The 72,089-nt window shown below is 41.3% G+C and overlaps 2 protein-coding genes across 3 annotated transcripts in view; both read right to left on the bottom strand.

Annotated features, from left to right (window-relative positions):
* Window positions 1-22,976: 22,976 nt before the first annotated feature.
* LOC136852550 (acetylcholine receptor subunit alpha-like) lies at window positions 22,977-53,843 on the bottom strand. Its single transcript, XM_067127300.1, has 9 exons — window positions 53,581-53,843; window positions 28,401-28,582; window positions 28,073-28,117; window positions 26,333-26,442; window positions 25,552-25,774; window positions 25,096-25,270; window positions 24,595-24,750; window positions 24,030-24,193; window positions 22,977-23,492 (listed from the first exon to the last, which is right to left on the bottom strand). The coding sequence occupies exons 1-9, from the start codon at window positions 53,636-53,638 to the stop codon at window positions 23,298-23,300; spliced, it is 1,308 nt and encodes a 435-aa protein (XP_066983401.1). The 5' UTR covers window positions 53,639-53,843; the 3' UTR covers window positions 22,977-23,297.
* A 14,471-nt stretch (window positions 53,844-68,314) lies between these two features.
* LOC136852546 (uncharacterized) overlaps window positions 68,315-72,089 on the bottom strand; it is a 13,105-nt gene continuing 9,330 nt past the window's right edge. Inside the window, exons 9-10 of one of the 2 annotated variants that reach the window (XM_067127289.1) lie at window positions 69,377-69,505; window positions 68,315-68,646 (exon numbers count right to left, since the gene is read on the bottom strand). In XM_067127289.1, the coding sequence (XP_066983390.1) occupies window positions 69,380-69,505 (126 nt within the window). In that variant the 3' untranslated portion in view covers window positions 68,315-68,646; window positions 69,377-69,379. Of the gene's footprint in view, window positions 68,647-69,371; window positions 69,506-72,089 lie in introns of both variants that reach the window. The other variant, XM_067127290.1, reaches the window with a different exon arrangement.

Below are 72,089 nucleotides of genomic sequence, written 5' to 3' on the forward strand. Positions count from 1 at the left end.
AATATCGTCAGTAGAGAATCTCATAAGTTTATAAAGACGACTCCTTAAAGCAAAGAAGCTGTTTATGTACTTGAAAAGAACTCCAGTAATGGTTATCGCGATGTTGAAATGATCTATATCATGAGATTTTCCTTGAAGACAATTTGGAATTCTTCTTCAGTCTCCGGCTCCTGGAAGGACAGGAAGAAATGCCATTCGCGCATGCGCGAGCTTCAAAGTGTCAAGAACAATCTCGAGATCTTCAAATCGTCTGGAAGCCTTCGGAGACAAGAAAGTGTCAGATTTGAAAAAGTAGGGTAAGAGAAAGCAAAGAGTATTGGTGAGAAGGGCCCGACCCAGAGAGGCGCTTCCTTCCTCCAGGAAGCAGCCTATGGAGACCTGACCCTTCCCATTGAAAGAAACCCAAGCCCCTTGGGGATTGGCCCCAAAGCCTACAAGGCTTGCCAGTCTTTTGAGGGCAGCCTTGAAGGGAAGGTCCGACCCAGAGGCTGCTTCCTCGGGAGGCAGGTATCCTGCCAGGTTGGGGAAACAGGCCTGGAAGGCCCAAGAACTTCAAGGATGAGGCCCAAGAGTCCTGCAAGACTGGCCCAGTCTCTTGAGGCAGCCTTGAAGGAAGGGTCCGACCAGAGGCTGCTTCCCTCCCGGAGGAGGCAGGTATCCTGTCAGGCTGGGAGCGGGCCTGGAGAGGGCCCAAGAACTTCAAGGATGAGGCCCAAAGTCCTGCAAGACTGGCCAGTCTCTTGAGGGCAACCTTGAAGGGAAGGGTCCGACCCAGAGGCTGCTTCCTCGGAGGAAGGCAGGTATCCTGTCAGGCTGGGGAAGCGGGCATGGAGAGGGCCCAAGAACTTCAAGGATGAGGCCCAAAGTCCTGCAAGACTGGCCAGTCTTTTGAGGGCGGCAACGAGAGGGAAGGGGTCCGACCAGAGGCTGCTTCTCGGAGGAAGGCAGGTATCCTGTCAGGCTGGGAAGCGGGCATGGAAGAGAAGGCCCAACTTCAAGGATGAGGCCCAAAGTCTCTAGGCTGGCCAGTCTCTTGAGGCCAGCCTTGAAGGAAGAGGTCTGACCTAGAGGCTGCTTCCTCGGGGAAGGCAGGTATCCTGCCAGGCTGAAACAGGCCTGGAGAAGGCCCAAGAACTTCAGGATGAGGCCCAAAGTCCTCAGGCTGGCCAGTCTCTTGAGGGCAGCCCAGCAGAGGAAGGGTCGACCAGAGGCTGCTTCCTCGGAGAAGGCAGGTATCCTGTCGGAGGCTGAGAGCGGGCATGGAGAGGGCCCAAGAACTTCAAGGATGAGACCCAAAGTCCTCCAAGGCTGGCCAGTCTCTTGAGGGCAGCCTTGAAGGGAAGGGTCCGACCTAGAGGCTGCTTCCTCGGAGGAAGGCAGGTATCCTGCCAGGCTGGGAAAGCAGGCCTGGAGAGGGCCCAAGAACTTCAAGGATGAGGCCCAAAGTCCTCCAAGGATGGCCAGTCTCTTGAGGGCAGCCTTGAAGGGAAGGAATCCGGCCAGAGGCTGCTTCCTCGGAGAGAGCAGGTATCCTGTCAGGCTGGGAAGCGGGCCTGGAAGAACCCAACTTCAAGGATGAGCCAAAGTCCTCCTAGGCTGGCCAGTCTCTTGAGGCAGCCTTGAAGGAAGGAGTCGACCCAGAGGCTGCTTCCTCGGAGGAAGGCAGGTATCCTGCCAGGCTGGGGAAGCGGGCCTGGAGAGGGCCCAAGAACTTCAAGGATGAGGCCCAAAGTCCTCCAAGGATGGCCAGTCTATTGAGGGCAGCCTTGAAGGGAAGGGTCCGACCCAGAGGCTGCTTCCTCGGAGGAAGGCAGGTATCCTGCCAGGCTGGGGAAGCGGGCCTGGAGAGGGCCCAAGAACTTCAAGGATGAGGCCCAAAACCCCCCAAGGCTCACCAGTCTCTTTAGGGCAGCCTTGAAGGAAAGGGTCCGACCTAGAGGCTGCTTCCTCCGACGAAGGCATGTATGTTGCTAGGCCGGGGAAGTGGGCCTGGAGAGGCGCCAAGAATTTCAAGGATGAGGCCCAAAAGCCCCCAAGATTCGACAGTCTCCTGAGGGCAGCCTTGAAGGGAAGGTCAACCCGAGGCTGCTTCCTCGGAGACAGGATACTTGCCCTCCTCCCCGCAGGGAGGCGGCCTCTGGGTCAGACTTCAAAGGCTGCCCTCGAAAGCGACAACGGCGATGAGCCTCGTCGCTGAAGTTCTTGGGCCTATCAGGCCGGCTACCAACCTGGCAAGACCTGCCTTTCTCGGCAACCTCTGAATCGGTTCCCTTCCTTCAGCGCCTCAGACTGGCCCGGCGGGCTTTGAACCTCGTCGCGGATGTGGGCCCTCTCCGTGCCGCTGCAACTGGACTCTGCCTTCCTCGGTAACGCTGGTCCGGACCCGCTCCGCCCTCCAGACTGGCCGGCCGCTGGAGAACGGGCCTCGTCAGCGAAGTTCTTGGGCCTATCCATCGCCGCTTCCTGACCTGGCCGGGGTATACTACTGCAGCTACGAAACGGCCTCTGGGTCGAACCTACGAGCTGCCCTTGAACTGGCCGGTCTTGGGAGCCTTGGGCCTCGTCGCCAGTTCTTGAAGATCTGCGGGCCGCTTCCCAGCGCAAGCTTGAAGATACCAGGAAGCAGCGGGCCTGGAGAGGGCCCAAGAACTCAAGAGATGGGACAGAAGCCTCCAAGGCTCGCCAGTCTCTTGAGGGCAACCTTGAAGGGAAGGGTCCACCCAGAGACTGCTTCCTCGAAGGAAGGTAGGTATCCTGCCAGGCTGGAGAAGCAGGCCTGGAGAGGGCCCAATAACTTCAAGGAAGGGGCCCAAAGGCCTCCAAGGCTCGCCAGTCTCTTGAGGGCAGCCTTGAAGGGAAGGGTCTGAACCAAAGGCTGCTTCCTCGAAGGAAGGCAGGTATCCTGCCAGGCTGGGGAAGCGGGCCTGGAAGGGGCCAAAGAACTTCAAGGATGAAGCCGAAATGCCCTCAAGGTTTGCCACTCTCTTGAGGGTGGCCTTGAAGGGAAAGGTCCACCCGAGGCTGTTTCCTCCGGAGGAAGATATTTATCTTCTATGCTGGGAAACAGGCCTGGTAGAGGGCCTCAAAGTTTATTATCACCCAAAATCTAACAAGTTTTGTCTATCAAACTGGTTCCAGATGTATATAAATATATATATATATATATATATATATATATATATATATATATATATATATATATATATATATATATATACATGTATATATATATACACATATATACATGTATGTATATATACATACATATATATATATATATATATATATATATATATATATATAATATATATATATATATATATATATATATATATATATATATATATATATATATATATATATATATATATATATATATATGTATATATATTTATATATTATACAGTTTGAGATCTAGCATTCAATAATGGTTATTTCCCAAAAGAAAAACAACCAAACAAGTTTTTGTCTATGATATTGTAGTTTCCTGTCCTATTTCAACTTTCACTTCAAACAATTTCTGAATAATTTTACCTTTATATTTCAGAAATCCTCAAACCACTCTTTAATTGAAAATGTGGATAAAGAATAATAAGAACCACCTTTATTACGGTCGAGATTTGCTCTTAATCAGAAAAGAGTGTTTTCTGATACAAGTCACAACTCACCTATTTCTGGAGAGTCCATTTCTTTATCGATAATGATGAAGGAGCCATGAAGTGGGCCAGCTGCTCTGAGCTTGCGCATTTGTCAGAGGGCCGTTATACAGAATTACTATTATTTTGGAGACTCGTTGTGCTGTGAGTGGCAGGCTGACCAGCGCTCTGCTTGTTATTCTTGTGTGTCGTTGAAATCCTTTCCGCGTTCCTTCAACTGTCGCTAACGACGAGGATATTATCAGTCATCGAGCAACAGTATTGCTTAACGTATTGAGTTGAGATTAACGTAGATTCTATAGAGTGTGGTTTGTGGTGGGAGGCCGTTTTGGATAGTGTGGAAAAAAAAACAAAAGGGGAAAAATATCTGTCTGGGGTCGGTGGCCTCTGCGGCAGCTTTTTTAGGAAGATGTATCGCGGTCAGATGATAGTGACACTGATGACAATGAGCCTCTTCTGATAACCTTGGTGATGATGGTGTTACTGAATGAGGAAGCAGCAATGTCGTGACAGGGGAGGATCGAGAGGGAAGAGTGACGTCAATGTTCTGACGAAGTGGGCCGTGAGGCGACTCGTGTCGTCCTCGAGCGCACTACAATCGCAAATTCGGGCGCAGTCCTTCCAGTATTAGCCCCCCCCCCCCCCTCCCACTGCTTGTTGATGACCCCGGCATCGAGAGTTGACGCATCTCACTTTCTTCTACTCGAATGAAAAGAGACGAGGCAGGAAGGAACTTCTCACATTCAGGTGAGGAAACTACCTTTCTTTTGAGCCATTTTGCTGCCTCAACATTCTTCAATGAATATTCTTTATACATTAATCACCTGCTTCTCCATTCATCATTATTCGCAGTTTTGTCAGGACTCTTATTATCATTCTCTCTCTTTATTCATCTTGATGAACTGTGAGTGACAATATTAATTTTGGGGAATTGTTGTTGTAATTGTTCATTCATATTTATTCACAGGTTTTTAGAATCGTGACTAATATATAGACGCCATTACATCTTTATTCATGTTTATTGATGAATTTTTTTTTATTTTTTATCAAATACAAATGGTTATGGGGGTGGGGGTTTGGGGCAAAGCTTTTTATCAATCCTGAATTCAATTGTCAAGTCATAACAAAGAGTTTTGGGGATTCATGCCATAAAGACAGTAAACGCATCAGAGAGCATAATGGCGGGGCGGAGTGGAAAGCGTGTCCCGGAAAATAATGGCCACTTATGGTGCTATATAAGCTGACGACATATAATAATAATAATAATAATAATAATAATAATAATAATAATAATAATAATAATAATAATAATAATAATAAATTAATGGAAATAAATATTGGCCGTTAATATCGACCTCAGACACAAACTCAGCAGGTGTCACCTGCGTTCGAATCGTTGCGCAACTTTCATATAATTTCGAAAAAATGGTCAGTGATTTCTCGTAATTTCATCCACGAATTCAGAGAAATCAAAAGTAATTTCATAATTTATGGTGGGAATGATTGAATTCTTTTATTTCAATCAAATTTGGATATGAAACAACTTCGTCAAATATATATACAGTATGTATATATATATATATATATATATATATATATATATATATATATATATATATATATAATATATAATATATATTCAATAATTTCATTCTCGTTTGTCAAAGGTTTCGGAGACGCTTTGTAGGCTATGCTACTGACATAGGCCTAGTTCAGAATGAGCACATGCTCTCTCTCTCTCTCTCTCTCTCTCTCTAGTGTTTTCCATTTTCCAACATGCGACTCATGATTTCAGAGAGAGAAAAGGAGAGAGAGAGAGAGAGAGAGAGAGAGAGAGAGAGAGAGAGAGAGAAACCCCTCATGAAATCATTTAAGGCTGATTCACACCTGACACTCACGCTCACGCCCAAGTCACGGTCAAGCTCTCACTCAGCTCATTTTACTGGTGTGTTCACATATGCCGCTCAAGCTCTCCTGAGCTCAGTTTGTTTTGTGTTGGCATTGGTGAACCATGTGTGATTTTTCGGCTCTGGAATTAGCGGGTGTAGCCATAGCGCTGGATGAGGAAGAGGGAGAGAGAAAAAGCAGGAGATTTTGGGTGCATCCTATGCTAGTCAAGAGTGGTAGAATATATATAACGCTTTATATATATCCCCATCTTATAGATGACGAAGAAAAATTCTTTAATTATTTCCGCATGCCAAAAGGGACATTCGAGTATATTTTGTCCAAAATTGGATCAGATATAATGAAGGAAGACACCTATTTCAGAGAATCGATATCTTCAAGAGAAAGTTTGGCTGTATGTATGGGTAAAAAACCCACAAAATTAATTAATGAATTTATTATCCAAATAATTATATTCATGAATGCTATGCAAATATTCTGTCCACCTCTGGACTCAGTATAGGGCTAAATAAAAAACGAACCTTCCTGTTTGAACTGAAGATAGAAGTTTGCTTAAAAAGCAAAAAAGTTCCATATACTGTAGACAAGAAATTACCCTACCAAAAAAACAAAAAACAAGTCCACAAATTCAAAAAAAGTCTACATTTAATATGCATTATAATTTCCTTGCTCCAGTTTGAGCACGTTCAAAATATCTTTTGCTTTGATCGTGAGCTTGACTGTGACCGTGACTGGAGTTGAGCGAAAATGATTGACTGGATGGTTTGAACACTCTGCCTGTTTATCATTAAAGAATATTTGAGCGCGATCAATTGCGTGCACGTGAGTGTGAGTGTGAGTGTCAGGTGTGAATCAGCCCTTAAAGGGACAAGAAGTTAGCGCGTAGAGAGATTAGAAGATTCATAGAGGCGTAACCTAACAGACCCTGAAGATCAGAAGGCGGCCTTATTAAGCGAAGGAATAAGGGCGAGAATAGCATGAAGCCGGTGAGACATATTGGTCTTTATTACGTGGTTGAGAATCCTACCGGGTAAACTCTAGTCAGCTGACTGCGGCTACTTTTGTACTTTTCATACTTAATATTATCTCGTTGATTTCCGGTGGTAGACTTTGTAAATATACTTTACAAGAAAGAGGATTGAATGAGGATTACAGTGATATATATTTTAATAAGTGAAATCGAATCTACACCAATTTGTTAAGGCGTAAACCTCACTAACTTTGTTTTTCCTGCCCCAGAGGCTGAATAACCTCCTTTACTCTTTGAATCATTCATCTGTTAATGAATTATTCATTGAACTATTCACTAATTAATGAATTATTCACATTCTCTCAGCACTCGTTCAAATAGAGAAGATAATGATGGCGATTTCAGGCTTCGACACTGAACCTATACAGTGGGTGAGTCTAGGTCCAGGTTTGCAAAGCGTCTGGTAGCCTTGGCAACTCTCCTTATGCCCTGTAGTTGGGTATAAACACAGTGAGCCTCGTGGGTAATGGTTAGATGATGGCTAAGCAATTAACCATCGTGAATTGCTTTAAATATGCTGTTTTAACGTAAATGATAGAATCACTGTAAGGCTGGGGGTGGTGGTGGGGCACGGTCATGGATTTGGCGTCATCTCTTCCCAGGAAGAGGCAAAACAGAATTAGTTTCAGCTCCTATGGCCACATACTCCTTTTCTCTGTCTGCCATAACAATTTTATATGAAAATATGAAGAACAAAACCACAAATCAACGTCTCAAGCTTTTCAAAAGTCGCCCCCCCGCCCCCGCCGTGTTCCCTGTTTTTGATAAAAATTTTATTTTTCTTTATGAAAAGTCCACAAAGAACAATATACCAATACACACATTGTCAGGGATATTCTGGGTATTCAGTAATGTATTCTGGGGCATTCTGGGTATTCAGGGGACTTCTGGGGCATTCTGGGTATTCAGGGGACTTCCAGGGCATTCTGGGTATTCAGGGGACTTCCGGGGCATTCTGGGTATTCAGGGGACTTCCGGGGCATTCTGGGTATTCAGGGGACTTCTGGGGCATTCTGGGTATTCAGGGGAATTCTGGGTATTGGTGAGTGGGTGGGGCATCAGCACTGCCTGGTGGAAGAGAGAGAGAGAGAGAGAGAGAGAGAGGGAAAAGGAGTGTCTGTGGGCTCTTTCCAACTGCCTTCTCTGGGGTCTCATTCTCTATTATAGTCTCTTTCTCTTATTATCATCCACTCTTTTGATGCGTCATCACCCCTAACTCCCCCACCATCTTCCATTCCATGGAGTCAGCCTCCAGGAGTCCTTCGGAGGAGGAAGAAGAAGAAGAAGAATGAGAAGAAAAAGAAGGAGGAGGGGAGGAGTTTATTCACGCCTAAATAACAGTTCGCTAATTCGAAATGCAAAGTAAAAGTTATCACAGAGGAATTTCTTTCGCACTATTCCTCAAGCAAGAATATGGCAAGGATTTTAACACAGAGGAATTTCTGCACTATTCCTCAAGCAAAGGATGGTTAGCACTGGTTATTTCTTAACTACCTATCCTGAAAGGCATGCATTAAAGAATCTAATATGGCGGTTCTTTTCTCTCAGTGAATACATGCGTCCCTATTTCTAATTCCTAGGAACAGTCACGATTGTAAAAAAGGTTTTTGCTAAGATAAACACATTACTTATGTGGAATTTTCTGGATCTGTGTGCTGGTTTTACACATAAGGTTCGTAATTGTCTCATACCCAGCTTAGCTTTGCTAATAGCTGATCTGGCAAGTTGCAAATGCAATAAAGCAACGCTAGGGGAACTGCAACTGCAAAACGAGATCTATGGCCAGGTCGCCATTTTTACGTTTTTCCGTGGTTTTAGTTTGAAATATGCTCTGTGAGACAGGTAGCAATGATTTAAGGTAATTTAGCCTTGTGATTCTGACTCCGTGGGTACAGGAAAACGTAAAAAAAGAGTAAAACAAAGGAGAATTTCATACGAGCATAGGGCTCTTGTTACTGAGGGAAATATTACGTAAAACACGTGGGCACATTTAAAGGAGTGTATTTACATAAATGACATCAGTACGGGAAAGAGGAACTCAAGTAGATTTCTGATCCTGAAGGGGATTCCTATGGGATTGAATGAAACTGGGGAATTCCAGACACAGTCCGAGAAGCTTCCACGAAATAGGGTCCCTCTGAAATGAGAGATATGCACATTATACGCCAGTAATGAAATAGACAAAGGAATAATGAATTCGAGGCTGCACTGAGGGTGCCAAAGGAGTAATAAAGACTTAATACTGCCGATGCAAGAGGCGCACGGACATTAGACAAGGGTGATTTCTGGCTTTCTCTTTAAGCAAATATTACGAGACAAAAGCGTGACTGAAATGGGGCTCTTCCAGGGCACTTTACCTTAGCAGATTTTCCGAGGGCGTAGAAGGCGGTCCGTGGATGACTTGCGATTTCCGAGGGCGAGTTTCTTCCATGTGGTGAGATGCAAGGGCTTCTGTAAAGGGCAAGGCGATGGGGACTCCTCGAAACTCAAGCAATGGCGTGTGGGCTCGAGGCAGGCCAGCGGTGGAGCGAACACTTGGAATGCGGTCGAGGGGCACGAGGAAACGTATACTTTGGAAAGGGCCACATGGTTAGGCTGCAAGGGCATCGATGGGGCCAGGTGTTGAGGGCGTCTTCACTCCATGTCTTCCAGCCCGCGTGTGTGTGTCGACCTCGTGGGTTTCTGCTTTTATCCCCTCCTATGGGGCAGGGTGCGTCCAACACAGGGTTTTGACTCATTGCACTGCTGCCCGCAGGGGGTTTTGCCTGTAAGAAAAACGCCCAAGACAGATTACTTTTGCCTCGAAGAAAAATTCTGTTTTAAAAAGGAGCAGCCTTAATCTTTTAAGCCCTTGTATTTCTGACCGTGCTAAATCGATAGACAGATGGTCTATCGATCGGCCGCTGGCAGTAAATGAAACACAACAAAGGGGGGGCAAACTTGCTAGCGAATTCTTAATATATATATATTATATAATCATAATGATATATATATGTATATATATGTATATATATATATATATAAAATGAACCTATGTGAACCAAGCACATGTACATCAGGATCATAAGTGATCATAGTGGAAGATGAATTCCTACAGTATCTGGTCACATATGCCTTTCACTCAATTTTATTCATTCATCTCCGCATACATCCTGTTCCCAGCATTATTATCTTTTCTCTTGAGTGAGTGACGCAGAGCAAGAGAGAGGCATGCACCTCATAATCAGAATGTTCGTCTGCATCGTGGGTGCCAGTATCCAAGTTTGACGTGATGTTCTGATTGTGTTACCATCCTTGAGGAAAGCCAGGTCATTAAAATACCATAATTTTGGCACATAGATGCCATCTGTCCCAGTTCCTGACTTGTGTGACTTTTCGACTTGTCACAGTTCACTTCGGTGTTGATTTCGGAGGGTGTCAAGTTTCCGTTTAATATCCCCTGTGAGATTCAAGAAATGTCAGAAGTGAAAGACTGATACTTTATTATGTTGTTGTTGTTTTAGATTTAGCTGGCCTTGTGCCAGCACGGGCTCTTGCTCCTCGAGCAGCCCGTAACTCTATGTTGATGATGAGTCTGTGAGATGGGTAGGTTGGATGAAAACTTTATTATGATGCATGAAAGTGATTATTCTCGACAGGTGTTTATAATGCAGAAAGCGGACGGAAAGGTAGCGGGCGACCTGAGGTCCCCCGCTGCGTCCATACAGAAATTGTGTTCGTTAACAGGTGTAAAGGGGATCTTCTCCTCTTTCTGTTTTGTATAATTTTTAGTCTCTCACTTCTTACCTTGGTTGCTTCTAAATGTGTCCCTCAACATCGCTTCGCTGATGATGAGCTATCTTCTTTATTTGAATTAATTTAAGTATTGATATCTCTCAGAAAGGCGTATAGAGACGAGATCGATAATTTCTTCACTTTAATTAGTACTTAGTATTATAAGGATCAGTACAAAATTAACAGGTTACAATGATAGAAACGAATCACTCTGGAGCTATAAACTTAGACTCAGTCTCTATGGGGAACACTGAAGCGAGGGGAGACATACTCTCCCTTGAAGGACACAGTTCTAATCTGTTCTCTCCTGGCGTTCTTCAGCCTGTTGGACCCCTAGAAGTCTCTTTATCTGCAATCTCCACCTCCTTCTAGCCTTATTGGAAGGATTAATCAGCAAGGCCTCCCCTTCAAGTAGCTGATTGGAAGGACTGTAGTGGGTGTGATTCAAATCTGTCCTTAGAGAACTTGATTGGAGGTGATCTTAGGAGGGTGTGTGAAAGACCCCTCCCATTATGTTTGATTGGAGGTTGTAGAAGTACATCACTTTGTCCAGCCCCCAATTTCCTGGAATTTCCATCAAAACACCTCCCTGAGAAGGCAGGGGTATAGAACCAGCTGCTGTAAGCATTTTGGCTGTGCTGACTCATGAATTGGTTAGCTTAATCGTGAGGCCATTATTTCTCACTTTTACGACTGTTTTTATGGCTTCAACACGATATATTGCTTATGGTTCAGCTGAGTTCATTAGTCCAAATGGCATCTTATTGAACTGGTAACATCCATTTAAAAACTGAATGGTCTTCTATTTTATGCTTTTTCCATCGGGATCTACCAATATCCCTTACTTGAGTCCACCTCATTGAAAAACCTGTTGTTGCCATGTTTTACCACCACTGATGACTTGGATATCCCATGGGTTCATTATCAAGCTGGGTTACGGTGTTTAATCAAGAATAGCCTGCACAGAACCTGTTTGATCCATCCATCCTTCATCATCATCACTACTGCAGAATAGTATTCCCATCTAAAGCCCTATTTAAAGGTTGGGGATCAATGCCGTCTCAATTCACCATTGAATTCTTGTACAACAGCTGTCTAACTAATCAAACTGTCATGTATGTAAGATTCCTTATGTAACGCTGCATGCAAATGCTTATGTATTAATGAGCGTGGGAACGCATCATGTTTAAATGTTTAAGTATAATCCATTATTATTGTGTTAGTATTGAATCTGACACATCGGCTTCGATCCTGTAAGTTCTACCTCATATATGTAGGATATGATTCCTTATTGTATATTGAGCTCCGATGCTTATATGTTTGTTATGATCTACTATGTACGCTTATGTATTTCATATACGCTTCTATGCCCGCTTAACATGTTGCTGAGCAATAAAGAGAAGCAAGATATCGCTATATTATCGCCCTTCATCGTTGGCCCTCTGTGACGAAGAATGGGATGGTTGAACATATATTAAAATACCATCCTGACTCTACCACAGGTAATAGGAAACCATGAGTGTAGTTATGACATGTAATACCCAAAATGGAGATGTCATAACACAGACATATTGGTTTATGTATGGGAATAAGAACTCTTCTCTTGACTAGAAGATCGTGTTCTATCCTGTTTATGTATTGAGAAGTCCTGCAGTGAAGCACCAGATTTTGAGCTACTGTAGGGAAGAACTGTGTATGGACCAATGCAGGTTCTCAAGGCATAATGGGGTGAAATGTGCAACACCTGTGAGTGCCTGTTGGGGTCCAGGAATCACCTGGAAGGGAGGTGTCGACTAGCCAGAGAAAGTCTATATGCAGCAGAAGGAAGTCAGAAGCATCACTACGACAAGATGATTGGAGACCAAGACATATTTACCAGCAATCTAGAAAGGACTTTGTTAGGAGAAACCATATTAAAGTGATGACAGAGCAACCAGTTATGCTACTAGGAAACAATCTAAGAAATGGGAGATGATCGAGAAAGAAATCCTTAAAAGGTCAACTTCTGCATACTAATCACCAGTAGTGATGGTGAAGAAGAAGAATGGATCAAACAGGTTCTGTGTGGGCTATTCTTAATTGAACACCATAACCCAATTTGACAACAGACCCATGGGAGGTCCCAAGGCTGTGATGGTGAAACAGCAACAACAGGTTTTTCACTGAGGTGGACTGAAGTAAGAGCCATTGGCAGATCCTGATGGAAAAAGCATCAAATAGAGAACTGTTCAGTTTTTGAGTAGATGTAACCAGCTCATTAAAATGCCAATTGGACAAATGAATTCAGCAGCGATGTTCAACAGGGATGTTAGCAAGAGCCAAGAACACTTATTTTGTGGACAACATGTTAACTCAGAGTCATAGAAAGATTGCACCCAAGACATCAAGAACCTGTTCCAGATAGTGAGTTAAGCAAGACTAACTATATGACCTCCCAAGTATTACATTCGTTACAGAAAAGTGGAATCCCCCCCAGACACACGGTCAGTGGTAACAGGATCACTGTGGATGAAGGAAGCCTGATGGAATATCCAGGATACAGCACCACCAAGGACTTAGAAGCAATTGAGGTTATTCATAGATTTGACAAGCTACCACAGGAAGCCTGTGAACAGCTGTTGAACTCTACTGGTGACCAACTGAGTGGAGAGTGGACGACAACTGGACAAGGTTAAGTGGAATGAACCTGAACAAAAAGCATTTAATGGACTGACTCAGGTGTTAGGAAATGCAGTTATAAGTTTCAGACTTCAATAGGACTTTCATTGTGTACATACCACTTGTTGTGACACTTACTTCAGAAGAAATATGTGAAATGTATAGATTTTATGGTTTAGGAGGTGTGAAAGAAACAAGCAGGATAAGGTTACTGCTACTTTATTCAAGATCCAGGCAGTTTATATATCGGCAGACTGGCATCGCGCCACGGGATACGGTGAAAACCTCAGTGACCTGAGGTCGATAATAAATAACAATAAATACAGTGAACCAGTACACTTTACAATGTAAGACATGGGTAACGTCCGATTAGTCGGTGTATCTGCTGGGGCGCTGCAGGGGACCCCGGCTGCGTGAGGACATCGGGGGAACATCCTTATCTTTACAGATGTGTGGGTTTGGCTGTCTTTTCGGGCGGTTTGGCGTCTTTTCTCTGCCCCCTTACGAGGGCCCGGCTGTGGCGAAGGCTGAGCAGGCGGAGTGTGCGATCCAGTGACGTCTATGTCCTCCTCCAGGAGGGCGGGCTTGACTCGGTCAATTGACACCCAGTCGTTCCTCCCGTGAAGTGCAAGCAGGAACGCCTTGGTGTTCCACTCCAGCATGCGGAAGGGCCCCCTGTAGGGCCTGGTCAGTAGCAGGCGGACGGCGTCATCCCTGACGAAGACGTGGGTGGTGGAGGCCGGCCCGGGCGGCGTGAAGGTGGCCGACCTGTCGGTATATGTCCATTTGCAGGGGCGAACTTGCCGACTATGTGGCGAAGCCTCTGGACTGAGGGGTTGTGGCGATCCTCTGTCACGAGCTCACCCGGGACCACGAGGGACTCGCCGTAGGTTTTTTCAGCCGCAGACGGGGCACTGTCGGCCCTGGGGGCGGTTCTCAACCTGAGGAGGACCCACGGCAGCTGGTACTTCCAGTCCTCGGCGGTGCAGCGGGCCAAAAGGGACGCCTTCAGGGACCTATGAAACCTCTCGACCAAGCCATTGGCCGCTGGGTTGTAGGCCGTGGTGGTGTGATGCATTGTCCTCAGCAGCCGAGCCAGGGCAGACCACAATTCGGACAGGAAAGCGGGACGCTGTCGGTTGTGATGTGGTCTGGGACGCCAAAGCGGCTGATCCAGCTGGAGAGCAGGGCCTCGGCACATGTGCTGGCGGTGGCTTCTTGCGTTGGCGTGGCTTCAGGCCACCGCGTTGAGTGGTCTACCGCCGTCAGGAGGTATCTGGACCCGCCTGATGGGGAAGGGGCCCGACAATGTAGATGTGGATGTGGTCGAAGCGTCACTCTGGCTGCGGGAACTTGCCTACCCCGGACTCAGTGTGACGTCCCACCTTGCTGGTTTGGCACTGCAGGCACTGCCTTGCCCAGGACCTCGCGTCCTTCTGCATTCCGTGCCAGATGAACTTCCCTGACAGTAGCTTGGCCGTCGTCCTGCCGGAGGGGTTTGAGAGGCTGTGAATAACATTAAATACTTGGCGGCGGCGGGAGGCTGGCACCAGGGGGCAGGGCTGGCCGGTAATGACGTCGCAGAGGAGACTTGGGCCCCCGGGGGCGAGGGGCACGTCCCGCCACTTCAGGGACGTGATGGCGGTGCGGTAGGCTGGGGTCTCTGGGTCGGCGGCCTGTTCCCTGGCAAGGTCTTCGTAGTTGATCCCGAGCTGCACTGCGTTCAACTAGACCCTGGAGAGGGCGTCTGCCACGGGGTTCTTCCTGCCAGGGAAGTACTTGATGGAGCAGGTGAACTCAGCGATGGCCGAGAGATGCCGCTGCTGCCTGGAAGACCATGCGTCCCCTTGCTTTGTGAAGGCATGTACCAGCGGCTGGTGGTCCGTATAGATTGTGAAGGGCGTGCCCTCCAGGAGGAACTTGAAATGCCGGACTGCACAGTACACTGCGCAGAGTTCCCTGTCGAAGGTGCTGTAGCGGGCCTCTGCGAGGTTGAATTTCTTTCTGAAGAAGGCGATGGGCTGGGGGCCGCCGTTGATGACCTGCTCCAAGACAGCACCACAGGCAACGTTGCTGGCGTCTGTCGTCAGCTGGAGGGGGGTGTTGGGATCCTGGTGGGCCAAGGCGGTTGCCTCGGCGAGGGCGGCCTTTGTCAGGGAGAAGGCCTGCTGCTGGCTGGGTCCCCACAACAAGGACTTTGGTTGGCCTTTGAGTGTTTCCATCGGGGGGGCCGTGGTGTGCGCGATCCCGGGGATGAACCTCCTGTAGTAGTTCACCATCCCGAGGAACTCCTGGACGGCCTTGACGGAGGTGGGGACGGGGAACCTGGTGACAGCTGCGACTTTGGATGTGAGTGGGCGGACACCATCCGGGGATATCTCGTGGCCCAGGAAATCGGCTTTCTGGACGCCGAAGGTGCACTTGTCGAAATGTATGATGAGGCCGTTCTCCTGCAGGCGCTGCAGGACTGCCCGGATGTGTTTCTGGTGCTCCCTGTGGGACCTGGAAAATATAAGGATATCATCTACGTAGCAGACGCAGAACTTGAGGTCCCCCAGGATGCTGTCCATGAGCCGCTGGAAAGTTGCCCCGGCGTTCCTCAGGCCGAAGGTGGAGAAGGCGAACACGTAGGACCCAAAAGGCGTGATGATGGCGGTCTTTGGTATGTCCTCTGGCGAGACTGGTACCTGAAAATAGGATTTCAAGAGATCCAACTTAGTAAAAATTTTGGCCCTGTGGAAGGAAGCCGTTAGGTCCTGCATGTTCAGCAGGGGGTAATGGTCAGGTTCCGTTGCGAGGTTAAGCTGCCTGTAGTCGCCGCAGGGTCTCCAGGAGCAGTCTGGTTTCTGCACCATGTGGAGGGGGGATGCCCACGGGCTGGAGGCCTTCTTGCAGATTCCCATCAGCTCCATTTCGGCGAATGCATTCTTAGCCTCTTGTAGGCGCCACAGGGGAAGCCTCCAGAACCTCGCGTGTGCAGGGAGGCCCTTTGTCTTTGTGATGGTAGGTGCCATGTTTGGCTGGGGCCCCAGGGACTTGGCGGAGCTCTGGCGTGAAAACTTCTGGGAACTCCATCAGCAGCTGTGCGTACTGGTGGGGGGCGGCGGAACAGATGGTGGGCGCCTTGGGTCCCGTTGCCAACGGGAGGGACTGGCAGGAGTCGGTGTCGAGGAGGCGCTTCCTACGGACGTCGAATGCCAGCCCGAAGTGGGCAAGGAAATCCATACCCAGGAGCGGGGTCCTCATGTCCGCGATGACGAAGTCCCAGGAATATCTCCGGCCAAGGATGGAGATCGACAGGGGCCTGGTGCCTTAGGAGAGGATGCGGGACCCATTGGCGGCTGTCAGGAAGGCAGCCAGGTCCGATTCTCGCTTGAGGTCCTCTCTGGATGCCGGAAAGATTGGTCTAACGGTCCCCGTGTCAACCAGCATCATCCTGCCGGAGACGGTGTCGTGGACGTAGAAGCCTACTGATTCTGGGCCCCTGGGTTCTTCTGCTGCCATGGCGGCCTGTCCTGCTAGCCGCTGCCACCCTCATTTTTGAACGGGTGAATGAACAGGGCGGCAGGCAGTTCCGGGCGTTCCTGCCGAACCGCCTGTGGTAGTGGCACAGCCCTGGGGAATTCCACCTGTTGTGAGGCGCTGGGCACCTCCTGGCGATGGCGTTGACTTCCTGCTCTGCACCCTCCTCCTGCTGGATGGTGTTGACTGGTAGTGCGGGTGCTGGTACCGCTTCCGTTGCCCTCACGGAGTCTGTCAGGTTCTGCGCCGTGAGGATCAGGTCGTCGAGGGGGTGGTGTAGGGCTCAGGGATTTGTGTCCGGACCTCTGGGAGGAGCTGACGAAGGAGGAGCTCCGCCCCGCAGGCTTATTTCGTTTTGTTTTCCGGTGCCGTCAGTGTCTGGGAGGGTGAGGAGGTCCTTTATCATGCCCCACGACTCCCTGACGCTCTGCTCCTGCCGCGGGCTGACGGCGAGGTCGAGAGAGCGGGCGGCCCGCTCGGCAACCAGCAGGGAGCATGCCTCGAGAAGGGACTTCTTCAGGAGGTGGTAGGAGAGGGGGGTGCATCGGACAACCACGGGACGAGCTTCTTGTAGATTTCCTCCGGCAGGGTGTTAAGTACGGTATTCACCTGCAGCACCCCGTCAGTGAGTTCCCCCATCCGGAACTGGCTGTTGACCCTGTACAGCCATGACGATGGGTTCCCCTGCGTGAACAGCGGCAGTTTTAAGGTCAGGCGACCCATGATTGTCCTGCCGGGCAGGGGAGAGTGCGGGGCGCGGGCAGGGGTGTGGAGGAGCGTGAGAGCCTCAGCGCGGGGGCAGGCGCGGTTGATATGGGGGGGAGGTAGACATCCAAATCCGCGAAGTTAAAGGTTAACTGAATAAGGGAAGGGATGTCCGCGTCCATACTCGCTCTTTGTCCTCTTAACTGGAGTGAGGTACTCTTGTCAAAACGCACTTGGGAGTGCACCGTGTGAGTCCGCTAATGACACTGGTGATTTTAGCAACAAGAGTCAGCATGCCCAAACGCTGGTTTAGCACCGTGATTAGTCCGCTAAGGGCGTGAGTAAGTTCCTGAAGCCAAGACTGAGTCGCCGTATGGGTCCGCTAATGGCTTCAGGAACCACTCCGGGGTCACCACTTTAGGAGGTGCGAAAGAAATGAGCAGGATAAGGTTACTGCTACTTTATTCATGATCCAGACAGTTTATATAGCGGCAGACTGGCGTCGCGCTGCGGAATACAATGAAAACCTCAGTGACCTGAGGTTGATAATAAATAACAATAAATACAGCGAACCAGTACACTTTACAATGTCAGAACAGACAGAAATGGAATTGGATACAATCTTGATGCCTGTGAAAGAAGAAACATGTGATACATTTTTGACAGCAGGTAAACAAAATATATATAGTTTAAATGATTGAACTTTGAGTGACCTGACACGTTAGGCGGGAATGATTGTAAGCAAAGAAAATGGGACATCCCTACAGAAAACTTGCCCAGCAGAGACTTTACAATTAACACTTTTAGCAGAGACTTCACAAATGACTTTACAATGGAAGGTGTGTTTACCTGGGCCCGTGGCAAAGGTGTATGCCCAACTGCATAGATAAAAAAGATTTGTAATTGGATGTTGTTTTAGATTTAACCAGCATTTTACTGTCACATGCTCTTCCTCAAGGATAATCTGTAATGTAAATGGAGCACTGACCTCAGGTGTCAATCAGCTTACTGCTCCACCCCTATTATTTTGTTTATATATACTGTATTCATTTGTAGTGTCACTTTAGCGTGTATATTGAAACTCATTATATATCAGTCTTCTTGAAGATGCCTCATCAAACTATGGGGAAAACTGGTCACATTTTATACTAATTGTTTCATGTGCTAGAGTATAATGTCTTGAAATAAATTTTCAGGAACCTTTATTGCTCTGGAATATGCATTCATCCATAGCATTCACAGGTTAGGTTTACAGTATATATTATAATAAAACACTGTAAATTATACATAATTCAACAACTCCATAAGATTAGTAAATTTGCCACATTAGACAATTATTATGTGACCATCCTCATTATGTTCATTTTATTAATTGAAACATGATGTCTTAAACTCTTAGGAGGAATCATTAAAGTCAATTGAAGACGATGTCTGTTGCTCTAATTCTATGATGATGGGTATCGAAACAAGCCCATGGATAATAGAAGCACAGCACTTTTATATTGGAACATTTCTAAGTTCCAAATCAAAGATACGTATTTAGGTACCCTGTTGATAGTCGACGGTTCTTGCTTTTGGTAGTCACTCTAGAGTGTTGTTCACACTTTAATTGCTTACTATTTGGTATACTATCATTAGAAATTTGAGTAAGGATAAAGAATCAAAAGAATAAGATTTATGGCCATTTTTTAAATCTTATTAAATAATATTTAATGTTTGACTATAGGTTTGGCAATACATGCTATACAGACTATCGTCAAGGCAATTTCTTCGAGAAGAATACACACAACAGTAACATTACAGGTTACACAGTTTGCCTTGGAGATTAGTATTTCAATACCAGAGGCCACTTGGTATTGTAATGTAGTTTAATTAGTGAGGTGTTGAAAATATTTATTACTGATTCGGTAACACTACAGTATGCTATTGAAATAAGCGTGTCCTTGTCACCAGCTTGATCTCTCATGAAGTTGGTTATCTCGCCCTCCCGGATGCTTAAGTCGAAGATATTCGTTGTCAGCCCCGCATAGCATCACACATTGCGACACATATTTCAAAAGCGATATGTAAAATGAACAGATTTTCAAGGAAGGTGGTTTACCCTGTCCTACAGCAAAGATGTGTGCCCACCTGCATAAAACAGTTTTTAAAGGATGTTGTTTTAGATTTAGCCAGCAACTTGGTGGTGCTCTTCCACTAAGGTAGTCTGTAATGTACATGGACCTCAGACATCAAACGAATAGACAACCTCGCTCCCTTTTTACCTACTTTCACTTGTGAATAATGTTTCCAGCTGTTTGTATATTCGTTTGTAGTGTCACGCTAGCATGTGCGCTGAAATTTGCTATCGCTATATATCAGTCCTCTTGAAGGCCTTAGGAAATTAAAGGGGAAATTGGTCAAGTTTTATACTCAGTGTTTCATTTTCCTTATGGCACATCTGCATTTACAGTATACATCATGTGTTCTGGTGATTTCAAGAATTGATATTCGTGTATAGGGATAGTTAACTTAAATGAATTTTATTCGACCCTAACACAAATACCTATAGAATGTTTTGTCTTACAGTATATTTTCAAGGACCTGCATTGCTATGGAATATGCATTCATCCTATGGCATTCACAGGTTAGCTTTCTTATAATAAAACCCGGGAAAACTTACAAAGTGAGCCACTCCATAAGTAAATTGCCACAATGTATATTACGTGAGACTCCTTAGTATGTTCATTTTTTTATGAACTGAAATTTTCCTAATTCCCTGTTACAGGGAATCATTCGAGTCCATGACTTCATTCTAATACGATGGTAGTATGTTTAAAGGTACTGATTCACCAAGTTAACGGTTCTCAGTATTTGGTACTTTCTCGCATTTGAAGAATTGAACATCAACAACATGATAATACTCAGAATCAGTTATAATAGAATACTATACATTTTTCAGGATCAGAACCATTAGCTTATGAAATACCAGATACTAGAAATACATAGCTGTCGGTAGTCATTCTTGTTATGCTGTTCTTAGAATTTTAAGCAGGAAAGTAGGATTAAAAGAAAAAGCTTTCTTCAATTTTTAGAATCCCATTAAAGATTGTTAACGCTTGACTGTAGGGTATGTAATACATGCTACACAGAACTATTATACCATCAGGCCAACATATTTGAGAAGACTCCACAGTACACAAAACAACAATACAGATTATGTAGTTTGTGGCATTTGGAGATTAGGATTTAAATATCAGAGGCCGCTTGTGATTATAATTTGTTCTAACTAGTGAGTTGTTGAAAATATTTATCACTTCTCGTTCTCTGCTAACCCTGCCGTCTTCTCATTTGCTTTTGAAATGTTAGTGTAGCGTTGTAGCGGCAATGTGGCCAGCTTGACCCGTAGATGGGTTGGTTAACTCGTCCTCCCAGCTAAGATTTTAGTTGTCCGAGTCCACCACCAACTTTAGCTGTTCTTATAATACTGTCTTTATATTATATAAGGAGGCCTTGGACCACACTGCTGTCTTGAGCCGCCTTGCCGCGCAAAACCTGGGACTCTCATTGGCCCTACCTTTGTTTCTTGAGCCACGGTTTGAGCAAACTTTAATCTGTGGCAAAGGCCATGGTTTGAACAGGTATCAACCATCACTTCATGAGAAAGTGTTCATTAAATTTTTAAAGGAGAGTTTAAATTGGTTGCACCCGCTTTCCTATTTCTAAATCTTCTGTCATGGATGGGGTGGGGGGCCCGCCCTACTCCTGCTTTGAACGAAGTGGACACCCATAATGCATATTACGGGTTAGAAGTAAAAAGTATAACCAAACTCAAACCCGATTTTTTGGTAGGTCGAGGACGCTGATCCCAAAATTTCGCCTAGATCCGTACACTCCGTATACCTTTAATTACATATTATTTTTCCAAAACTGAGTCGTCTTTAGTTGAAAATTCACTTATGAGAAACACAATTCCTCTTTTCTTGTTGCACAAAAGTTTGGTATGCTGATTTTTGGGAGACGTCTATCACGAGGAATTTATTCAAATTTTCAGGCCTATTCAGCTATAATTTATATATTAAATATCTCTAGAAGCAAGTCCATGCAGTACATGGTTAGCTTAATCTAAATAAACATTTGTTGCATGCATGGTGTGTAGAAATCTTTATAATAACACTTGCGCCAGATTATACGCTTAAGTAACTTGGGCCTCCTCTCTCACCTTTGCAGTCAATTTGAATAATAACCACATTTTCGTTTATGAAGATTATGATGGTCAAGTGATATCACCGGCTCCCTCTGAGCCTTTTTTGAGGCAGGGTGACTGGACTGCAGTCTGACCAGTCACCACTGATATATTTGTTCGTTCGTTTGCTGGCACGGGGGCTCTTTCTCCAGGGCAGCCCTTAATCATCACATTGAGGCTAACTTTTAAATATACAGCAAAGCCAAGTCCTATACTTAAGAGGCAAAGGCAAGTTTGTCAAGAGGACTAAGCTGACATTACGATTGTATTTTTAGTCGTTGACATATTTAGACTCATTACGTTTTATGGGAAACTTGCAATAAACAGAATAATACACTGATAATTCTCATGCTAGTGTTACAAATATTTTTGAGGTTCAGTGCCTGACACATGGTACGGGTATTTTCTTACCCATATCTGAAATGTGTTGTTTAAATTTTGTCTGGAATAAATTGCAGGTGTTTTGTCGAAGAGGTTTCTGTAGTTATTCTTGTGGGTTCACCTGGAAAAATTAAAAGTTAGCCCTGATTACTGAAAATTACATTTTCCCGTATCAGAGATTGAAAATAAGATATGATCGTTATGAAGCATAACTGACCATATTTCAAAATACCGTAGGTGCAATAGGTACCATTTTATGTTTAGATGATGCAATTTGTAACCGAAACAATTATTTTGTGCAATCAGTATCCTTGAAGAATCAGACATATTTAGAATTATTTTTCAAAATTGTTTATTTAAAATATGGGAGGAATATATGAAGCTAAGTTTTCGAATGGAGGGCATAGGAACGACATACGAAAGCAAGATAGTTTTTTTTTTTTCATTCATCAGGACTGATTAAAATTAGCCTACAGAAATAACTGCATGTGAACCGATCCAGCGTGTATCTTGAGCACAAAATAAAATCCTAAAACACTTCTGATGTACAGTATTATTCAAAGGATGACTGAATTAACTCAATATTTTTATTTGAATATATACAACAAAACATGACAACACGCCTAATATGTTTATAGAATGCTTCAGCGGCCCGAAGTTGCAAAATGCATTCGGTTAGTTGAACAAAGTAGAGGCCCGAAAGTCAACAGAGTAAAATTGCAAACAATTAGTTTTCCTTGCTTCAACAGGAGCAGGCACTGATAAATGGAGTTGAATTCTTACAGGACCCAGCCTTGAGGAATGTCAAAATGTTACTGAAGGAGATGCTTATTACTGTGAGTGACTTGCATTTTGAAACTTCATTATTTTATTAGTGTTCCATAAATATTTTCGTTTTACATTTGTGACAGTGACTATATATATATATATATATATATATATATATATATATATATATATATATATATATATATATTTTATATATATTTATATATTATATATTTATATATTTATATATATATATATATATATATATATATATATATATATATATATATACACATATATATATATATACAGTATATATAATGGTGTAAAGTGTTTGAGTGAGAATGTGTTTTACTTTTATTTTTTATTAAAATATATGACTAACCAGCAAGAAAATTCATATTTCATAATTACTAATATAATAGAAGCAAAACTGACCTTGAAGTCAGAAGTTAGATTTTGTAAGGGGAACGTTACTATCTTAATTAATAAACAAATGAGTCATATGAAATCCAAGACAAGAGCTTCAGCTAGCCTACGTATATGTCACAGTCAGCCGAAGGAAACTTAAATATACTGTAGTAACAGGACATCCGCAGTTGTGGATTATCACACAGATTTGTACAATCACGATTTGTTCTTGATGTCCAAGAGGCCCACTCTACGCCCGTTATTTGGTAACAGATCTGAGGACGAAGTAGTCTACGAAGAAGGCGATGGTGAACAGGACCAGCAAGAGAAAGTTGATGATGCGCCTTATTTGATTGGCTGCGAAACCGGTGTTCGTTTTCGTCGATGCGTCCGTTTCTGTTCTCCCGGCCTCTTCCAGGTCCAGTTCCCCCTCCAGCTGGTTGTAAGAAGATTGCTGCGATGGTGAAGAAGAGATAGAGTAAGGTTGGTTTAATCAGAGTGACATGTCATAGTAGATGTAGAGAAAAGAAACCGAGTAATTAAAGAATGATCATATACAACAACTCCGAGAGGAAATTAAGTGGGGATAACGTTTCAAGATTGTAATGACTAGCTTCTATAGTATATATATATATATATATATATATATATATATATATATATATATATATATATATATATATATATATATATATATGCTACAAATAAATATGTACATACAAGATTTTGTCACATATATTCATGTGACTTTTATATTCACAGATATTTAAACTATAAGTATAATATCGAATTCACTATCCCCTGGAAAAACTTACACCTTGTAAGTGATGAGTGCATCTGCCCCATAACAGGTGGAAGATTCACCTATGTTTTTGGAATGTGTTTGAGTCATACACTAGTGAAACGTTCAGTCCTTTAAACCTGGCTTTAGCTACACTTTAAACTACATTCGGTTCCCCGTGCTTTTTTTTTAAGGGGACGCCATCCTTACCTCAGAGGTGACTGCTCGCAGGCCAGGTGCAGAAGCCAATATCCCTACGACCCTCTTCCCGACGTTGCTCGAAGGGCTGGAGTCACAGCAGGAGTGAGTCGTCAGGAATAGGGTCGAGACCAGTGAGATGAGGGTCAGCACCGTTGTGCCAGAGTAGTAGCGGACTAGAAGTAAAAATAGGGTTCATATAATAAAGGGTATTTAGTGGGAGTTAATCTTTTAGAATTTTCCCATTCTGGTATCTTGGGAAAGCCAGTTGGCACCAGTTTTTTTCCAATGATGAATATCAGATGGTTTTGGGATTTTAATATAGATACTTTGTGAGGGATTTCATGCTCCGGATAAGAGTCTGACCTACCTTTTTAACTGATTTGTTGCTGAAAGAAATTAAGCAGCCTTTTGCTGCCTTAACAAGCGTGCTAAATAAGTAACATAAGAAAGCGATAAGTTTACTTAAATTGAGAGAGTTTAGCAAAGCAAGGATCTGCTTGCTCCCGTTCCCCTTGTCTTGTGCCGTTATCCTTCCACACTGAAAACAAATCAGACTGTTGAAGTGATTACTTACCTACGAAAGGCACAGGTCCACCATTATTTGGGAGGTTGCTAAACAGGGTTAGATAGCACCCAATGAGGATGCCCAGAGCAAACAGGTGCATGATGAGCCTGCTGAAGAAGCTGCTTAGTGGCAAGGCATAAGTCAGGAGGACGACAATCATAACAACTGTGAGGAATGGACGAAAACAAGGTTATGCTCAACTTCCATTTTACTGTATTTTGCACTTAACTGAGGGAATAAAGTTTCTATGTTGTTTACTAAATCATTCGATTAGCAAAAACACATTTGGCTAAAACACAGCAAACTTTTTGTCAGCCATATACGAATGATTTTAATGTCTACATCAGAATCTTTTGGCTCCCCACACAGCACTCTTGATGGGGGAAAAATGAATTTTGTATCAGCATCTTCCCAAAGTTTACACGTGCAGGAATTATCCACAAAATTTGTATCCATTCAAACGTTGGAACCTAGGCTCAAAAAGAGAGCTGCTACAATGATTGTACTTACCTAATGCAGTAGTTGTAATGTAGGTAGAGTGAGACTTAGCTAAGCGTTTGACCTTGAAGGCAAAGTTGATTTCAACGTACTTCTCCTTGCCCTCCTCGAGGGTAATAACTTCCCTCGTGGCTGTGACATTCAGAAGTTCCCAGTTATTGTTTGCTTCGTAGTTGCTCATCATCACCTGCAATGAGACATATGCACTAATGTTACTGTGTCCCCGAATAAAGATTGCAGTCAGCTTAGTAGGGAACAGAGAGAATATACTGTATTTAGTTTATTTGATAATTTTTGGAGTTACTTTAGCAATACAATATGTTTGGCTCTGCTTAATAGTCTTTTTAATTGCTTCCTAGACTGCCTTGAGAGGAACATAACATGTCTCGAGAGAATTTATTCGCAAGGAACTTGTCAGGGAAGAGAAGATATTTATAATTGTAGGCACTATCTGCTATTTGCTCTTACATCTGTAGTTTCATTATGTTTGATGATCTGAATATCAATTTGCTCCCCATGGTGGGACCAGGACCCCATTCGGACGAGGCACTCATGCTGGTCGCTGGGCCATTCCGAAATGTCGAGGTCACAGTTGACAGTTATGTGGGTCGGTGGGAACCAGTACGTCCTGCCCATGTAATCTGAGATCACTGGAACTTTGACGAATGGAACAACGCTAGCCGACTCAGCACTGGAAAGTTTGCAGTAAGTCAGTCAGATTACTTTAGGAACTATATATGGAATTGCTGTTAGCTGTAGGATGTGTGAAAAAATATTCAAGTGCAGCTTATGATATAGGGTCTTTGTTATATATCAGTTGGTGGCGTGTTGTCAAAATTATCCATTAAAAAGACAGCTAAGGTGTTTTGCCAAGAGGGGAGAAGATACTTTTGAACTTCATTCATCCTTTTATCTCTTCATGATGATTATAGCTCCAAATGGAATCAGATCTTTTTAGGAACTTTTTTAATTACTAAGAAATCTTTCGTCCTCTTATAAGAAATAAGACCCATGAATTATTTTTACTCTGCTGATATACCTTAGGGTTACCATGATTTTAGGAAGGAATATGGTCTATTGAAACATCAGTATTTCATGTAAACAAAAACTTCCATTATAGCAACATTCCCTTTCCCCAGACCAGAAGCTTTTCTTTTTATGCTTGTCGAAGAAAAATAGCCACTCTTCCCTCTCCCTGCCTTTCATCTTACCTTAACTCACTCCATATCTGAAGCTCCGAAAAACCCACCTGTTGAACACAGCAATGTCTGGAGTCCAAACATCTGTCTGGTCAAAGTGAACTCTGTCTATATTCATGTAATTTTTAGGCTCCCAGCTGAGGTGTTCGTCTGTCCATGTCTGTAAATGAGAAGTTTCAGATTTCAAGAATTAAATTCTTATCACTCATCTTCCAGTTGTTATGAATGGCAACATTCCGTTTATTATTTTAATTTCTTGCAAATGGGTCATATGATTTGCTTAAGATTTAGACTACAAAATATAAGTAAAATATTGAAATAGTAACAAAATCATAACGTTAATTTCCTTCATAGTGCTTCCATTCCGAGTGGCCAATTTCTCTCACAAGTTAGCCATCTCAAGAGGCTTCTTGTGATGGTCCCCTGAGAAATGTGTCTGCAGTGTTTCACCAAATTCTGTCCACCTGTTATGTAATATTTTGGCGATGCACAAATACACAGATAAAATAAAATCATAACCTCCCAACTTTCTTGGCGGAGTTCTTGAAGTCCACAGAAAGTAGGACCTTTTGAATCATGACAAAAATGGTGACCGTTATCAATAGACTGGAGTTTGTTCAATTAGTCTTTATTGTTTACATGGGATAATTTCAAACAACGATTACTATTCTGAGAAACTTTGTCAAGATTTTCTTGGTAACGAGGCAGTGCCATCAGTACACTTCACGTGGTACACTGTAGTTATTACTAAAGGGTGTTTACAGCATCCCATTGGCCCTTAGCTGCACCCACCTTTAGCATTTTACTTGAAACCCATTCTGTCTCCGTCTTTCTGTTCAACCTCCCAAATTATTGCTTCTTGATGCAACTGAGAGTTTTGTACAGCATCTCATTTACTTTCACTGTCTTAAACGATGAAGAGCTGAAGGTGTCCTCTCAGTGCTTGGCTTGATAGCTTAAATTTCATTCATTCGTCCGTCCTTTTAAGATTTCCGATATTGCTATTAGATTTTGGAAATTTAGCTTTTTGGAAAAGCCAAGAAGGTCTATTGCCTTTATATTTTTATTGATTTAAAATGCAAACAGGCTTCTCTGCTGGGTGACAGGCTAAGGTCTGTAGTAGGGTTAGGGAGTTCAAGATTTTGTCTACTTTGACTAAGGCGTTTTGTTGCAACTGCTTTGGAATAAAGTGATTGATAGAATATTTTTTCATAGTGCCACATCGCTTTAAGTTAAACAGTTTTTAGCAACAATGTTTGACAAATAATTCTATTTAGTGTAAGCCAGGACAAAGTATAATAACTAGCTGCTGTTGCTTCTTCTTTGTCTTCTTCTTTTCAGCGTAATCCCTAGTTGGGATTGCTGTTTTGAATGAGCCCCCTCCAGCTGTTTCTATCTTGAATGGCTCATTTCCATAATTGGTGTTGGCAAATGTTTTACAGACAGGTGCCATTCCTGACTCTAAGCCTCCACTATTTATTGGAGCTTGGGACCAGCGCTGATTTGGCTCTAAGACCACCTCTCCCAGTTTTCATGTGCCCTAAAAACACAGGACAAGATTTTTTAAGTGACGTCACAACATTATATGACCCTAGTTTTTTCCAGGTCACAACAGTTCATGAAAGACTGACCTAAATAGCAACAAGTCCTTTAGTTTGACATAATCTCTTCACAGGAATCTGAAGTTCATAAGATTATTTTTCAGTATGGGATTAGTCATTTAACTATTTTTTTTTTATATATCTGTTTTTCCTTTCCTTATATTTTAATTATTAAAATATTCAACTTACCATAATTGACCACGCATTGACTGTCATCTGCTGCTTCAGATCATCCTGGAAAAACAAAGAGTACTTTCATTTATTCTGGCATTGGTTCACTCTTTTCTGTTACAGATTAAAAATAAAAACTTTTTAGAAAACATTGTAATGTTTATATGTTTCAAAGTCTCAAATTTGAGGTTCAGGAAGCCATTCTATTACTAGAGTTCTCGCACTTCTTAGAAAATGTATTTCCAGTTACAGAAGCTCTAAGCATGATGGCCTGGCAGGTAACCTATACTTAGATAAAACAAAAGTTTTAAACTTGAAAGCATGAGACAAAGTTCCACAAACTGACCACATCGAGGCTAGACAGGTAAAGACCCAAGAAAACAGTCGTGTTGTGACTGGGGTTCTTGACTGGTCTGACTTCCTTGTTGTAGCCTGTCAGTTTGTCGTTGTAAAGGCGCGATATCCAGTTCTCTGTGGCCGGTTCTTCCTGCTCTGACCACATGCTGGGTGCGTTGGGAAAGAGGTGTCCTGCAATACATTAATTTGTTAGATTCACGGTCATAGATTGTCAGATGTTTAAAACTAAATTTAAGGAACAAGTTCTGTAATACTGCTTTTCAATTAGTGTTTATTGAAAGCAATTTTTTTCAGTAATAACAGGTAAAGAATTAGGTCACCGTGATGCTTGCAAGACGAATATAAGAGCATAGGGTAAAGAATTCAAGATGCATGCCCTGTATATTGCGTGGACATAAAACTTATGAATGAGGAGACAGATTGCTAGGTAGGTAGATAGGTGATGAATAATTTGACCCAATCTGTAGGTCATGGGTGGGGGGGATTATAAAAAGACATTTTTTCACACCCACCTTTTCTCCATGTATGATAGGACTCCAGTGTGGGTTAACCTTTCATTTCTCAGCAAGTCCTTTTGGGATGTGGTTGCTAGAGCCATGCCTATCTTTACCCTGACTGCTGTTCATCAGAGTCAACATTTACCAGGTCCATCATTCACTGAACAGATTTCCTTCGACTTAGGACCACCTTGACGTGGTGAGGGGGCTCTTGAACCCTTGGAATTTGTTCCTGGGTTCGAGTCCAAGAGTCCTATATATTACTACATATAAATTTGGAGTAAGTCTTGTGGAACTTTCCACTTTTGCTAATATTTATATGACCTAATAAACAGGAAAAGGTATCATTAGTGGGACTGGTGTTTATATCCGAAGCTAATTGTGGGAACTGTGGTAGGATCATCAACTACCCAATAATGTTTGAACCTGAGAGATATCATTGATAGCTCAAGTGCAGAGCTAGCCATGGATTCCAGGGGTGTTCTGGTTCTGAGGATAGGGCTCTTGGCATTCTGTCTAGTATGCCCATGATTAAGGTGAGGATGATTGTATTGTTGTAAAACTCTGTCTCAACAAATGGGTTTGGCTTACACTTGGGCCACCCTAATTATGTTGTGCCATCCTGTGGGGTATGATAGGTGGCATATATTTGGGGGTCGGCTCTTACTGGTGCCATTGGTTTAAACTCCATGAAAGGCTAATGATATCTTAAGATTTTCAGGCTTACTCAATTTTTTCTTGTAATTCAAACTTTATGAGTAGTAATAAAGTATCGCGTACCCTTGGGCCACTTGATGGTAACCTTTGGGTAGGGGATGACCTCTGCCCCTTGTCTGACGACTGGTGTTTGCAAAGGCTAGGAAACCACCTAGTGTAATTACGCTGGAACCCTATACTGCAGCACAGAGCAAAGGGAAAGTGACCAGAAATGCATGTGAAATAGGACCAGGAACATTTGAAACATCTTATGATAAGTATTTGACTTTAAATCTGGAAGATTCTAATTGTAACAATTTTAATGTGTACGGAGACATTGTGAAGTGTTGTGGCCGAGAGCCCAAGATATCATCTGAAGGCCGAGGCAAGTTGTCCATAGAATTAGCCTCTGTAAAAGAAAGTGAAAAATGATCACATTATCGCATCTTGGAGGAGTCAAAGGAGACTGTGCAATACATGCTTTTTGGAATCACTCCAACTGGCGATATCCTCAGAAGAGAAACTTGTAGAAGAATTAAAAGATCAAGGCGTGGTTAGATTTGAAAGAATGAAGATGATCATTGGAGCCTTATTTAATTATTATATTTAATTCTCCTTGCTTACCTAATATAATAAAAGCAGCATGGTTATGTTTTAAGGTTAAACAATATATCTCAAGACGGAGGAGATGTTTTTATTGTCAAGAAGATGGGCGTATGTTAGGGTTGTAGGCATAAGCTACAAGGCAAGCCCGCCACATGTGTTAAATGTAGTGAACCAGAACACAGTGTATGTTATAAAGATGCAAAATTTATACATTGTAGAGACAATCATCCATCTTTTGCACAGATTTGTGATATGTACAATTGTACATCATGGAAAAAGAAATCCAGACATTAAGGGTAACTGAATGTATCACATTCAGAGAGGCAAAAGAGAAAGTATTAAACCACTATGTTAGACCAGGAACATCCATATCCAGTATTGCTGCTAACCATAGAAGAAATGTTAATTCTACCAAAGTGCTTACTTTGGTAATACAAAGGGAAGATCAGTGGTGGCATGTACTCCTGCCTCTTTGAAGGCTGCACCAGTAATTTCTGGCATTCCTGCCACTTCGGAGGCTGTGCCAGTGATTTCTGGTGCTCCTGTCTCATTGGAGGCTGTGCCAGTTGTTTGTGGCGCTGCTGCCTCTTCAGAGGCCATGCCAGACATGCCTGGCACTCCTGCCTCTCTGGAGGCTGCACCAGTTATACCTGGTGTGTCTACCTCTGCTGAGGCTGTGACAGCTGTAGCTGGCACTCCTGCCTCTTTGGAGGCTGTATTATCGGTATCCGGTCCTTGTCTCTCCCTGGAGCCTGCACTGGCTGTGACTGGTGCATCATGATGCATCAGAGGATGTACAAATTGTATGTGACATTTCCACCTCTCCTCAGGCAGTGCCAGCTTTGTCTGGTGCTCCTGAGCTTGATGTTCCTTTGACAAAGATGACATCAAAGGTACCCAACACTCATAATATTGGGGAGGCTGCGCCACCTGCAGCAAATTCCTTCTCCTTGGAAACAGCACTGTCATCAACCTTGAAAAGGAAAGCAGCCATCAACATCAGTCTCCTTCTGGAAAAAAAAGCAGGAGCAAGGCAGTAAAGTTAAATAATTGAATAGGGGCTCCAGTTTAATGGCTTAAAAATCTAAGTAAAATTCATTCAGTTTGTCCGGTGGAACTGTCAGGGATTAAGAGCGAAATGGGAAGAACTAAGGCTGCTCATATCAGAAGTGTCTCCTATATGTAAAGTTTTGCAGGAGACAATGATTGTTAGTAATATGTGTTGCACCCCATGAAAGTATCATTCCCCTTATAGCATAAATATAGGAAACCATGGGATGACACCCCACAAAATCATATTAGTATCCAGTTTAGTATGCTGCAAGTGATAGGTGTGCAGATCCATTTGCAAAGCAAATGTACAGTATGCTCTCTCTGCCACCTGGTGAAGTCTTCCCCACCATGAATTTAAATCCCTTATCCCTCTTTGGGGTGATATTGTTACCAGTCAAAGAGGAAATTGCCTGTGTTCCATCACAGAGAGTGAAAATGTGGAAATCCTAAACATAGGGGAGTCTACACATTTTTGTGTTCAAACAGGCACATTGTCAGCAATTAATTTATGTATGTGCAGTGATGACTGCCTTATTGATTTCAGTTGGAGAGTGATAAATGATAGATTTACCAGAAAACCATTTTCCAGTAGAAATGAATATAGCTTCAAGTTCTTCATCTTCAAGGTTACCAAAATGGAACATTGTTAAAGCTGACTGGGCAACATTCCAGAAACATAGCTTAGTAAATGACTCAGCTGATGACTTTCCCCTTGTAGATGATGCTCTTGATTTTCTCATTATAATTATATTTTTGGCTGGTTTTCAATCAATACGTAGGACTTCGGGCATATTTATCCACCGACTGGTTCCCTGGTGGACTCATAATGCCAAGTCCCCTGAGTAGGACGCCTTGACGAGGTGAGGGCTAAGGGACCCTGGCCTTTGGGCCCGGTCCTGACGAATCATCCTACATAGTTTTTGGTTTAAATGGCGTGGACATTTCCACATTCGCAAAATTTTACTGCTTAGGTGAGTCTGAGAAGGGATCGTTTTTGGAAGGGGTTCGCATTCGAAAGCTAATTGTGGGAGTTGTGGTGGTTGAGTCGCCACCGAGATAGTTTGGACCTAAGAGATGGTGATGGGATTTTTCCACTGCTATCTTGAGGGCGGAACCATCTCTGGGGATCAGCCCATCGGAATCCAGGGGCTGGTTTTTGGAGGTGGGACTCTGGCTTTTGTCCGGAAGCCCACGAGTACGGTTGGAGTGGGGAGTCAGTCCCCATTAGTGGGGGCAGAACTCCCAGCAGGCGGATTGGCTTATACCTGGGCCACTGCAAGCGTACTGGTGCTATCCTGAAAGGGTAGGGTATGGGGTGGACTGTTGGGAGTCAACTCTCACTTGTGCCATTGGTGGAGAATGCGAATACCTGACTGATCTACGATACTTTCTTGATATGACCAAGCAGTTTTGGGTGGGTGGATGAACCAGTTTGTGTGTGGTGGTCTGATGTGTGCATGCTTGGCTGCTTGGGGTCTCTTCGTGGGCTTTGGGAGTGTGTTGGGGTGGGAAGCTGAGCAGTGGAGCTGCCCAGTTTGTCCTTTTGATATGCTGTCGGGTCTGTGCGGGGCTCTTGGGTGTCGGGTGTGCACTTTTGGACCTTTGCATGTGGACTGGTTTAAACTTATGGATTTGGCTTCTAGTTCTCCCTCCTGGATCCGATGACTTAACGGCACTGGCAACGACTTCTGGCATGAACATGGATACGGGCTTGGCTGTTGGACAGAACCAAACACTGAGACACCAGGGTGTTAATAAATCTGGTGGATTTGATTCAAATAATAGGGTCCTTTATTGCACTAATGTAAACTTATCATTAGATTACGAATGTTTATACAGTGTAGTGAAGCAATTCGGCAAAGTGGAAAGAATTAAATTAGTTCTAGAAAAAGATAAGCAGTCATTTTGTGCTTTTATCAAATTTTCCTCTCCCTTGGAAGCTAGTGAGGCACAACAGAGACTCCATGGCCACATTCTAAATGACTCAGTTGTCAGCACGAAAGTGTTTTCAGTGAAAAACTTGAATGATGAGCCATTTGACTTTGTTCAAAGGCTGAAGAACATGGACCAGTCCCATGTACCAGAGCTCTTCCTCCCCCTCTATGGCATGTTGCTATCTACAAGGAGGGAGGGAAAAATTTGATAAAAGCTGCTGACTGCATTGAGAGCAAGGTTGGTTCCATTCCCATTGGAAATTTGAAACGGTATGGAAAGAATCTTCTAATAAAAGCTGAAATGAGACTCAAGCAGTTCTGTTAGCTAACTTTAAACCTCCTGAAAGTGGAAATATTGAATCTATTTCATCTCACAGATTCTTTAATACACTGAAAGGAGTAGTTTACTCAAAAGATCTGCATGTTTTTAAAGAGGAGGAGATTCTCCATCGATGCCCTCCTTGTGTATCTCATGTAAAAAAACTGGGTGGTGATGCAGCTATCCTTTTAACCTTCTCCTCCAATTACCTACCTGATACCATCATTGTTGGCCATGAGAGGATGCAAGTTAAAAAATATAAAAGAAGTCCTAGACAGTGTCGCAAATGCTTTGAATATGGCCACATTCAAAACTCTTGCGATAACAATAAAAGATGTCCTGTGTGCTCTGCAGAGCACGATAATTTTGATGATTGCAAAGCAGCCCGATACTGTTTTCTTTGCAAGGGTGATCACACACCAAACTCTAGGGCTTGTCCCAGATATAAATTTGAACAAGACGTGTTGGCAGTGGCAGATAATGAACATATTAGCATTAGTGAAGCAAAGCGCACGGTAATGGGGGCAAACAAAAGTGCCAACACTACGTATGCTTCTGTAATAAAACTTATGAAAACTTCCAACAATGTAAGGCCACCAATAACTGTGTCTGATGGAAGATATCACAAACCTGGTATTTCTCGAACCATAAATAATAATGAAAATCTCAAACTGGTGAGAAACTTTCGTCGGCAAGTGCTTTGAAGTCCAGTAGCAAAAATTGTACTTCCAAAAGCACAGAAAATTTATCTTCCACCACATCCACAGCTGTCGATTCATCTCCAAAAATAAAGTGCCAAAATCGGCCAATAATTCAGGAAAATATTCTGAAAATACTTCAAACCAAAATAAGCTAAAGGAACAATCCCAATTAGATAGAGCTAGTTCAGAGCCATCAATCGCCACAGCCACAAACAAAAATAATAATAAAACTACGGTTGCAACTACCAAGAAACGCACAAGAAATAGTTCCCCAAATAATGATAATTTTATAATAAAAACTTCAAATGGGTTCAGTGTTTTGGAAGACATCTCTCCTCCTAGAAAGGTGGTTCCAAAAGTAGTTTCAGAACAAAAACATCTGAGTTCAATTCAGTCTTGCTGCCCTAAGACAAATAGGATTAGTGGTGCACAGAACCACAAGCAATAATTCTGAACATCAGGTTCATAATAAAAAATATGAAGATCAACCAAAGACCCTGAACACCAATTCAGATGAAAAGGGATTAAGAAAACAATCTCTTATAAAGGAGAATTTCCCACTCCACCCTAGGAACAGTACTTCCTCCAAGGAGTGGGAAGTAGCACATTTTACCACCTTAGCATTCTTGCTCGATATTCTTCAGTGGAACTGTAAAGGTCTCAGAGCCCGTACAGAAGACCTTAAAGTTTTAATGCATGAAGTTAATCCAGGGATTATATGCCTACAGGAAACAATGTTAGGCAACTCTGTTTATAATCCTGGACTAAATTATTCAATATTTAAATCATATCCCCCAATTGGTGATCGTGCCCATGGAGGTGCTGCAATTATTATTAATAAATCTCTACAGCACTCCACAATACAATTAAATACAACACTACAAGCTATCGCTATTTCAGTCATTTTGGAAAAGAGGATAACAATCTGCTCCTTATACCTTCCACCAGACCTTGATTTTAACATTGGAGATATTCAGTCGTTAATTGACCAACTTCCAGCTCCTTTACTTTTGCTAGGTGATTTTAATGCCCACAATCCCCTTTGGGGAAGTCGGTTTTTAGATAGTAAAGGGAAATTAATCGAAGACCTTATTGACAGGAATGATGTTACCCTGTATAATAATGGGTCAATGACTTTCCACAACATTCACGATAATCATTTCTCTGCACTGGACCTTAGTATTTCTTCAACTAGTATCCACCTTGATTTTAATTGGTCTGTTAATGAAGATTTAAATGGAAGTGATCACTACCCGATCCATTTGAAATATGCTCTGAATGCTCCATCTGAAGTTTTACCTAAGTGGAAGGTAGAGGACGCAGACTGGGATAAATTTAGTAAGGGTGTCAATCTAGATAGGGAGTTTGAGTCCTTTCATTCTCATCTAGATGCCTATGATTACTTTATTGAATCTACTTTGAAGAGTGCTGAAAGCTCGATTCCAAAAACAAAAGGCAAACCTCGTAGACCTGCAGTTCCCTGGTGGAATAAGACATGTGGTATTCTGAGAAAAGTGACTAGGAAATGCTACAGACGTTACAAAACTAGTGGCTCCTCAGTCTAAATTAATCTACAAACGTGCTTTAGCCAAGCAGCGGCGCTTTTATAAGAAAGCCAAAAGAGAATGTTGGCTTTACTATATTAATGGAATAAACTCCAAGACCCCACTAAGAGTGGTGTGGCGCAAAATAAGGAAACTGAGTGGAAAATTTGTAGCGTCACCATTGCCCTCGTTAAAAATAAATGACACTCTAATCACAGAGCCCACTGAAGTTGCCAATGAGCTAGGAAAACACTTTTCTAAAGTTTCCAGCCCTAACAATTATTGTCCAGAATTTCAAAGAATTAGGAATTCTGAAATGTGTCTGAAGTTTGATTCAGGAAAATCTGAACCATACAACTACAAATTTTCCCTAAGAGAACTTCGTGAGGCGCTCTCCTCAAGTGAATCCACAGCTCCAGGTGAGGATACAATCATATATGAAATGCTGAAACACCTCCCAGATGATGCCAAAAATATTTACTGAAGATTATAAACAAAATATGGGAAACTGGAATTTTACCCAAGGACTGGAAAATATCCATAATTGTCCCAGTTAAAAAGCCTAATAAAGATGCTTCCCCTGCCACCAGCTATAGACCAATAGCTCTTACCAGCTGTGTATGTAAGCTGATGGAGAAAATGATAAATACTAGACTGGTTTGGCACCTGGAGACCAAAGGATTACTATCGCCATTTCAATTTGGTTTCAGAAAAACCGCTCCACCCTTGATCCCTTGCTGAGGCTGACCAACCAAATCCAGCAAGGATTCGCCAAAAAGTGTCAGACCATTGGCATATTTTTTGACTTGGAGAAAGCATATGACACTACCTGGAGAATTGGCATCATGAAACAATTGCACAAGATGGGCATATGTGGAAGAATGGTCAGGTTTATATATTCCTTTTTATCAGACAGACTTTTTAAGGTAAGAGTGGAAACTCCTTCTCCCAACCTTTTATGCAGGAGGAAGGAGTTCCCCAAGGAAGCGTTTTAAGTGTAACACTTTTTCAGTGGCAATAAATAGCGTGATTGAAAAAAATCTAAGCCCCTGTTAAATGCTCGCTTTTTGTCGATGACCTTGCAATATACTGCACAGGATATGATTCCTTGTCCGTATGTAAACATTTGCAAAGGTCTATTAATGCTATTACTAAGTGGGCTGATGAGAATGGTTTCAAATTCTCCTCTTCCAAAACAGTTGCAGTAAGATTCACCAGGTGCCGGCGTGTGGAAGAGGTTCCCACACTTAGTTTAAAAGGGTCCATCCTTCCTTACGAGAGTGAAGTTAAATTTCTGGGGATGACTATTGACCATAAATTAACATGGGCTAGCCACATAAATGCCCTAAAGTTTAATGTTAAACAATCTATGAATATTTTAAAGGTTGTCTCTGGATTTAGTTGGGGGGCTGATAAGAAATCCCTTCTGAGGCTATATGACTCTCTGTGTCGATCTAAGTTAGACTATGGCTGTCAGATTTATTCCTCAGCCTGTAAAACCAAGCTAAAGGAACTGGATGTTGTACACAACATGGGGTTGAGAATATGCTCAGGGCTTTTAGAACTTCGCCTGTTGAAAGCATTTATGTCGACACAGATCATTTACCCCTTGATCTAAGAAGGCAAGAGCTAGGGTTGCGATACATGGCTAGAATGAAAAGTGCTCCCAAAATCCCTCCTTTCAAGCACTAAAGGAAACAGACTCTCGAAGTTTTTCTGGTACAAGAGCTTCTAAACCATTCCAAATTCGACTGAATGAGGATGTTAGGAATAATCACCTTAAATCCCAGAAAGTCCTGGAAGTAGAATATCCTGTAAATCCTCCATGGCTTATCCCAGAAGCATCAATATGTAAGAAACTGTTTAACAAAAAGGACTGCACTGTAGAAGAGATTAGGGAAAATTCTTAGAGCACGATGTTACCCATACTAATTTTACAAAAATTTATACAGATGGATCTAAGTCAGATAGTGGTGTTGGTTGCGCTGTTATCCTTGGTGATACAGCGTACACAGCTAAATTACCTGACTCTGCATCAATATTTACTGCCGAATTAACAGCCGTAGTGTCTGCCTAGATTTAGTTTTTCAAAGTAGTGACTCTAATTTTGTCATATACTCAGACTCTAGAAGCACCTTAGAAGCTATTAAAAATTTAATAGCTTTCATCCATTAATTGAAAAAGTTCAGAGTGGCTTTTTCGTATATATTGTCGACGTAAATCAGTCTCTTTCTGTTGGGTCCCTTCTCACGTGGGGATTCGCGGAAACGAGATGGCAGACAGGGAAGCGAAAGCTGCTAGTATTTTATCAGAAACCTCTTTTAGAAAAGTGCCTCATACAGATCTAAAAGGTCCCATTAGATCTTATGTTTTAAGTAAATGGCAAGAAAGGTGGACTTCTCCTTCTTGCCAATAATAAGAAATATAGAAATATTAGGGATAATGTACTACCGTGGTCTTCGTCATTCCAGCTTGACAGACGAACAGAGGTTATTTTAACGAGATTAAGGATTGGGCACACTCGTCTAACCCATCAGTTTATTTTAGAAGGAAGCAGCCCTCCAGAGTGTGCTTACTGTGACGAGACACTAACAGTGGAGCACATTCTGGTGGTCTGCCCCAGATATTTTAACCAAAGAGAGAGATATTTTCAGGGTAAATCCTGTCTGATATTTTGGGAGATGAAGCAGATATTTCTGCTATCATCTCTTTTTTAAAGTGTATTAAAATTTTTAACGATATTTAATTTAATTTATTACATCACGTAGAATTTTAATGACATTAAATTTTTTTTTTTTGTATATAGCACATCATTCATTAAACTTCATACCCTTATTTATAGGTCACATCACTTCATTTTATTTATTAATCATTTCCTTCATGAATTCATAACTTTAACATAATTTATTTTCTTTCCATTACGGCGCTGAATGGCCTTGTTGGCCCCAGTGCCTGGGCTTTTGCCCTAAATATCATACATCCATCCATCCATCCATAATGCCAAGAAACTCATAGAACTGTGAGGTCAGCTTTCACCAGATACCACAGACGAAAATGTGTGTTACCGTGTTGAATTTCGAAAAGCAAGAGCTCATTTCCTTATGGAAATTAAAAAGGCATGAAAGGAATCTTGGACAATTTTCATATCTTCACTAAATTCAAAAATATCCCTGACTTTAGTTTGGCAGAGAGTTAGAAAAATAGCAGGCAAATTTACTCCCGGTCAACCTTTAGTTGTCAAGATCAATGGTTATGAAGTAGCAGATCCCTGGTTAGTGGCAAATGAGTTTGCTAATAATTTTGCTGATGTTGCAAAGAAAAATGATGGCAGACCATATTCAGCTCAAAGAAGGCTAATGGAACAGGTGGAAATTGATTTTAATGATCAAGGAATGAACAATACATTGTACCTTTGACCATGAGAAAATTTGAATCAGCCTTAAGTAAATGTAGTGAATGAGCTCCTGGACTGGATGATATAAATATTCATTAATTAAACATACCTCCCAAAATACCAGATTTTTCATATTAAGCCTTAACAGAATTTTTCGAGAACATATCCTTCCTAAGCAATGGGAGATGTTAAAATTATTGCCATTCGTGAAACCAAGGAAAGATCTTTTCAAGACAGAGAATTATCATCCCATTGCACTGCCATCATGTCTGTATAAGATCATGGAAAAAATTATGAACATGTTTGATGTGGTACTTGGAATGTGGTAAATTTCGATCGCCTGCCCAGTGTGGCTTTTGAAGTATGCGTTCGACAACTGATGTGTTGGTTCGAAAGGAATCTTCAATATGTGAAGCTTTTGCTAACAAACAGCATTATATCACCGTTTTCTTTGATCTTGAGAAGACTTGTGGTACAACATGGAGATATGGCATTCTGAGGGTTCTTTATGAATGTAACCCTAGAGGCAATTTGCCTCTTTTATCAAGGCATTTTTGAAATAGGTTATTTCAGGTTCAGGGATATTCAAAATAATTCCCCCAGGTGTAGCTTATACTCTTTGTTGATGACCTTTCGATATCTTTCACAGCAAAAAGGATGGCAGTGGCTGAATGCCGCCTTCACCTCTGAATAGATAACATAGTAAAATGGACTGAGATAAATGGTTTTAGGTTTTCTGCAAATAAAATGGTAACTATGCACTTTTGCCTTAAAAGAGGATTCCAACCTGATCCAGATCTGCTCATACATGGGCAGAGAATTCCATATGTTGGTGAAACAAGGTTTATTGTTTTTTTTTTTTTTTTTGATAGCAAGCTGACTTGGATTCCACATCTGAAAAATATTAAGACAAAATTCTTCAATACAATGATTGTGCTGAAAGTTCTATCTCACACTTCATGGGGTGCTGACCGAACTCAGATGTTGAGACTATGCAAACCTTGGTCTTCTCAAAAATTAACTTACGGGTGTGAAATGTATACCTCAGCAAAGCCTAATAGCCTTAGAGTGCTTAATTCAATTCATCATGGAGGAGTAAGATTGCCTACAGGAGCATTTAAATCATTATCCCACTGAGAGCATGTTTGTAGACCCTGGTGAGATGCCTCTGGATCTTCATTACCAACGTCTGCTGGTTCGGAGCTGATACAGATTTCAGAGGCTCCACAAGTCCTTAACTGCATTTGTATCAGATATGAAAGACATTAGCAATTTTATGAAAATCACCCCAAGCAACCTCAACAATTTGCTTTTAGAGTAAAATGTATAATCAGGCAATTAAACATGCCAAGGATGGGGACTACCAGCTAGGTATTTGATTAGCCCACTCTGGAACCTTCCAGAGGTAAAATTTTATAGCTAATTTAATTCAACAAAAGCAGAAATGTCCAATGAAACAATGAAATCAACATTTTTAGATCATTCCACCCAGCATGATAACTCTTTGCAGTTTTCAGGTGGCTCAAAGTCAGATACTGGTGTCGGCTTTGGAGTGGTCTTTCCTGATGCAGAAAGAAGCAGGAGATATCATCTGTTGCATCTGTTTTTGCAGCAGAACGCGATATGTTGTGACTCAAGAAGTGTTCTATCTTTAGAATCTGTTAATTCATCACGTACATTGATTTTAGAGATATTGGAATGGCTGTTGCTAGTGAAAAGAAGAGGTATAGAAGTAAATTTCAGCTGGTTGCCTTTCTATGTTGGGGTGGCTGGGAACAAGCAAGCTGATCAACTTGCTAAGTCAGCTGTCACCTCTCCAGAACCAAGGAGAATGATATAGGAATGTATATCATCTAGTAGGTTAGATAATTAAAAAGCCTTGGCAGTCTCTTTGGGAAAATATTGCAACAAATAAAAAAATGCACAGTATTACGTCATCAGTGTCTCCTCACGGGTTCCTGATGTCAGGGGAAAACCCTCCATTCTGTGAGGACTGTATTGTGCTCTTGACTGTGAGACATTTTCTGGTCGAATGCCCCAGTCTTGGGGATCTAAGACATATGTTCCTCTCTTGGGGAAGTGACAGAGATGGACATTTTATCCTTGGTACCATTCTCGGAGAGGATTGTAATGTAGAGTAGTTATGTATCTTTGTTAGACAGGCGGGCCTCCTCAACAGTGTATGTATGGACAGTATATATGAACAGATATGATTATATATATAATATATATATGTATATATATATATATATATATATATATATATATATATATATATATATATATATATATATATATATATATATATATATATAATATATATATATATATATATATATATATATATATATATATATATATATATATATATATATATATATATATATATAGTGTGTATACAGTATTTGTAGATATTTCTCTTATGAAACTCTACAGTATTTATTTTTAGTTTCCTATTTTAATTTATTATGGCATCAATAACCTAGATATTGAGACGCCAGTTTTAGTAGCCATAATCAATCAATCAGTCAGTGAACAAATCAGCAACACACAATGGATTGCTCAGGAAATGGATCCATAGATATTTCCCTTGTGGTAGCAGTTTCTGACCTCTTGTTGATAATGCAAGGTCATTAATCTCTGAGCTAAGCAAAATACACATAGGCAGGCATATATATACATATGTATATATACATATGTGTATATATATATATTATATATATATATTATATATATTATATATATATATATATATATATATATATATATATATATATATATATATATATATATATATATATATATATACATTACATGCATGTGTATGAAAATGTAATAACCACGATACCGTCTTAACTTCGTGTCTTCACACTGGATATGAGATTCTTTCACTGCAAAGCTTAAAATCCAAATGAAGAACCAGATGAAGAAATTCTGACACCCAGGCAAGATTTGAATCCCCGCCTGGAATATCAGAATGCAGCGTTTATATCCACCTGACCCTGAAGAAGGCTATAGGTCTATTCCCTCTCATGCTAACATATCACTGTCGAATCAAGATACACTAATGAGAGCTGCAATAAACCCACCCTCACCATAAAGGCCAAGTGTTTAATCATTTATTGCTTTTTAGCCTGGTATCTATATTTAGAGTCTAGTGTTGTGTTTTTCAGCAGATACATATTCAATTGTAAAAACCACAATGCCCTACTAACTTCTTGTGATCACTTTCACCACAAGTCTAAGATCCGAATGAAACAACGATGAGAATAAATTCTGACAACCCAGGCAAGATTCGAACCGACTTCTGGAATACCAAAGCGAGGTTATGTTATCTATCTGACCGCGAAGAAGGGTATAAGTCTATTCCAACTCATACGTACATATATCTGTCGAATTCAAATCCATTTTCTAGAGGTGGAATAGACGCCCTCACAATCAAGGCCAGGTGTTTCATCGTTGATTGCTTTTCGGACTGATTATCTGCAGGGTAGACAGTATTTCACAGAAATTGTTACCAATAGCTGATTAGGGAAGCTAAAAGACAAGCACTGAAGATCACTTGACAGTATCTTATCATCTCGATTTCAGTCTGAGCCAACGCCGATCTTCTTTTTCATCTTTTCTTGGGTGTTCTCAAGACCGATGATCGTTCGTGAGGATTATGTGATTTTTATTTCAATTTCTCTCATGGATCCAGAAATGATTAGAATGATGGAATGTTCGCGTTTGTAATAAAAACGCCTTTTCTGTTGTCGGTTATGAACCAAATTAATCGGAATGAGCGATAATATCCGAAAGACCAACAAAGGAAAAGTGATTACATACGTTAAGAAGGTAGCCAGGTAACTCAAATTCCTTTTATTACAGTTAAGATTCTGTGCTGTAGAAAAGATCGAAAACTGAATACACTGTAAAGGAAAAATAATTGGATTAATTATTTGGTAGATATGTAAGGTGTCAAAGAAACGAGCAGGTAAAGGTTACTGCTACTTTATTACAGATCCAGGCAGCTTATATTGCGGCCGACTGACGCCGGGCCGTGAGAGACAATGGAATTGACTGTGACCTGAGGTCGAAACAATAAACAATAATATGCAGTGAACGAGTACAAATTACAATACAAAACATACAGAGCTACAATATAGATACAGTCTTGATGCCTGTGAATGAAGAAACATGTGATACACAATGTGTGACATTCGTATAAATACCATAAAGTAAAAATGATTAAAATGCGTGACCTGGCACGTTTTAGGCGTGACTAATTGAGCTTGAAGAAAACAGGAAGTCACCAAAGAAAACAAGCTCAGCGGAGACTTAATTAATGGCGCCGCCGAAACACTATCCTGGCGCCGAATTGGTGACTTTACAAATACTCCCACCCCAAGACGAGGGACGCGTCTGATTAATCCCTGTACCTGGTGGGACGCTGAAGGGTGCCGCGGCTCCTTGAAGATAACTGAGGGGCCTCCCGCCTGTGAGGCTGCTGTTTGGGCGGTCCCTTCCTGGGGCGGCCGCGCCTGCGGGGGTGAGGGCGTGCTGGAGTGCGTTTGGGCGGAAGGGGTGCTGCGTCGCTGCCGGGACTCTCCGACAGGAAGGCGGGCTTTAGCCGGTCTATGGAAACCCAGTCGTTCTTGCCTGGGAGTGCCAGCCGGAACGCCTTGCTGTTCCGCTCCAGCACGCGGAAGGGTCCCCTGTAGGGCTTAGTTAGTGGTGGACGGACGGCGTCGACTCTGACGAAGACGTGGGTGGCGGATGACAGCTGTGGCGGCATGAAGGTGGTTGCTTTGTCGATGTATGAGCGCCTGCAAGGGGCGAACTTGCCGGCCACGTCGCGGAGCCTCCGCAGAGATGGGGAGTGGCGATCATCCGTCACGAGCTCTCCCGGCACCACGAGGGGTTCCCCATAGGTTTGTTCAGCTGCGGATGGGGTGCCGTCGGCTCTGGGGGCGGTCCTCAACCCGAGGAGGACCCACGGCAGCTGATGTTTCCAGTCCTCGGCGGTGCAGCGGGCCATGAGGGATGACTTTAGGGACCTGTGGAACCGTTCAACCAGGCCGTTGGCCGCTGGGTTGTACGCTGTGGTGGTGTGGTGCGTGGTTCCCAGCAGTTGAGCCAGGGCAGACCACAACTCGGAGAGAAAGCGGGGCCCCTGTCGGTTGTGATGTGGTCCGGGACGCCGGGCGGCTAACCCAACTGGAGAGCAGGGCCTCAGTGCACGCGCTGGCGGTGGCTTCTTGCATGGGCGTGGCTTCGGGCCACCTCGTCGAACGGTCTACCACCGTGAGGAGGTATCTGGATCCGCCTGATGGGGGAAGGGGCCCGACGACGTCGATGTGGATGTGGCCGAAGCGGCGCCCTGGCTGTGGGAACTCGCCTACCCCCGACTGCGTGTGACGACCCACTTTACTGGTCTGGCACTGCAGGCACTGTTTTGCCCAGGCTGTGGCGTCCTTTTGCACCCCGTGCCAGACGAACTTTTTTGAAAGCAGTTTGGCCGTGGTCCTGCCGGAGGGGTGTGAGAGGCCGTGAATGATGTCGAATACCTGGCGGCGGCGTGAGGCTGGAACCAAAGGGCGGGGCTGGCCTGTGCTGATGTCACAGAGCAGGCTGGGGCCTCCGGGGGCGAGGGTCACGTCCCGCCACTTGAGGGATGTGATGGCGGTGCGGTATGCTGGGGTTTCTGGGTCAGCGGCCTGTTCTCTGGCAAGGTCCTGGTAATCTACACCAAGCTGCACTGCGTTCAACTCGACTCTGGAGAGGGCGTCTGCTACGGGATTTTTCTTGCCGGGGAGGTACCTGACGGAACAGGTAAATTCGGCTATGGCTGAGAGGTGGCGCTGCTGTCTGGAAGACCATGCGTCCCCCTGCTTCGTGAAGGCGTGAACCAGTGGCTGGTGGTCTGTGAAGATTGTGAAGGGCGTCCCTCCAGGAGGAACTTGAAGTGCCGAACTGCGCGGTACATCGCGCAGAGTTCCCTGTCGAAGGTGCTGTAGCGGGACTCTCTGGGACTGAACTTCTTGCTGAAGAAGGCGATGGGCTGGGGCGCCGTTGATGATTTGCTCCAGAACAGCACCGCAGGCAACGTTACTGGCGTCTGTCGTCAGCTGGAGGGGAGCCTTGGGATCCTGGTGTGCCAAGGCGGTTGCCTTGGTGAGGGCGGCCTTCGTCAGGGAAAAGGCCTGCTGCTGGCTGGGTCCCCAAGACAGGGACTTCAGTTGACCTTTTAGGACTTCCGTCAGGGGGGCCGTGGTGTGCGCGATCCCGGGATGAACCGCCTGTAGAAGTTTACCATCCCAAGGAACTCCTGGACGGCCTTGATGGAGGTGGGTGTCGGGAACTTGGCTACACGGCTGCCACTTTCGATGTAAGAGGGCGGACGCCTGTCGGAGACACCTCGTGACCCAGGAATTCTGCTTTCTGGACGCCGAAGGTACACTTGTCAAAACGGACGACGAGGCCGTTTTCTTGGAGGCGCTGGAGGACTGCTTTGATGTGCCTCTGGTGTTCGCTGTGAGACCTGGAAAATATGAGAATGTCATCGACGTAGCAGACGCAGAATTTTAGGTCCCCAGGATGCTGTCCATGAGCCGCTGGAAGGTGGCCCCGGCGTTCCTCAGCCCGAAGGTGGAGAAGGCGAACACATAGGACCCGAAGGGCGTGATGATGGCTGTCTTTGGTATGTCCTCTGGCGCAACAGGTACCTGGAAATAAGATTTAAGAAGGTCCAATTTAGTGAATATTTTGGCCCCGTGAAAGGAGGCCGTGAGGTCTTGCATATTGGGCAGAGGGTAGTGGTCGGGCTCCGTTGCAATGTTGAGCCGCCTGTAGTCGCCGCCCGCAGGGTCTCCAGGAGCCGTCCGGTTTCTGCACCATGTGGAGGGGAGGCCCATGGACTGGAGGCTTTCCTGCAGATGCCCATCTGTTCCATCTCCGCGAATGCTTTTTCGCCTCCTGAAGGCGCTGAGGGGGAAGCCTGCGGAACTTCATGTGTCGGGGCCCTTTAGTCACTATATGGTGGTATATGCCGTGCTTGGCTGGGGCCCCGGGACTTGGCGGCTCGGGCTTAAACACCTCAGGGAACTCCGACAGAAGGTGTGCATACTGGTGGGGGCGACGGCGCTGACGGTGGGTCTGGGTCCCGCCGTTAACGGAGAGACCGGCAGGAGTCGGTATCGAGGAGGCGCTTGCGCCCACGTCGACTAGCAGGCCGAAGTGCGCCAGAAAATCGGCCCCCAGGAGTGGGGTTCCTCGTCCGCGACGATGAAGTCCCAGGAGTAACTCTGGCCAAGGATGGAGATCGACAGGAGCCTGGTGCCGTGGACAGGATGGGGGTTCGTTGGCGGCCGTCAGGAAGGCGGCCGGGTCTGGTGTCTGGTTGCGGTCCTCTCTGGATGCTGGGAAGACCGACTTAAAGGCTCCTGTGTCGACCAGCATCATCCTGCCGGAGACGGTGTCGCGGGACGTAAAACCTACTGTTTTTGAGGCCCTGGGTTCTTCGGCTGCCATGGCGGCCTGTCCTGCTGGCGCCGCCACCCCGTTTTTGAGCGGTTGAACGAGCAGGGCGGCAGGCAGTTTCGGGCGTCCTTTCCGAACCACTTGTGGTAGCGACAGAAGCCCGGGGACCTCCGTCTGCTGTGGTTCGGTGGACGTCTGTTGGCGATGGCGTTGACGGGCTGCTCTCACGTCCTCTTCAGGCTGGACGGAGCTGACCGGCTGTGTGGCCGGTTTTAGCCGCTGTGAAGCCTTGACGGAGTCTGTGAGGTGTTGTGCCGCCTCTATGAGGTCCTCGACAGGCATGGTGTAGGGGTGAGCGATCTGGTTGCGTACTTCCGGGAGGAGTTGGCGAAGGAAGATTTCCGTATGAAGCTTATCTCCTGCCGCTTGTTTGTGCCACCCAAGACTGGTATTGACAGGAGATCTACGACCATGCCCCAAAGCGTCTCTTGGATTGAGGTCGTGGCGTGGATTATTGGCAAGGTCGATAGCACGGGGCGGCCCGCTCGGCGATGGGCAGGGAGCAAGCTTCGAGGAGGAACTTTTTTTGTGGTGCTGTATGTGAGGGTGTGTGTTTGGGTACTCGCGAGATGAGTTTGTTGTACACGTCCTCGGAAGGGCGTTGAGCACTGTGTCGGCCTGTAGGATTTCGTCCGTGAGGTCCGCGATTCTGAAGTGGCTCTCCACCCCGCGCAGCCACATCGATGGGTTCCCCTGCGTAAACGGGCGGCAGCTTTACGGTGAGGGCGGCCCGCGATTGTGTTGCCCGGCCGTCGTGTGTTCGGGCGCTGGTGTGGAGTTGCGGGAGGGCCTCGATGCGGGGCGGGCGGCTGTGATGGGAGGTAGGTAAACCTCGAGTCCGCGGGGTCCGCGTTTAACTGCATGAAGGAGGGGATATCCGCGTCCATGCTCGCTCGCTGACCCCTTACTGGAGTGGGGTACTCGCGTCAGTACGCACTTTCGTGCGCCGTGTGGTTCCGCTAGTGACGCTGGTGGGGTACGCCGACGAGAGTCAGCACGCTCAAACGCTGGTTACAGCGCCGTGTTTAGGCCGCTAAGAGCGTTTTGGAGAAATCCTGGAGCCAAGACTGAGTCGCCGTGTGAGTCCGCTAATGGCTCCGGGGATACTCCGGGGTCACCACTGTAAGGTGTCAAAGAAACGAGCAGGTAAAGGTTACTGCTACTTTATTACAGATCCAGGCAGCTTATATTGCGGCCGACTGACGCCGGGCCGTGAGAGACAATGGAATTGACTGTGACCTGAGGTCGAAACAATAAACAATAATATGCAGTGAACGAGTACAAATTACAATACAAAACATACAGAGCTACAATATAGATACAGTCTTGATGCCTGTGAATGAAGAAACATGTGATACACAATGTGTGACATTCGTATAAATACCATAAAGTAAAAATGATTAAAATGCGTGACCTGGCACGTTTTAGGCGTGACTAATTGAGCTTGAAGAAAACGGGAAGTCACCAAAGAAAACAAGCTCAGCGGAGACTTAATTAATGGCGCCGCCGAAACACTATCCTGGCGCCGAATTGGTGACTTTACAGATATTAGGGGGCGTAGCTCGGATAGCCAATTAATTCGTATGTTTTATACATGGAAATATTTTGTGTCGAAGCTACTTAGGATCACCGCAATTTCAAATTTGATTGATTTCAATTCAATTTAAGACTGCCATTTCTGTAGCCTTCCCCAAAGGCAAAATTTATCCTCTGGTCAAGACCGCCGTTGAAAAAGACTAGTTAGTGGTCTGTTTTCAACCTCTAAATTATAATAACCACATCACAGACAGCCAGGACCTCAAAAAGAAGACTTAAATAATAGTAAGTTGGAACCCCATGCAGTTTTATGCTTGGGTAAAATTATACACTAAAAATGTATCGGAACACGTTTTTTATAATGAGGAATGATAGACTTTGAAAACACTTGTGGTGAAAACGCTTGTGGTGAAAAAACTTGTGGTGGAAACACCTGTGGTGAAAGCGTTAGTCAGAACTTGAATGAAACGCGGTCAAATAATTACTTGAAGTTTCTCACGTTTGCACAGAGGTCATTTTACACTAAGAAGACAATGCGAATTAAAGCACCCTTACATTTGTAGATTATTACATTTTACTCAAATATTTACATTATTTGTAAATTTTTTGTTTTTGTTTTACAGAATTATTTACTTACTTAAAATTACAAGGATTTACCTTTAGACCTTAACCGTCTTAAAAATTGTCTGCTGAAATAAAATGCAAAATTGAATAGGAATGGGCCCCCAAGTGAACATTTCTTTGCATAACTGACAGGCATGAATTTCAAACCACACCATTTCCCCGTAGAGGGGTAGTGCCGTTAGTGCACCTCATGCGGTGCACTGTAGGCATGACTAAAGGTTGTTTGCAGCGTGCCTTCGGCCCCTAACTGCAACCCCTTTCGTTCCTTTTACTGTACCTTCTTTCATATTCTCTTTTTTCTATCTTACTTTCCACCTTCTCATAACAATTGATTCATAGTGCAAATGCGAGGTTTTTCTCCTGTTGCACCTTTTAAACCTTTTACTGTCAATTTCCGCTTCAGCGCTGAATACCTCATAGGTCCCAGTGCTTGGCTTTTGGCCTAAATTCTGTATTCAGATTCAGTTCAAGATCTCTTTGACCTTTTTATTATCTGGATCACTTTTCTCCGAGTTCACTGACGTTCCAAAGGTTTTCTCAGCACAGTCTGTGAGACAACTGCCCTGATAAGAGCCTTGGAGTGTCTGATTATTGCTCAAGGAGGGGTCTTACTTAACATGTAATGGAGTATTGATAAAGTTTTGTTTCTAAAAGGGCTTCGGAGTCGACGCAGCCATAAATGAATAAATCATTGTATGTTTAGACCTTCCTGAAAATATCCGAAGAAGACTGCTTTCTATACTGGTTGGTATCTTGCTTATTTCTTTGACAACGAGATTTTAAGCAGAGGCTGATGAGACATCTTAACCCAATGCCTTTTCAAGTGCAAGCGTAATTACGGTGTTTATCGGTAAAGCTGGTGTTAAACGAGGTTCTGTGGTTACTGAAGGATGAACGATCGTAAAAGTCAAGGAAAGCTGTTTCAAGCTGATAACAGTATTCAAGCATTGAATCTGTTTTCTCCGAATTTTGATCCTTTACTCAACTCGCGGAACAATTCGTGTGCTTCATATGCAAAGGTTACGGCATCTTAATGATCGAATTACGCTCTAAAGGGATGACGACAGCAAAGACAATAAAAATCTGTTAAATGTCCTTCGCATAAGCACAAGGATATCGATTTAGCTGTAATTCAGTTGTTTTCGTCTATTTTTCCCGTCTTTTCGTTGTTTCTCTGTTTTAAGGAAGCAGTTGTAACCAACTTGCGTTCATCAAGCCTGGTTTTATGTGATTATACGCGAAAAATTATAATAACGTTAGTAATGATGGTAATAGTAATATTATTGTAACGCTCGAGTGGTCCGATATGAAATTTCTGCCGCTTACCACTCGTCGAGCGCGATATCAGCTGATAGTGTAAAGAGGCCCTAGATATCTCGTCACTCCGGTGATATGATAAGGAAGTTTAAAAGCTTGTGAAGGAGTCGACACATGAAAGCCCCTGAAGAAATTATTTTTTGCTGGTAGCGTGTGTTCTTTTTTTTCGACACTGTAGGCCCCCTTTGTTTTTCTTCTTAACAGTAAAACTTTTTATTCGAAGGGGGCGCCTCCAGGGATTGTTAACCTCTTGGGTCTCGGCAAGTGTTGAGGAAATGGTTGTTAGACCCATGCCCTTCTTTCTCATCTTGACTGCGACCTACCAACAATCGAACTATCAGGCAGTGACTCACTGCATAGATCAGCAAAAGCATTACACTTGAAATTCAAAATAACGATCGAATGTGAACCGTGAAGAACGACACAAGAAATGGCTCATTATGAGTCATAAAACTTGCTAGAAAACATCCTTTTGGTCACGTCAACAATCCATAGAATTTTACCATGCTGACCTTTCTTAGTTCTATTGGGGTTTCCTTTGGGACTGTAGAATGCTTTGCTAATGCTGACGACATTGGGCGGAAGCTGTGGATTATCAGATATCTTAGCATTTGTTTGTTTATTTGTTCACGATATACGTCATAATGTCGTCCAGTGAAGCGTTTTGAACGGATGAGTTCTAGGGCAAGAGAGAGTTGATCGCATTTTGAAACAGATTTTATTTTAGTGTTTTGTGTGTTGGCGGAGGTGTGCGCTCTCAGTACTTTCTGTTGTTTCTTTAAATTCTTTAACTCACTGTAGCAGAGGTAAGCTTATTTCGGGGTTTCCTTCATTGTTATCGGATGACCATTCATTAAGGATTCAACGAGGAATCGGTCAGGACGAGTAATCTGCAATATCTGTCATGTCAAATGAAGGAAGATTGAAAACAGAAGTCATTTAGAAGAACACTGCTGTGACAATCATGACTTTGTTGCTTATGCGTTCAAGAAGCGTGTCTGTGTTAATATAACACGTAGTTTCATTAAAGTAAACAGTCATAAAATTAGGTCTACAGGAGTTTCGGTAATAGTTTTAATTTCTAATATTTTATACATAGCTGATTAATATGCCACAAATATAAATGAACACCAACATTTAGATAATAAAGTGAGAATAAACAACATTCATTCGAGTTCTTCTCTAATAAACTTAATACTCTTTGTCGACACTGATCTGAGAAAAGAAAGAAATAGAGTCCAATAGATTCGATACGTTAACCGTCTTGTGTCTTCTTATTTCAAATGAGACTTGGGTTCATACGGGACGTTTCCTGTGGCAAAAAGGGTGCGCAGCAGATTTTTTACTAAGTAGCAGCTCATATCCTTATGACTATACGGAGACTGATGTATTCTCATATCGGTGTCTATCTTTTTGTAAATTTCATTTATATGTACTTTCATTTATAAATCGTGAGCAAAAAAATTTTTTTTTTACTTTTCACTTTATTTTTCTTGTCTGCTAAAAGAACGAATTTGTGAATACTTCTATTATCTTTCCAAACACAAACACATCATGGGCTACAATTGCACATACGCCCTTTGCTCCTTAAAAGAAGAAGGTGGGTCCAGAAATGTTGGAATGAGGTAGCCCAATCCATATCACTGTAATTACCGATTACTGTTTGGTCAACAGCGGCACAACTAATTTTTCAAGAAATGGCCCCTAATTCACTCCACTCCACCCGGGTCGAACTTATTACTCGCCTCTCTGTATTAAGTAGAGTTTGGTATCACTTGGTCTAGTGATTTTATATATATATATATATATATATATATATATATATATATATATATATATATATATATATATATATATATATATATATATATATATATATATATATATCCTTTTTCCTCTAGTATGGGGTACTCTAAAACAAACAGACAGTTTCTGCCACAGTTATACTTTGCTGTTAAATTCTGCATTAAAACATTAACTTATTCATAACTTCCAGGACATTACGGGCCTTCCTTTCAAGTACCTCTTGAATATTCCTAGATCTTCCTTTTTTCTTCACGCTCTTCTTCCAACTCATCTTCCTTCATTCTTTCCACATGTTTGAACCATCGCAAAACATACTGATGGGTCAATCATATGGAAAGAATGGAGGAATATGAACTGGAAGAACAGAGTGACGAAAAAGGACACTAATACTAACTTTTTTATTCTTTTTACCAATTCTCTACATCCTCACTTTTCTCACACAATTCATATGCCGCAAGTACTACGCAAGCAATTCGTCTCAGTAAACTAGATCGTTTTATTTCAGCCGCTTTTAGGATCCACACTCCTTTTTCTTGAAACAGAGTTTACTCACCAATCTCTTCATACAACTCTATGTATATACACATATATATATATGCCACACAGCTTCACTGTGTATATATGTGCATATTATCATATAAGGCTTCAATAAGACGGGATGGTTTAGATTCAAGATTCTTTTAATTTACTAAGTACAAGCTTTCAGAGTCATACAGACTACTTCAAGTAATGAGTGCGTCAGTATCTGAAGAAGTCTGTATGTCTTCAAAGCTTGTATTGGAGTAAGCTGAAGAATCTGGAATCTAAACCATCCCGTCTTACTGAGGCCAATACGAGTGATATGAATGAATATTACACATATAATATATATGTATATATGTGTGTGTGTATGTACACACACATATATATGTGTATGTGTGTACGTATGTATGTATATATATATATATATATATATATATATATATATATATATATATATATATATATATATATATACCCTCTTTCTTTTTTTTTTTCTGTATGTTTTAATTCGAAAGGCGTAGAAACCTCTTAATCGTATAACGAATAGACATTTAAACTTATGAAGCAGCCCTGTATGATCTGAAGAAATTTCAATCTTGCAAGCTCAAAGTATGCATCTGCTTACGTGGCTTAATCTATTCGATATCAACCCCCCCCCCACCAAAAATTGGGTCAATTTAAGGTATTTGGAAACCGTCATTAACGGAGAAGACTTTATAGAACTAATGCTAATGTTGTGATGCAAATATTATTTTAGATATCAAATTATTAACGCGACTATTTGAGCTCTGTTAGTGTTGTGTAATGCTGTTTTTTCATTAACATTTTAATTCTGTATTTGTAAATTGTATTTTGGTCTCGAATGTGTACATCTTTCTTCCACTGTTTCCTGAAGCGGCATTAGTAGGCCTATTTAATAATAAAGCTGTTGGAAGAACAGAAAATATTCCTTCGACTCTTGAAGTCCTAATTAAAGATGCGATGATGATTCTCTAGAAGAATGCTATATATGATTGCATTCCCCGTGTAAGAATAAGCACTACAGTAAATGAATGTCAAACTTGTAAGAGGTTTGACAAACTCTTGGAAGATTACTCACCGGGAGCTACAGCTGTGCATATTACCATAAGGCCAAGTAATAGCCTTATTTTCGCCATTGTCCTCGTACCGTGTTCTTCAAGCTGTTAATATGGTGCTAAGGAACAAACAGTTCGGCTTAGGTAAATTCACGCAACAACGCGAAAAATGGCGTCCAATATAGCGAAGTTTAGTTCCTTCAAGTTTTCTAAAAAGTTGACACCACGCTCGCTCGCACAGCACTATGGCGCGGCGGTAGCAACCCCAACCGAGATCAGAGGATGTATCGAGTGATAAGATAGTGAATCATTATCAGTTTCCTCGAGTGAGTTTATGGTGCCGAATTAATGGATACGAACGCTATAGTGTTTCGTTAATTTCTTGACAAATTTCGTGAATACTGCCAGTTTAAGTTGAATGATATGGGCATCGCGGTATTTTCTTGTATTTACAAAATTCATCAAATAACAACGTTATGAGCACATCTCTACAACACCGGTATGACAAGAGTCGTCTTGTATCCGTTTCAAAATTCGTTATCATTTCAGTCACCGGTGTTTTCCTACATCAACAGTGCAGATTCGTCAGAGATGGGCTTCCCTGTCAATTTCGATAGTACTTCACTCTCTTTTAATACTAATGTAAACGAATAAGTGCAGTCTAGAGAAATTGACAACTCTTTTCTCCTCTAATCAAAAGATTCTTGTGGAAAGCCAGCGCCATGTCATTACACCACTCATTGTCAGCGGATGTCCATACTCGTCCCTCGTTCTGTGAAGCCTTTACTGATTAAATCACAGTTTGTCCTTTGAGATATTATTATTATTATTCATAAAAATCTCATAATACCTTGGGTCACAAAAATGGTGAAGAAATCCACAGTGTTGTAAGTGTATATATATTTCTGACTATATTTACATTTACACCACTGTGGATTTCTTCATTATTATTATTATTGTTATTAGAGGAGAGATGAAGAAGACGAATAAAAAGACCAAATATATATCCTTTTATTTGCCTGGCACTGGCTGCTATCATTAGTACTGTAGCCTCTTTACTAACTTGTGAACGCTACTCAGTAACTTAGTCTTATCCCATTGCTACCATTAAACATATATTATACTACGCATATATAATGTTTTGAATGTACTGTAAGTTTTTTTATATTAGCTTTGCACTATGTTGTATCTGTGTTAGGCATTTTTACATTGCAATGAGCTAATATATATATATATATATATATATATATATATATATATATATATATATATATATATACAGTATATATATATACATGAAATTGCCTTGTAAAATGTATATCTTTACATGATTTTGATATATTTACTATTCTAGTTATGTGTTCTGTGTAATAATAATAATTGTTGAAGTATCATATGTAGTGTAATGTTAAATCTCAAAAGAGTTAGTGATTTAGATAAATTAACAACATAATTAAGAATTAATAGTATTTTTCTTGGTAATAGCGTAGTAGCGGGGAAGAGAGATTCGAGTAAGACCAGATGTCATGTGATTCATCGCTAAAGATAACGTTGACAAGCGAGAGAATAGCAGTTGAGTCGTTTAAGATTTTGTGTCATACAAGAAAAAGACTAGTGATTTCGCAGTGTTTCATGGACTGTTCTGAAACCCAACTTTGGTTTTAAAAACATGCCATTTATGATTAGCCAGCTGCCGTCTGTTTTGATTGTGTAGATTTCGTTATAAGCTTTGTCCCACATGATTTTCTGGTAAAAACGTTTACCTTTTTGAGAAATGCGAACAAGTATTGCACTGAAGCACATGGCAATTGCGTCATGTTTAAGATTATATTGCTTTGATCACGTATTGTTCTAACACGCTGGTTTTGGCCCCAAAACATTTTGCTCTGGAAGTGACGTCATCTGATTGTTTCATTTCTTGCTGGAGTCCAAAAGTTTGCTCATTCTGATTTCAGAGACCGTTTGTGTGGTTCTTTTCTCTCTCTCTCTTCAAAAGAGGGAAGTTATTAACATAAAATATATGTGTGGTCACCGATATTAAACTTAGCTTTTGAGATCTGAATGTAAGAAAAGTGTGTAATGGCACCTATCAGAAGTGTACTTTGTGAATCTCAAGCAGCTGCATTTCAGGTGACTTTGCGAAAGTTTTCACAAGCTTGTGTAAGGTAAAGTGAACTTTCTTGTTATTACCATGGCATAATAAGGTATATTAAGAAATTTTTGCCTTAATGAAATTATTGTTGGTACATCTTTTGTGTATTTTTATATGTTCTTGTGTTTGAAATCTCTTGATTTTTCACATTTTATATAGTGGTGATTTAACATTTATTTATTTAGCAATTTATGTATTTCTTGATAATTTAACATTGCATACTTAATGTAATTTTCATTTACTAATATTTTCTTTTCAAATCTTGAGTAATTCTTGATAGTTAAAATTTTGCTTGGTTAATTTAATTTCTTAAATGAAAGATTTTGTGATTTAGTTTTATTTAATAATTTAACTCAAGAGTTAATTAATTTTTGTGTTTTCAAGTAATAGTAAATTTTTTCAGATTGTGAGTTCTAATTATAAATTTTGAATTTAAAAAATAAAATTTTGTATTTAAAAAATAAAATTTTGTATTTAAAATGTTTTAAAAACAATGTTTCATTTGTTAACCACCAGTGAATAGGGTTAATTGTGTGCATAAGGCAAAGTGATAAACATGTTTTGTTCCTTTAGTTTTGCTGAAGTGAATTAATACCAGGGAAACAGTTAAAGTTGTTTGACGTAGTGATGCCCTTTTGCTCTAGTATATTTCTTGTTTAATTGTTCATACCTCACACTTGTTTTGATAAACTTAGTTTGATTTTTCACGTGATTAATAAGCTATTTAAGGGATCACTGTTACCTTTAGAGTACTCAGTCGTAATTTTTTATTGTTATGAGAGTTCAGGTATCTGGCTGAAGTGAGGTAAACTTTTGAATTTGTGATTAGTTGTGTAATAACCAGGTACTTGGAACACACCGTGACAATATATAAGTAATAAAACCCTAGGTATCATTCGTAATTGTACGTTGACAATTAAGAAATTAAGCCAACCTGCTTCTTCTTCAGTTACACACACCCAAACAAATGGTTTTTGTCTCTAGCAGCTGACTCGCACCTCAAAATATTGGACAAGACCTTGAGTTTTGTTAAATATCTTACCCCCGATTTTGATATTAAATCTCTGGCATTATCGTCAAGTTGGCTCATTGTGCAGATTATATTAGATATTCCATAATTCTTGTCGTCCTTTTTATTCATTTTTCCCAATACTGTACATCCACCATGCTAGTACTGGCCACGGAGTTCATTCTAACAGTCTTACCTGTTCTTCTGTGAAGTTGAATACCAAGCAGTTTTCTAGAAGTTTAATTCCTGTTTAAACCACTTTGTAGAGTGACCTTCCTAATCTTGTTGGCGAATTGTTGGAACTTCATAGTGCCAACTTGGTGATTTTTTTCGTTTTTGAGCACGTTGACGTGTCTTATTTCATGGTTTATTTTTCATATTTATTCCACTTTGTCACTTATCATATTTTTAGTTACATATCTTCATTTTATTGTCTTTCTTATTCCTGTTTCATCGTTTATTCTTTACTCTGTTTCCTTTTCTGTAGTGGCTGCTTACCCTACCGAGACCTTGGCCTTGTAGCATTCTTCTTTTCCAACTGGGATTGCAGCATTATTTCAGGGAGAATGGATGGTAGGATATTATTTGAAAGAGTAAGACAGATGACAGGAGAATTAACAGAGAAAGAACGGTGTGGGTTTCGACAGGGATAAAGATGTGGGAATCTAGTGGTTCTTATGAAACAATTATTTGAGAAGTTTGAAATTAACATAAAAATAGCTGTTTTTCACATGCATCGACCTAAAAAAAAAAAAAAAAAGCTTTGGACAGAAAAATAGAGACATGAAGTGAATTTGAGAATTCATGATAAAGTTACTGAGTGATTGAGGCGAAAAGGCAGACAGAGTTTGATGAACCAGATTTAGTCACTGTCCAACTCACTCTTAAACAATACAATAACATTTTTGTACAATCAACCCTTCGTCACTGTTGTGATTTTTGCTGTATTTTTATTTTTCAAATGATAGAATCTGGCCCCAGCCAGAACTACACAAGATAAATTTTGATAAATTATCTGATTTTAAAAAGAATAAAAGGCTAATTTCGTAAACAAAAATTTTCAGTTACTATTTGTTTTATTGTTAATTTCAACTCTCAATAGATGTCTATAGCAGCGTTGTTCAACTTGAGACTTACCAAACCCAATTGTTCAAATAACGTCATGAAACCGCGGAATAGGCTGAATAATTAATATCTTGTGTGAATCTGAATTGAATAAATATTTGATACATTACAGCTGGAATGGAACATTTTATCATACATAAAATAATTCTAGTTCACTCTATATGTGATGAATTCCATTTGTTGTGATTTGGTTTCCTCTTAAAATCATTTCCTTCATCCAAAGACATAAAAAGTCATCTAGGAAGATTTAACGAGTTTTCGTTAATTTTGCTGAATATTTTTGTAATATACATAGTTTATTCATTCCAAGATCACTGTTTTATATATAATTAACAATGATTAATAATATTCTGTTGTCTGTCCATAAAAAAGGGGGTTATTTAGTTAGTCTTGTTCTGTGGAACCTTATATCCATTTAAGGCTATAACTTGGAAATGACGACAGATAAAATGGTATTTATGAAAGATTTTTATATCAAAAGTTTATCTTACATGTACTAAAGTAATAGAAGGACGATCTGAAACTGTGTTAAAAGTCGCTCGGATGGCCTTGGGAATTCGGCACCATGTCACATGACTTGACAAGTGTTACGTATATCCATAGTTGCTTAGCCTTTTTTTTTTTTTGCGAGGTTGAGTGTTTATTTTCATTTTAATGGAAGAAAGTTTTGTCCTGGTACGTTATGAGCTCAGTAATTAATATATTGGTAGATTATAGCGGTACATAAACTTGCAAAAAAAGTGCATTATAAACAGGAAAAGTCACCCAGACTCCTCTCCTAACCGGCCAGAACGTAGGCTATTCGCTACTTGGATATAGTAGCCTGCTTCTTTAGGTTCAACTTTATAGCGAAATTTCTTGCAGTTAAAAGTGAAATTGTAGAATAATCTTGGTAGTACTGAACAACCTGTGACTCTGATGTTGATGAAGAGAGAAAGGTAGTTTGTGTTAGGCTAAATGGCGTAAGTTAAGCCCATGCAAATACTAAGGGCATTGATGCTGAATACCCTTAAAGGACTAGTGCATCAGTGCACTCATATGGTGCACTGCAGGCATTACTAAAGGTTGTTTGCAGCTTCCCTTCGGTCCCGGAAAGGTCTGGTTGCAATGCTATTTATTTTTATTAATAATGGCGAACTAACTTAGGGTAGGTGTAGGGCTCTAGGGGGCAAAGACTCCTCAGACAGGTAATATACGTAATTAAACGTCACTCTGTGTATGTTACCCCCCACCCCTCACTTTTCCACCATGGTTTCCATACTTGTAGGCTAAATGGAGGGGCTCCGTATCTCTAAAACTTTCATTTGCTAACAAAATGAACTTTAGCAATTTTAGTCTAGTCTACTCAGTGCACAGACTAGAAGAGAAAAATCATATTTTCAACTCTGGAATAAGACTTGGCGCATGGTTTACACTAAAGATATACAGATGGCCACACAAACCCTCATTGCAGTGTTTAGTATAGGCTAGAGCCCATAAATAGCATTAAATAAATACAGCTGTGTGATTATGCTGGTGGGAAATACAAATATAAAAATCTGATGCTTAATCCAAGGAGTCTGTTCCCAAGGGATATATAATTTTATATGCTTTGAGAACATGCAAGTAAATATTTAAGGCAATCCTACAGATTATGGGTCCAAATTCATTGCATTACGTAAAGTCAAGATCAACATGCAGATTTTTATCAAATATTTATGGAATCATGGAAAACAATGAAAAAATTAGCAGTTTGTCTGATTACAGAAGCAGAGATGATAAAAAACCAAAGGGTATAAAGGGGGAATGTGAATAACCAAAAACATGTCTTAGGGGATACGGACCCATAGAATTATGAGAAAATCGTAAATCTCTGCTTCTGTAAGCAGAGAAACTGCTCATTTTTTTCAGATTTATCAAAAAGCGGCTGCTGAAGAGCAAGAGCCCGTGCCAGGTTCCTAAACGCTCACTCCACAAACATAGTTGTGGGCACACTGACACTACTACTCCCGTGAGGAGCAGAGCTTTATTCTCGCTGGTTTTTACTCTCTCAGCTTCTGTAAGCAGATAAACATCCCATTTTTAAGTAACTACGGTAAAACTATGGAACAACTCTGCACGGCTTAAAACCTTGGAAATTAAGTTTTCCTATACTTTTAGTGTTGCTGATGAAGGAGGTGGTGTTGTTTATCGGCATTCAATTATTATTAACCTCACATCTTTATCGGGGACCTTTTGGGTGGGGTAAAACACAGGGAGAGAGAGAATGGACATGTTATTGTTATGATGGCCACCCTAGAATGGTTCCGTGCATACGCAAGGCATTTGGGAGTTCAAGAAGGGGTTGGCTAAGGAAACCTATAGTAACTAACCTACCCTTACCTAACCTAACCTAGTAGGTCATGTTACTTAGCCAGGGGTCTCTGCCTCCCAGTAAAGGAAGCTCCACTTTCTATCAAAAGTTCCCCTATAACACTGCACATGCACAATAGCATTCCAAGATGGTCAGCATACAATAACATATCAGTTCTGAGGTTTATGACAGACAACCGCCAAAAACAATGGTAAATTCTTGATAAGCAACCTTAAGCTCTTCGTTGGGTGAGTTGGTAGAGCTGTGGACTGTCACTCGATGGGCCGGAGTTCAGTTCCCCAGCCGGCTGATGAAGAGTTAGAGGAATTTATTTCTGGTGATAGAAATTCATTTCTCGTTATAATGTGGTTCGGATTCCACAATAAGCTGTAGGTCCCGTTGCTTAGTAACCAATTGGTTCCTAGCCACGTAAAATAAGTCTAATCCTTCGGGCCAGCCCTAGGAGAGCTGTTAATCAGCTCAGTGGTCTGGTAAAACTAAGGCATACTTAACTTTTTTTTGATAAGCAACCAAAATCCAAGGTAATAAGCTGTCCGGAGTTATACTATAGTTCTACCGCAAATATACTAACGTTTTCAGATCTGAAACTGAAAATAGGAAAGAAATTTGGACCCCTAAACTGTAGGACTGCCATGTTTAAAATCGCTTTGGCTTACTTTCAAATTAATTGAAAAGTCAGATTCCATGCCTCATACATCCTCACTTAAACCCTGCAGCGTCACCATTTCCCTCAAGCCTACTCATTTCTTACCTACATGACCTAAACCTAAGTTAATAGCTTGCTGTGACTAACCAGTAGGCCTGGTTGAGTGACAATTTTGACCAAATTAACAACAAGGCAAAGAAATTCCTTTATCACTAAAGTGGCAACCATTTAAACGATCAATGACGCTGTGAAAATTAGGGGAGCGTATTCAGGGTGAATTTATTGTATGAAAACACAAGTTTTATTTTATCTTGATCGCACGAATGATGCAAAATTTGACGATATGTAAAAACAGGTATAAAGAATGAAATGCTTCTCTCTTCACTTTTACTCGTTGTAATTCCTTTGTGTTTTATCTTACTGATTTCAGGAAATCACGGTTTAGTTGTACAATTAATACCGAATCCTATGGTATGACAAAAACTTTCCTATCTTGTGTAAAACGTGAGATAAATGAAGAAATATAAAAATATTTCAAGTTTTCTGAGCTACAAACATTAAAATGAAACAGTGAGCGAGCTGCATACCTCCCAGTACCAGCCAATCAGAGGCCGCCAAACAAACGTCTCATAGGCTCAAGAATCTACCTTAAGTGAATCGGCTTATAGTAGTGTAGTCTCAACTAGGCCTAACAGGAATGTTATTTCACACCAATACTTATCAAATTGCCCGTCATTAAGTCTCCAGATTCACTTCTAAACTGATTAAATTTGCGATACTGACGCTATTATCTAACCGGAAATCGCGTTTACCACAGATAATTAAACGTAATAATATGGAAAAAGAAAGCGGGTGTGCTAGTGACAATCAGTACTAAGTTCGCCATTACAAGAAGCAATGTGCCACAAAACAAACGTGTTAGTTGGGAATTTTATTCTTTTTATTTTATTAAGAGTATGTGCTTATATTATATATGATTGTGCAATGAATCATATAGATTTTAAGTTAAAATTCAGTATACTTTCACGTTTCCTCTTGTTTCACTTAAATCTGCAACAAATGAATATTACAGTGCATTTGGAACTTTTATAATGGTTCTGAAGGTTGAGAATATATGCAATTACCACTATCAATAAATACGAATTTATTTATTTAAAAAATCCGTTATGTTATGATTCTTACATCACTTTTGTTATTTTTTAAGGTTACACATTGTTTTATACACTTTTGTTTCGAACCATTCATTTTGGCGCTTTATGTGAACACTATTTATTTTCAGACTAACCTTTTGCTAGTTGGTAATTTCAGTACACTTCACTGTTTTTTCATACAATCCAAAATATGCCACAAGCATCGAAATCAGTCTTTGTAAACCTGATTTGTATTCAAATCGATAGAAACTGATGAATGATCGCATTTTTTTTTTTTTTTGCATAAAAATTATTCAGGAGTTTGTTAAATATAAAGTAAATGGCAGGTACTGGCAAAGGTGTAAAAATGATTAGGGCTGTCTTAACGGTTCCGAGATAGAGAATATCTGGAAACAAAGTAAAAACGACTGCTACGTAAGCAATAATATTGGATGGCATAAAAAATTAGATTAAAAACACAGCTTACTGTGTGTAGTATTTAGAGTTTGGAGTTCTCTCTCTCTCTCCACCACCGAAGGCGCTCTGTGAGACCCGTAGATTCGTTTGACACGTACACTTCAGTACAAAGACAATCTGAGGGCCGGGATTTACAAAGCATACTTCATATTTATTGTCAAATTTATATTGCCTTGACTCTTAGGGAGTTAGAATCCTCCATTTTTCTTCTTGAAAGACTTGAATAAGTAGAGTATTTGACAGTTGTTATTCATTTGCTCCATCCTCCAATATCTCGATGCAGCTCTGTCAAGTTCATTTTTGACAATCTTAAATGATACACAGTGAAGACTGTGCCGTGTACGAGTTTTTACATTTCTGTAGCTATTTACGGCGAATGTGGTGAAAATATAACCACCAAGAAAATCAGAAATTAAGTTCCAGATACTCTGACTTCATACAAGGAATAGGGGTTTTATCACGGCTTTCCCTTTTCAAGAAATAAAAAAAGCAAATGTGTTGTATTCTTCAGACAGAATGAGTAATTCAGTTTCACAGGAACGAACAAATATGACACAGCCACTGGGGTTTTACTTCACACTAGCACCTGAACTTGCGTATAATTCTTGAGGACTGGATGCAAACACTACCACCCTTTTTCTTCTAAGATTAGTTATTATGATCTAGATTTATCTTTGAATGAGAGTTGAAAGTAACTGTAATTTTGGACAAGGGTGAGTGCGGCACGTTTTTTTCTACTATAAATTAACTATTTTTTACAAGTTTATAAAAAAAATATGTGCTATTTCAATCATTGTTTCATAATCAAGGGGTATTTAAGGCATGGATTGGTGGGCATTTAACTCCTTAAGAGATTTATCAGTGGTATTACTGCTACAGCAGTTGGTGCTTCAAGAAGTTCTTTATTTTTATGATGGTATTGCAGCTCTGTAAAGAGCATGATGAATTTAAGGGGAAGAACGGGATCTTGGCAGTTTCTGGGAGAAGTTGCTAAACTGGGCTGGTATGACACATGGAATTTTTATGGTTCGCCACCTCTCTCCACACCCGTCTTACTAACAGGAAGATGTAGCCTCTCTAGAGATTAACAAATCTTTCTAGGGACTTTGGTCTCTCCAACATATGGGCACCCTGAGAAAATGAACTAGACCTGCTCCCTCACCCAGTAAAAAAAAAAATGAGCAAATAATTGCAAATGAAGTCTTCTACTTACTGAAATTAGATTGGGGAGCTAAACAAGGGTGTTGTTGGAGTTGGCTCCCCAAGACAACGTACAGAGCTTTGTAGGCATGTGTATTTTTTTCACAATTGATAAGCAGGCAAATACACATGTGTTGTAAAGAGATACAACTTGAGAATTAGTGTGATATGAATAAAGATGGAGACAGGAATATGTGAACAGTAAAATGAACACTAAAAATTGGGTAAGACATGGATACTTTGCCACAGCCGCGAGTTCCAAATAAACATGCGCGTAGGTAGTCTGTGGAAGTTGAGCAACAACGGCTCAAACGCAGTCACAGTTCTACCAACTTCCACCAGGTGCTATTAATAGTTACATTAAATTATTTGGTTGTATCACATTTCTATAACTATTTGGTGATGAAGTGTGCTCAACTTTTCCTTGCCATTTTCTTCTTTCTCTGCATCTTTTCTCTTTTCTATGTGGGGTCGATGTTTCTGACAACTTTGCTCCACCTGGCTCGGTCAAACACATCATCCTTTGACAATTGTTTGTCTCTCAGATCTTCTCTAACTACATCCATCCACCTCCATCTGCGTCACCCTCCTCCCTACAGTGTCTCATCCATTCTCATCACATGGCCATACCACTGCAGTCTTCTTTCCTGGGCCTTCTCTGATAGTTCTACGACTTAAGTAGTTCTTATTCTTTCATTTTTGATCCTGTCCATTTTTGTTACTCCACACATCCACCTGAGCATTTTCATCTCTACCACATCCAATTTCTTCTCTTGAACCCTCTTTACCAGCCATGCTTCTGCTCCATACATCAAAGCTGGTCTCACTACTGTCGTATACACTCTTCCTTTAACCTTTCTGTTAATTCTGTGGTCACACAAGACACCTGACATCTTTCTCCAATTTTTCCATCCAGTCTGCACTGTGTGTGTTATCTACATCCAAATTTCCATCATCAGCCACTGTTGAATTAAGATGCCTAAATTTTTCTACTCAGTTCAACTTTGTCCCATCCATACTAATCACGGAGTCTTGATCTTCATCAAAACTTAGGGTATTCAGTCTTCTTCCTACTGATCTTTAATATTCTGTCTTCCAGTACCTTCCTCCATTGCTCCAGTTTTGACTCCACTACCCCTCTGTTGGAGCTGCATAACACGATGTCATCAGCAACCAACATGGACCAGGGGGGTTGATCTCTTATTCCTTGAGATAGTACATCCATTATCAGGTCAAAAAGATATGGACTTAAAGCAGATCCCTGATGTAAACTAACTCTTACTGGTATCCATTCAGTTAACCCAACACTGCTTCTAACCTGTGTGTTTTGCTCCTTCATACTTATCTTGGACCAACCTCACATACTTCTCCAGTGTTCCCTTCACTCGCATACACCTCCAAACCTCTTGGCGTGGGACTCTATCATATGCCTTTTCCAAATCTATGAATACTATGTGCAGTCCTTTCTGCTTTTCCCGGTGTTTTTCCATCATCTGTCAGAGGGCAAACACTACATCTGTTGTTCCTCTTCCTGGCATGAAACCAAACTGTTTTTCACCTACAGATGTTTCTTTAATTCTTTGATCCATTATTCTTTCCCAGATTTTCATGGTGTGAGACATTGGTTTTATTCCCTTGTGTTTTGCACAATCCTGGATGTCACTCTTCTCTTTGTAGATAGGCACAATGAAGCTTTCTCTCCATTCTTTTGGTATCTTTTCCTGACTGTATGTTTTCTTTGCTAGGTCCCACAGCACGTCTATTCCTTCTTCTCCCAGGCTCTTCCACAACTCTGCAGGAATTCCAGCTGGTTCTGTTGCTTTACCGTTTATCATCTTTAGTGCCTTCTTTACTTCCTTCCTGCTAATAGTATGTGTCATACCAAGGTTCCGGAATCCATCTTCAAAGAATTTTCTAGGATTTTCTTCATTTAACAGGTGTTCATAATATTCTTTCCACCTCTTCTTTATCTTATCCTCCTTGCATAAAACTACTCCATTCTCATCCTTAACCTGTTTTATATGGGAGTAGTCTTTGGTGTTCTTGTCCCTCGACTTTGCAATTCTGTGAATTTTTCTCTCCCCCTCAGGTGGTTCCAGCTCTTCGTACATGTCATCCAATGCCCTTGGCTTTTTGTTGTGCGACTGCCTTCTTTACTTTTTCTTGTCTTTGGTAGCTCTCCTTATCTTCTTGCTGTCCATACTTTTCCCAAAAATTTTTTGCATCTTTTTCAGCTGTCACCACCTCTTTCACTTCATCATTCCACCACCAGGTTTCTGTATCGTCAGGAGGTTTCTTTCCAGATGTCTTTCTTAACATCTCTCCACCCACTCTCTTTGTCACCATACTGTTGTGATTCCACCATTCTTGCACTCCCTCTAGCAGTCTAACTTCCCTCAATACTCTCTCCTGAAATTCCTGCTTGCTTCCTCCTCTTGTGTCATTTTCAACCACTTGATTGTTGATGGGACCCATGCAGCCCTACCTTTTACTTTTTCTTATTTCCAAGTTCATTACCACCACCCTGTGCTGTGTTGCCACACACTCTCCATTTAAAATTTTACAATTTCTCACCTCTCTCAGAGGTGATCTTCTGCACATGAGGAAGTCAGTTTGACTTTCTCTTGCTCCACTCTTGTATGTGATGTACTGATTTTCTTTCTTTTCAAACCAGGTATTGGCAATAGCCAAATCAATGAAACTGCGCAGTCCACAACCGTCTCTCCCTCGTGTTTTTTTCTCCAACTCCACAGCCACCATGCACCCTCTCAATACCCTCTCTGGTCCTTCCTATGTGTCCATTCGTGTCAACACCAATAATTAATCTGTCTTCTGCTGGTATTTCAATCAGCTGTTGGTCCGTTTCCTCCCAAAATGCCACATCAAGTCCTGCTTGAGGGGCATAAGCACTCACGATGTTGACTATTTTTCCAACTAGGCACAGTTTCACAATCATTGTTCTGTCACTTGTCCTCTTCACGCTTATTATGCTGTGTTTGAAGCTTTTTGATAGAATTATTCCCACTCCATTTCTACCTTCCTTATTTGTTCCACTATACAGCAATTTATATCCACATCCCAGTGCTCTTGCTTTATTTCCCCTCCATCTAGTCTCCTGCACACACAAAATGCTTACCCTTCTCTCCATCAGATCCTTGATATCTCTTCCCTTTCCAGTCATTGTCCCCACGTTCAAGGTCCCAACTCTCAAAGCTACCACCTTTTTCCTTCTCTTCACTCTTCTCATTTTTTTTTTTTACTTGCTTCTTTTACTGGGGGCGCCCACTACCCAGTAGCCCTTGCCCATTTATCACAGGGAGCAGGCGAGGCCCCTGCACGTTGCCTACAGGGGACGCCCTAGCACTATCCGAATTCTGATGAAAGTAAACTGTCACATTTGGTTTTGGCTGGATTTTATTGTAGCCCTTTGTTGGCCGACTCGGTTGAGCTTCAGACTGTCATTCAATGGGCCGGAGTTCAATTCCAGCGGCCGGCTGATGAAGAGTTAGAGGAATTTATTTCTGGTGATAGAAATTCATTTCTCGCTATAATGTGGTTCGGATTCCACAATTAAGCTGTAGGTCCCGTTGCTAAGTAACCAATTGGTTCTTAGCCACGTAAAGTAAGTCTAATCCTTCGGGCCAGCCCTAGGAGAGCTGTTAATCAGCTCAGTGGTCTGGTAAAACTAAGGTATACTTAACTTATGGCTGGAGCCCTTCCTGATGCCTACCTTCCCCATTTATACAGGCTTGGGGCCAGCACTGAGTTGGACTGGTTTGCCCCTCCCCCCAGGTTTCACAATATAGGAAAAGTCTCTCTTATTCTGCAAAGCTGAAAGTTGTAGCAAGGTATTTAAAATTGGGGAGGGTTATTGCATGCTGGCATCTTCATTATTAATAATGGTACTTTAATAATGCTCAAAAACAAAGCGGATAACAAAGAACTCATTTACTACTATATCTCATAATAATAATAATAATATTATTATTATTGTTGCCAAAGTTTCAACCCAAGTTGGAAACTCAGAATTCTACAAGCCCAAGGGCTCCAACAGAGAGTGTAGCTCAGTACTGGAAAAAGGAATGCAAAAGTAGACATTAAACTAAAATAAAAAGAAAGAAGTAAATGTAAATAAGGTAAAACAATTAATAAAATGAGATCCATGTGAGCCTGCTCAGCAAAAACGCACTTGCACCAGGTTTGAAGTTTTGAAGTTTCATCAATGCAGCTGTATGATTAGGAATATCACTCTCCATTTTCGTCTTTGCCATAGCAAAAGTTCTAGAGTACTGTGTTACTGAACCTTACCATAGAAAAGGAAAGACTTCTAGAATTAACTATAAATATTGCAGGCAAGTAGAAGCAAAGTATGTAATCAACATTATGGACAGAAAAAGGAAAAATACCATTTGAGTTTACTCCCCCATAATCTTCACTGTCAAATATTCTTAATTTTAAGGGACTGGAAAGGAAAACTAGCCAGTTTAGTGTCAGGAATGAGACAAATGAGTGTCTTACTACTTTGCTTAGTCAAACGGATCACCCAAAATGACTAATCGAGTCCACCAAAAAGTGCAGTTTTGGAAGTACATCTTGTGGAGTAGTATATTGTATTTAAAACTACAACACCTGCTTAACCAGTCAGAAATAGCAATAAAATACTCCTTTTTTTATATTTATATATTTTTAATTTTCGTATGTGTTCATTTACAACAAAATGATGAATTTCTTAAAGGCCTAAACTCTAATGTGAAAGTGATCACTTTGTTTGTAGAAATGCAGAATTGGAACTTTGTTTACATGGTCAGGCATTTAATTTGGGAATGTAATCCTTTTCTTTTTTGTGACATTTAAGTATTTATTCAGGCTGCAAAATAAACCGTAAAAAAATGCCAAAATGAAGATAAACGGGCTACATAAGAAGCATAGGTTTTTACATCTGAAGAACGGTAGTAGCCGTTGTAACTCCAAGTCGAAGACATCCATCACAGTGCATGCTGGGGAAAGAAAGGAAAAATTAATACTGTTATAATTATCTGTGATTCTGGGAGCTGTCTATGACTTACTGACTGTAAACATTACTGAAACCATTTGAACATTTATTATTTTGTACCATGAGAGTCAGGATGTATTTCACAAGAATGTTGAACATATTTTGTCAGTGATGAAAAAGTACGGAAATATATTAGATAAATGCGAGTCTTAGTGCTAGAGTGAGTCCACCACTACAGTAAAACAAGTCATAAACACACACCGGCAATATTAGCAAACAGACTGAAAACAATGACCGTAAGTGAAGATAATTGTATGAAGCACTGGTTATGACTACCAGTAAGTAGTTGACTTGTATTCAGCCTGTTTGGAATGTGTGAGCAGTAAGTCTCTGAAATGTGTTTATGACGGTTTACTATAGTATGGAAGCACCCTTAGTATACAGTAAAATATCACAAAGGGTGATTGAGTAAAAAGGAGGGTATCATCATTCGGTGGGAAATGTATCAGCAAGTTCTGTGGCCGTAAAGTGAGCTACATGACAGTTTCTTAAAGCATGTCAGTGTATTGTTCGCCACTGAATGTCTGGCATGTTAGATCAGTGGCCCTATGCAGACAAATTTGTTTTTTCACCCATATATACACTGCCCAATTGCTTGGTAGCTTCACATAGCCTTAGTCTCCTGGGCTTCAAGAATAAATGAATTGTTGGATATATTTTCCATTTTACCTTACTTTTTATGCCTTTTCATTTTGGTACCAGATGAGATTGTGCACTTCCACTTGACCGGTATGTTGACGGTCCTCATTCACCACCAACCACAGCTTCTTTGGCTCTGCAATCATCTTGCTAGTTCGACGAGGCTGCGGGAAGAGGATGGTTTGTTATGATTTTCGAAGAATGTGTCATGTTTCGCCTAAAACAACGACTTACGGAAAGTTTATTTACACGTGCACACACACAATATATATATATATATATATATATATATATATATATATATATATATATATATATATATATATATATATATATGTATGTATGTATGTATGTATGTATGTATGTATGTATGTATGTATGTATATATATATGTATGTATGTATGTATGTATGTATGTATGTATGTATGTATGTATGTATGTATATAACCCCTGTGAGCTGAGCTCTTTTATAAGAATGCTGCATCAAGGGATTGATTCCCATCTTTATAGAACGTGAAAGAATGTTAAGAGTGAATCATCTCCTCTGAAAACCTTACAGTTCTAAACAAATATACACAGTCTTGTGAACCCCTTTTATGTTATCCCTTTTATGTCACTTTCCTAATATATATTCTTACAAATAGTCAAAATGTTCGGCCTCTCTTCCTTTATTTAGTAGAAATGTAAAAAAAGAAAAAACCGAAGCTTTCTCTTTGTGAAGCAGTTTAGGGAGGCAAGCCAGAGAGCTGGTTTGTTTTTCAAAAACACCAACCATCATCAAAGGGTTTGAAGCTTAGTTTAGGGGCCTATTCAACAGGGTAGGTTTTACGGGGGCCACCTTAGTTAGAGTGTACCTTAAGTTCACTTTTCTATGACCTTCATACTGGTGAGTTTTTTGTCATTTTTCAGACGCCACCCACGGGCCAGCCAACGAGACCTGGTGGGAGGAGTCTTTCAAGCAAGCACCCAGGCATTTTGACCCAACTCAGTTGGTCCAGAGATACTCTTGAGTGAGAGCACAAGCACCGCGTGTCTCTCCCAGTCTCCTCCCTTTGTCCTTCCCCCCCTCTTGTGGAACAGCCAGGAAAATTGCCTTTTCAGCGGACCCAGGGCTTCTGAAGCAGTTGATCGCTGCATTATCTACTCCAGCGGTAAGCCTGAAGATTACAATTACTCCCAGTTCCTTCCTTGAGAACTCCCCTTATTTCCTGTTTCAAATTTCTCTCTTAAACAGTCACTGACCAAGGAAAATCCTAGTAAAACTGTATCCCATTTATGAAGTCAAATATATTAAGGACAATTATTGTTGCCTAGTGAGATTGCATAAATTATCCTCCATGGTGTTAGCATAATATCCTTGATCTAAGATACATCCCTTGCAGTCAGTTAATGATAAGTGAGAGGTCCTTGATATCGAAGTGTTATCTGAATATGTCTCTTCCAGAATTGGGCAAGCCTTGGAACCTGGCCAGAATCTTGTGTGGAGAAGGATTAGCACAACACTGTACTCAAGTCTCGTGTTTGAAATTGCTTATATGCGCGTCACAAGTTCCCACTAACTTATGTTGAAATATCTTGTGTCCAAAGTGGGACGAAGTTGGAGCTGTTATTACCTCCCGTAAGATTTTTTATTTCATTTATTCTTTTGTTGAACTAGATGGTCGAGTAATGTTGTTTATTTAATTCATGTGTTCAGAATAAATCAATCTATTCAGTAACCTAGATTGAACTGGCGGCCGATCTAATTAAGTTAATTATCTGTCTTTTTGGTAAATTAGCTTAATTGATAGGATTACATGGGTCTTAGGTAAAGCGAGGCTATATAAATCACAGTAATTAATAATTAAACTCATCAGGGGAATGACCCACGTAACAATATATATATACATTATATATATATATATATATATATATATATATATATATATATATATATATATATATAGAGAGAGAGAGAGAGAGAGAGAGAGAGAGAGAGAGAGAGAGAGAGAGAGAGAGAGAGAGAGAGAGGCTATAACGGGTGTTACCATGCCAGTTTTCATGAAGTTTTCCAGGATGAGGCTGCTGGCTCCATGCCCCTCATCACCCTTGCTATGACAGATCACTACTTAAATAAGTGACACGACGGAATTGACAGGAAATATGTCTAAAGTTCTCCACCCCTAAGGGATCAATCTTGATTCTCACTGGGGAGTCGAGGCGTTAACCGACTTGCGAGAACCAGTTCTACTGTGTACATACACATTAAAACTGAGACAACATTATATATATATATATATATATATATATATATATATATATATATATATATATATATACATATATATATATATATATATATATACATATATATATATATATATACATATATATATATACATATATATATATATATATATATATATATATATACATATATATATATATATATATATATATATATATATACATATATATACATACATACAAGGTCACCTCATTTATTTGCATATACTAGTATGCCCATACCGTAGGAGACTCTGGTAATTTGCTTTATGCTTTACTGGAACTTTTGTATACCCGTATTACTTTATTTCTGGAAAATACTCCAGTACAGCAAAGTATAGCCCAAGAATGTTTGTTCTTGGTTAAATAGTAGCTCATCATTTTGGCCATTTGTTTTTGCTGTTTCACTCTTCTGAACATATTACAATGAAGTGTAAATATTCAGCTTCAAAAGACACCAAAATCAGTTTCCTTGCACGAAA

This window comes from Macrobrachium rosenbergii, chromosome 25 (assembly GCF_040412425.1).
Source record: "Macrobrachium rosenbergii isolate ZJJX-2024 chromosome 25, ASM4041242v1, whole genome shotgun sequence".
Taxonomy (NCBI): domain Eukaryota; kingdom Metazoa; phylum Arthropoda; class Malacostraca; order Decapoda; family Palaemonidae; genus Macrobrachium; species Macrobrachium rosenbergii.

Bases quoted from the DNA above. Each gene is read 5' to 3' on its own strand.
- LOC136852550 (XM_067127300.1), bottom strand. From the start codon at position 53,638: ATGGCGAAAATAAGGCTATTACTTGGCCTTATGGTAATATGCACAGCT. The intron at 25,271-25,551 runs GTAAGAGCAAAT...GTCTCATTGCAG, and splicing joins AACATAATGAAACTACAGAT to GTGATGATGAGCAACTACGA. The intron at 23,493-24,029 runs GTAAGGATGGCG...TCACCATCGCAG, and splicing joins TGCGAGCAGTCACCTCTGAG to CAATCTTCTTACAACCAGCT.